The 72,089-nt window shown below is 40.1% G+C and overlaps 1 long non-coding RNA gene across 1 annotated transcript; it reads right to left on the reverse strand.

Moving 5' to 3' along the window:
- Nucleotides 1-27,519: 27,519 nt before the first annotated feature.
- On the reverse strand, nucleotides 27,520-58,626 carry LOC122562046. Its single transcript, XR_006315196.1, has 3 exons — nucleotides 58,358-58,626; nucleotides 29,838-29,888; nucleotides 27,520-27,581 (listed from the first exon to the last, which is right to left on the reverse strand). It is a non-coding gene; the product is annotated as an uncharacterized LOC122562046 (long non-coding RNA).
- Nucleotides 58,627-72,089: the final 13,463 nt, after the last annotated feature.

Genomic DNA, 72,089 nt, shown 5'->3' on the forward strand with positions numbered 1-72,089 from the left:
TTCACTTCTTTACCTATGTTGCAGGGGTGCTTACTGGCTATTTACAAGCTATGATTTCCACATGTACTAGACACATACTAGAATACAACAGATAATAATAACACAGACTATTGTTGAAAATCTCTTTAAAACCTTTTTTTTGTATTCCTAGGAACAAAAATGGAAAGGATGTCTGCAAGTGAAGGTGAAGGAAAAGGAAGGTGTTAATAATTCGACCTCTCATTATCTCAAGTTAAACTTTATCTGTTTGAAGTTTATTTGACACCTTTAGGTGTGACATTCCATTGGTCTCACATGAGTGTTTGCCAGCCAACCACTGAATTTATATCTCCAGCCATTTTGATTCTATCACCATTTTGTTTTTAATGAAACACATTTTGGAATTTATCATAATAATCATAATAACAGTGATTATCAAAACAATGTAAAGTGTTATGAAGGCAGTGCAATGTTGCTGTCATTTTAGGGAACTATTGTTTAGCACCATGAAGTAAATGCTCTTTGGCTTGATTTCTACAGTTTGTTTCAGAGCTGCCAGCATATTGTGGGCTATTCATCCAGCAGGGTATTTGTAACTGATGGGGCTATACTTACCTTAGCTCCTTTAACAAAAGAACTAGTCATAGACAATGTAATACTGGAAGATTCAACAGATGTTTATTGTTGCTCCTGGTATATACATATATTGTAGTCACAGACACATCAGTTTACGAGCTAATGTTAAGCTATTCAGGAACAAACAGCAGCACACTTTCCTTCGTGATTCATGCTTCAGACGACCCAGTTAAGATGGAGACTGCATCATTTATAATTTGGAGATGCCGGTATTGGACTGGGGTGTACAAAGTTAGTTGTACAGGTTATAGTCCAACAGGTTTAATTGGAAGCTAGTGTGCTTCTAATTAAACCTGTTGGACTATAACCTGGTGTTGTGTGATTTTTAACTTTGTGCACCCTTTATAGCCTTAGATCAGGTGCTATGATATGATGAAGATATCATGACCAACCCCTTAAAGGTACATTGCCTACTAGCTGTGAGACAGCTCAGAATAGTTTGCTCATGGAACTCCAGAGTGTTTTTTTTTGTTTTTTCACTCTAGTGCAAAGAGAAAAGATTAAAAGGAATCAGGATATTGCAAAACAATGGAACAAGCTGCTGAAATGCTACCTTATCAGCAGAAGAAACTAGGCTCATTGACTCAAACAGCAGGGTGTCAATTAGCCTAAAAACTCAGCCATTTTGCATACACAGCATTTTTTATTTTCCCCTATGCTTGTTGTTCTCCTTTGGTGTCACACATAAATAATCTTCAGTTAAGGTGGGCTTAAATATAGTGGCTATTTGGAACTAAGCATACAGGCATCATTCAATCACCACTTTAAAGTTAAGTATTCTATCCTGCATATTATGGAATTTTATAAATTTGATATCATTGTTTATAGGTTAACCATCCGTCATTTGCTGTGACTGAGCCACATCATGCACTATATGGATCCCTGCTCCCCTCTGTCAACATTGCTTACATCTCCTGGAAAGCAAAGGGAATCCTGTCTTTTTTCCCCTCCTCTGCCAGCCATCTATTAAATGACTTTTCCCTGTCCTCTCTGTTCTGGTTTCTCACACCAGGTATAAGAAGCTCACAGTTTTCAGATTGAGATCATTATGTTTTGCCCACCAAACTTTCCCTTGGTCAAAAATACCAATACTTCCCAGGGATGAACCCAGCCTAAATTCTGGGCTTGCACCTTTTTTCTATCTTTGGTCTCTTCCCATCTCTTTTCCCATTTTATCCATGGGAGACCCTTCCTATTCTCTTGATGCCAAATCTCCCTTAAGGTGATCGCACTTTCCTAGCCACAAGATGTGTTGTTATTGTGAATGAGTCTTTTCGAACAGGCCCTGCACTCTTTTCCTTCTTCATCATTGAAATCACTCCACAGAGACTGATATCCCATCTCCAAGTCACCCTTGAGTTATACATGAACAGTCCTTCACTATAGTACAGCCTCATACAGAGCCAGACACTAGAGGGTCAATATATCTGACAGTCACCCTTCTCTTATGTCAGCCAGGGCTCCCTGATTGGGACAGTTAATCTGATCCAATCAGGGAAGTCATATCCTATGATGTCCAGCAGGCTGACTTTGTTACAATTACTCCAATCACCATCCTCAAAAAAAAAACCTTGTCTTGACAAACAACCACTCCATTTCCAAACTTTGTTTTCTCTCACGTTCTTGAATGTATTGGCGCCAGACAAATCCATGGCTATTCTTGGTTTCTCCTCTGTCATTGATATAGGTTTTGCAACTTGTGGTAATTAAAAGCCCAACAAATGACAGATATAATTACATATGTTATGTACAAACCATTACAATCACAGGAACATCAATGTCTGAGAAAATATTATATAACAGATTACAACAGAGGAGCATGTTTTTATTGGTTGTTCTAAGTTGTTCACAGGATGTGTATGTCACTGGTTAGGCCAGCATATTTGGCCATCCCAGAAGTTAATCAAGAATCAACCACATGTGTAATCCAGACCAGGTAAGGAAGGCAGTTTCCTTCCCTTATTAGTAAATTAGATGGATTTTTATAGAATTCAAATTCCACCATTCATCATGGTGCGATTTAAACCTGGTCCCCAAAACATTACCTGGGTCTCTGGATTAACAGTCTTGTGATAATATCATTAGGTAATTGCTTCTCCAGTCTGTTTTAAAAGGGTGACCCCTAACTCTGTAATTATACCTTCTGGTCTCAAATGCTCCCACAACGATAAACAATTTCTTTGCATTTACCCTGTCAGGCCTCCTAAGAATCTTAAATCTTTCAACAAGATATTCTTGCTTTTCTAGATTCCAATAAATACAGCCTCAAATTACTCCCCCTGTTGACATAAAATATCCCTCCCTATCCAGAGTCAACCTTCTCTGGGCTGCCTCTAATGCCAGCATAGCTTTCCTTAGGAAAGAGGACTAACACTGTTCTAGGTAGGGTCTCTTAAGTGCCTGGTGTAGTTTTTGCAAGACTTCCCTACTTTTATACTCCATTCCTGTTGAAATAAAATCCAACACTCAATGTGTTTCCTTTGTTAATGCCTGAATTTGTATGCAAGCTTTTTGAATAAGGATCCTCAACTCCCCCTCTTTATTATTAGCTTTCTATAGATTTTCTTCATTTAAATAATATTCAATTCACCTGTTCTGTCTTCTAATCTTGAGGCATAACCTCACATTTTATCACATTATGGATGGAATCTTATCGAAGTCTAAACATCGTGGATTATGATGACAATTTTGCCATAAATCTGAGGATGTCTGACCGTGCCTATTTTAATGTCCAGAGCAACTCACTGTATCAGATTAGCATGTTCAGTGAATATTTAATAAATTTGAATTACTCTGTGATGACTGATGTGAAGTATTTAGTGAAATCCTTTGTTAATTCCCAATTCTGTGCTATTATTCCCCGAACCTTATTCTCCAAGGGGCCTGTGTTCACTTTGACTTCTCTCTTCCTATTTATATATTTAAAGAAGCTCTTGCTATCCATTTTGATATTATTTGTGTTTCACAGATTACAACTCCTTCCTTGAACCTATCACTTACCTTCCCCTTCCACAATACTAGTCTGATAAGACCCCCGAGTAAGATTTGCGAAACAAAACTTCTTATCTCAAAACCAGGCAGCTTTCAGTTTTCTCTGTATTCCTGTCTTCTTTTCTTCTTGGGGATTCTGCTTTACAGGGTTACTGATTAATAAAGGTACCTTTAAGAGAACTATTCTCTGGGCAGTTTGCAGATGTTGTTGGCTTAGCAGTTCTCCTCCTAACTGTTCAATTTTCCCCGTCTTATACCTTCAAAGCATCCGATTGTATCATTGGCTTTTAAGATTGTCAATATACTAAATTCAAACTGGATTGGAGTTTGGTTGTTTTTTGGGGGGTAAGTTTAAACTGATTGGCCTAATTCAAATCTGTTTGAATTAGTAGCTGGACCAAATGTTACATTGTATCTTATTGAGAACACTTGGTGCTATCACTGCTAGCTTTTAACTCTCTTAAAGGTATAGTACACTCACATCTTCATAACACCTCCCCCCTTAAGAAAGAAAAAGAATCATCATAATGAAAAGATGGCTTCTTTTTTTAATACTCATTATCCTAACACACACAACTTTAATATAAGTTCACTTGAACTTCTTCCCATATACCTGTGTGTGTATATATATATATACAACATAAATACAAATCTCATCTAAACTCGATCAGTTAAATCCGCGATACCGCATCTGCGATGACACTCTTACGATCCGCAACATGCATGATTTTTAAATTAAATGTCTGTAACATAAGACTCCAATGAAATAGTCTCATATTCTAAGAATGTAAGCGGATTGTGGTCAGTGTTCACAATTGTCTCCGATACATTATTCATGACATACACATGCAAGTACTGTGAGACCAGTACCAAACTCAATAGTTCTTTTTCGATGGTGGAGTATTTCCTCTCGTGGATGTTGATCTTCTTCGAAAAGTAACCAACCGACAGTTCAATTCTATCCTCATCTTCCTGTAGGAGGACAGCTCCAACTCCAATGTCACTAGCATCGATGAAGACTTTAAAAGGTTTTGAAAAGTTTGGTGTAGCTCAAACTGGTTTGGTGGTTAATATAGATTTGAAATGATTGAATGCCTCCTGGCGTAGTTCTATCCACCGAAACGTTATGTTCTTCTTCAGCAAATTGGTTAATTGTGCCACTGCACTGCTGAAGTTTTGAACAAACTTCTGATGGAATCTGCTGAGTCCTAAGAATTGAAACACCTCTTTCTTTGAGGTCGGACATGGAAATTCCTTGATGGCCTTCATCTTTGCATTCCGTGGGGTCAATCTTCCATGACCAATGTTATGTCCCAAGAACATCACCTCTGCTTTCACAAATTCAGTTTTATTTAAGTTGATCATGAGTTTTGCTCCTTGTAGCTGTTCAAAGAGCTCTGCCAACTATACCAACTGATCTTTCCATGACTTACTAAACATTACTACATCGTCTAAATAGACTGCACAGTTTGGTAAGCCAGCCACAACTCCGTTCGTGAGTCTTTGGAATGTGACAGTTGCAGTCTTCATTCCAAAGGGCATCACTTTAAACTGATATAGCCCATTTGGGGTTACAAACGCAGAAATTTATTTTGATGTCTCTGATAAAGGTACCTGCCAGTAACCACGGAGTAAGTCTAACTTGGTGATGTAACTGGCTTGTCTGACTTTCTCGCTACAGTCCTCCAATTTAGGAATTGGATATGCATCCGATTTTGTAATGGCATTGACCTTCTGATAATCCACGCAGAATCATTGAGTCTGATTTGGGAACTAAGACGATCAGCAAACTCCATTACTCTGGCTTGGTTCGATGATGTCCTCATCGAGCATGGCCTCCACCTCAATCTGGACCTGTCTGGCTTTGAACGGATGAAGCCGATAGGGATATTGCTTAATCGAAGCAGTATTCCCTATGTCTACCTCATGTACAATAGCATTAGTCCTCTCCATCTGATTCTTATATATGTCCTTATACTGTAGTAACAAATCTTTCAACTGCGTTCTATGCTCCTGAGACAGATAGCTTACTAACCTATCCTACTCCTCAAGGATTTCTTCATTTTTTAATCTATTTTGAGGCACGTCAAAATCCACATCATCTGGATTTGATTATTCACCCTGTGAGGCAGTAACTAACACCTGTTTCTTCAGTTCTTTCTCTCTACTGTAATACGGTTTCAACATGTTCACATGACATACTCAGTACCCTTTTTTTAATCTAGTATCTTTACAAGATATTCACCTGACTCAACTGTTTCTCAATTTGATAGGGACCCCTAAACCTGACTTTGAAGGAATCTCCTATCACTGGTTACAGTACTAACACATCATCCCCTCGGGAAAACATCCAAGTCTCAGAGCTTTTATTTGCCAAATGCTTCAATCTACACTGTGCCCTCTTTTAGGTGCTGTTTTTCTAACTCACCTACTCTATTTAATCTCTCCCTCACCTCCAATACATAATCCAAGTGTGAGATCTCTGACTTTGGTCCTGTCATTTTTTCTTTAATTAGTTTCAAAAGGCATCTCACTTTATGACGAAATATTAACTCAAAGGGAGTGAACTGAGTAGATAGGTTTGGGGCATCTCTAATGGCAAACAATACGAATGGGATACCTTTACCCTAATCGTTTGGGTAATCCTGACAGTGTGCTCTCAACATGGTCTTCAAGATCTGATGCCACCTTTCCAGAGCTCCCTGGGATTCAGGATAATATGCACTGGATTTAAAGTGCTGTATACCTAAGCTATCCATAACCTCCTTAAACAGCCTAGCAGTGAAATTTGACCCTTGGTCTGACTGAATCTCTCTGGGTAGCCCATACCATGTGAAGAAAGCTACTAACTCCTCGACCAACATTTTTGCCTTGATACTCCGTAAGGGAATTGCCTTTGGAAATCTGGTAAACACACCACCAGATGCCTGGAGGAAGAACGCCTCATCTTCCGTGGCTTTTAATGGTGATATTTGAAGTTTTAAAAATCTGGAATTTAAATAAAAGCTAGACCAATGGTGACCACGGATTATTCCAGATGAAGGGCTTTTGCCCGAAACGTCGATTTCGAAGCTCCTTGGATGCTACCTGAACTGCTGTGCTCTTCCAGCACCACTAATCCAGAATCTGGTTTCCAGCATCTGCAGTCATTGTTTTTACCACATCCATTACGGTTAACAAGTATTGGTTCCCACAGTTAGTTGTCGAGAGGGGACCTACACAATCAATTATAACCTACATGAAAGGTTCTTCAAATGTGGGAATTGGCAGCAAAGGTACTGGTGTTATTACCGCCAGTGGCTGACCTAGCATTTGGCATATATGACATGTACGGCAAAAGTTAACCACATCCTTGTGCATTTCAGGCCAATAAAAATGTTTTTATACCTTAGCCTGAGTCTTTTGTACCCCTATGTGACCTCCTACTGATAGTTTAGGTGCTACCTGTAACACCTCCTGTCTGTATGCTACCGGCAACACAATCTGGTGCACTTCAGCCCATTTCTCCTCTGCACTAACCTGCCATGGTCTCCATTTCCATCTTAAGATTCTATCTTTCAGATAATACCCCTCCAGAATATTCTCTGCCTCATTTTCAGAGTACACATCCTCATATATATCTTTTATTATCTTGTTTTGCTGTTGTGAATCCCTTAGTCTTTCAGGAGTAAACACTTTTGTCTGACCCTCTGCCTGTTCAGATTTGTCCTGCACCATTACATCAAAAAGGGTATCCGCTAACTGAGCCTCAACTCCTTCGCCTTTCTCTTTACTTTTCACTTTGTGCTGTGACTTATGATAGTGGGATCTGGTTATCACACAGTCTGGGAAAATACCACGGCATTTCTGTTTTAACTCCTCAGTTTCTTGGTCTTCCTTGGGCTTCTCCACAACATGGGGTGTCACTTCCATCTTGGATCCTGCCAAATCATTCCCAAGAACAAACTGAATTCCTGGAACTGATACTCTGTCAATTGCTCCCATTGTAACTTTTTTAGTCTTGAGTTGGCACTCCAACCTGATCTTACATAGGGGAACACTAAGTTTCTGTCCATCTATCCCACAGGTGACCACATTCTCAGGTAACAGATCAGAAAGAGTGCATATTTGCTCATCTCTTAGTATCAGTGACTGGTTAGATCCTGTATCTCTCAAAATTATAATTTCTTGTCCTTCTCCCCTTGTTCTTTCTGAGTAAACTTTACCCACAGAGGTGAATTCTTTGTAGTGATCAGGTACTAACTCCATTATCAGTCTCTGTCTAGGCTGTGCACTCTCCTGCAACTCCTTGGCTTTTCTTGGGGTCTCCTTTACACCCTTCACTAATGCCACTGGCTTAGCTCCTCAAGTTCAAATTTTCTCTTTCATTCTCTCTCCCTTTCTTCTCTCTCTTTTTCCTTGCTCTCTCTCCTTCTCTCCCCTGGTTGAACTTCTCAAGTTCACGTTCTCTCTCTCTTTCCCTTTCTCTGTCTCTCTCTCTCTCTCTCTTTCCTCTCTCTGTCTTTGTTTATCTTCTAACTCCATTCTCCTTAATTGTCATTTCAGTTTTTCTACTTCGACTGCACTTGTCTGTTTCTCTGACACACCCAAGTGTTTGAGTAACTCCTTTACAATTTAGCTTTATTTTTGCCCTTGGTTAAACTCAAATCTAACATATTTGCTAATTCTAAAAGTATGGCCTTTTTCTTTCCTTCTAAACTTTCTTGGAAAAATTTGGGAATCGTCTTCAAATCCCAGAACCTCTTTAACAATTTTAAGAGCCATTCTCTCACTTTTAATTTAATCAACCTCAAGTCACCGAAAGTAAACAAATTGTCTCACCTACATTTTATTTGAAGTTCTAGGACACTAACCTGTAAGTGTTTAAATCTGCTGGGATTTTTCGTACCCCCAAATCTATTCAAATCCTGGAACTGAGCCCCCAAACTGTTACGACACGGGATAAACACTCCTACTTAATTTAATATAGCAACACAGAAATGATTTATTCCATGTAATAATCTGTGAAAATTCAAGAGGCCAAGAACTATTTAAAGTAAAAATTACTAACTTTATTTCTTATATTATAACTAACAACTATTTACAACTCCTTCCTCTAACTTAACTTTTACCTTCCTCTTCTATAATATTAGTCTGATAAAACCCCCAATTAAGATTTATGAAGCAAAACTTCTTATCTGAAAACCAGGCAGCTTTCGGTTTTTCTCTGTATTCCTGTCTTCTTTTCTTGTTCTTGGGGATTCTGCTTCACAGGTTACTGATCGATAAAGATACCTTTAAGAGAGCTATTTTTCTGGGCGGTGTGCAGTGTCATTGGCTTGGCAATTCTCCTCTCAACTGTTCAATATTCCCCAGTCTTATACCCCCAAAGCATTAGATTGTGATATTGGCTTTTAAGATCGTCAATATACTAAATTCAAACTGGATTGGAGTTTTTTTTAAGGGGGTATATTTAAACTAATTGGCCTGATTCAAATCTGTTGTTTGTCTCCAGGCAATCATCTATCCTAGCTACCCCATTGTATCTTACATTGTATCTTATTGAGAACACTTGATTCTGTCACTGCTAGCTTTTAACTCTCTTAAAGGTATAGTATACACACATCTTCATAACATTTACAAGTTTACTCTCAAAGTTTATTTTCTTTCTTTTTCTTGATTATCTTTTATTGGTTTCTAAAACTTTCCTCATCCTCTGGCTTTCCACTAATTTTACCACATTATATGCTTTTCTTTCAATGCAGTATCTTAATCTTCCTCGATTGACCCAGATTAGTTTAATTCCTTCCTAGAACCCTTCTTTCTCACTGTGAGGATATATCTTTATTGGACTATTTTCTTAAATGTCTACCAGAGTTCATTAACCACCTCTGTGCTAAAACTTATCCCAGCTCCATAAACTCTGTCCTCATTGCTTTGTAATTACATTGATTTAAGTTTAGCACAGTTGTTTCTGACCCAAGTTTCTTACCCTCAAACTAAATACTAAATTCTGCCATGTTATGGCTACTGTTTCCTGGAGGATCTTTTACATTGAGATCATTTATTAAAACTGCCTCATTAAATATCATTAGATCCAAAGTAATTTGATCTCTAGTTGGATCCATAAAATATTGTTTGAGGGAGCTGTTCTGAATACACTCTATCAATTCAACTGTATGATGCTTTAGTGAAACTGGACTCATTGTTTTGCATATAATTTTGGTATTATTACACTGAGGAGGGATGCAGTTGCATTGTAGGCAGTTCCAAGGAGGTTCAGTGGATTAATTCCAGAGATAAGGGGTCTGTCTTATGAAGAGTGATTTTAGGCCTATATTATATGGGGTTTATGAAGAATTCAATATGACTCTGCTATTTATATTCAGTTCAACCTATCATATTGTCTACACATTTGATGAAACAGCCTGCATTTATGAATGTGAGGCCTTTACTCGTTGTTTCGTGAAAGCAACATATTTTCTTCTGTAAGCCTCTCTTTTACACCTGGAATGATTTTGTGAATGACATAATATGCACTGAAAGTAGAAGCCTTTGGAGGAAATGAGAGCGTGATTGAAGAAATATGATTGAACAGTAAGAGACCGTGTACTGCAGCAACCCAAACATGGAATTAACTCCGTGATCTGTGCATGCATGTGACTACTTTTTTTATTCACATTCAGACTTCTTCCTTAAGTTCCCCTTATGGGCCGATGGTAGGAATGAATTCCTGTTATGGTAGGCCATGTTCCAGTTGTGTGTACAGATTCAAGGGTGTGTCAGATGATGGTGGACAGGGGGAAGGCTCCATCTGTGCCCCTGGTGATCATGTGGTATGTGTTTTGCTGTAGATTTGTGTGACCATAGCTTCAGAATTTGCAGATCAGTACTTCAGGCTTTACGACATTACAATTCAAATATCACTTTCCCCTTATTTTAGGCTCCAAAAGGCTCTTGAACTAATTATTCCAGGCTGGTATTTGATTTAAATCTTATGTCATGATCTTGGAAAAGAAGTATTGGCTACTACCAATGATCCTTCTCAAACATTGTGAATACTACACGTGTGTTATACAGAGAGCTATAAACGCTAATGAATGATAGCTCCCCTTCCTAACCTCATGTTTGAAGTAATTTGCCCAAAGTCTCCAATGGTGAAGAGCTAGACTCCAAATCAGAGGGTCACAAGTTCAAATCCTAGCCCTGGTGGATGTTTGAACTCTCTTAACCTTGTTAAGTGAATCTCTGTGAGCTCCCACCTGGGTTGTTAGTGTGACATTGTATAGAAGAGGAGAATACTATCCACTGGGAAGGTGGAATACTGTCAGGACACGTCACCCTCCACTCTAACATATGTCTGATTATGGATCAGTGCTACTGAGCCATTATAGATAGGCTATCATGAAATAGTCTTAAAGCCCTTACATTCTGACATCGACAATTAAAGGAGAAAGCAACTATATGATGTCAGGAAGCAATTTATATAAAATATCAATAGCAAGATACAATTGGACTTCAATCTAAGGTGAAATTGTACATTTCATTTACATTTTAATCTTGTCGAGTGATTTTAAGGAGTGTGTTGACTGTCAGTATGTATTGTCAGTTTTTCTCCCCCACAATAAAGTTAAGAGCTGACAACATTGATGAATGGAGCCTTTCCATTTTGCATATTCAATGTCAGCAACAAACTTTACCAGGTTAGCCACAGTATGTTTCAACGTAGAATTCCATCTCTTCGGCAATTCCCCATCAACATGGTGTCACTATTGATACCGCTGTCCCTTAGCCATTTAAATGCTGTAGTATAGAACTTACATTTCTGCACTTCATTAAATTCATAGTAATGAAATGTCTTAATGCACTGATAACACTGAGCAATCCAAAAAGTTTAGTGTGGTATGGAAAGAACAATTTGACATAGCTCATTTATAATTCCATGAGAGTGTTGAAAAGATATTGAAGTTTCCTTACTGCCACCTCATCCCCAGCCAGCCCCTCTCATTTGTCTGTGATTAATCTGTTCTTATCTTTCCCACAACTTCCTATTTGAATCAGATTTTCATTCTTGCCAGAACCTTTCCTTGAGTTAGGAGACCATAACTGACTGGTCTGAATTCAACTGACTTATCCTATAAGAGTTGTTTAGTGAAATGTTGTTGTGGGTGTGGGATAATGTTCAAATAACGACTGAAATCGGTGAGCGGCAAAAATAATCTCTTTATTCAGCAATCATAGCACAGGTTCGAAGCGGCAATAGAATCCTGAAATATAGTTCTTACAAGACCCCCTTTATACCCCGTTCTTATATATATTAAAATTCTGTTACTATGGTGTTAAACTTTTTATCTCTATTACTCAGAGCTTTGAAGGGCTTCTGTCCTGGGAGACAGGAGATGGGCTAAAACATGTGCTAAGTGCTGACTGCTACTTCTGATGAGACGTCTGTCTGGTCTGTTTGCATAATTAGGAGGTAGTCCTTTTGTCTTTTAAGTTAGTAAATATTAGTAAAAATGCTAGGCCTATTTTCTCTAAATATGTTAAAAATTGTAGCAATACGTAATAAAAGAATTCAACATATCAAACTGATTACTACAGCTGGGTTGTGAAATTTATTTACTATTTGCTGGTATGAGTTTCATTCATTCATGCAATTTCATGGAAATGCTTAAAGGGATAATGGCCCAGTTAAAAGGTATTTAACATATATTTAATCTATTCAGGTCCAGGAGATGGTCGGTAAGGGCTGATTAATTTTACAATGTTTCATGGAGACTTGGGGATGGCATTGTTCTGTATGCTGCACTTATTTAGAGGTAAATACTGCTTGTAGCAAGGGTTGATAAGATGTGGAAATGCAATAATGGCTTTGAAAGGGTTGCTTTTAAATTTGGATACTACAGATCCACAGTTTTAAGAATGAATGAATGAAACCGTGTTATAGTAAATAACAGGCTAGTAAAGGGTTATGAATGAATGAATGGGAACCTGGTATTAATGAATAGTGCTGGGAGTGAGTTAATAAAGATAACACAATATCTCACAGTTGCAGGGTGTAGTTGGTGCATTTCACTTTAATAGTGATCCAGGAGTTGAAATAGGTTTTTAAAGCTCTAACTTTATGCTTAAGTAGATCTAACTTCTCCAAAATCCCCAGTTTTAAGGGACTTTATTAAAGTGTTCCAGCTGCAGGAGAATTGCCCATTAGAATTTTCAACTGCCTGGATAATTCCTTTGAAGTCAGGTGTATCGGGATATTAATACTGTCCGGATGCACAACTTTGGTCTATTTTGCTGCAACACTAATTTCCCCTTCAGCATACCTGGGCATTTCTGCTTTTGTGATGCTGGTTGAGGAATTGGTTGAGACCGGAAGAACTTCAAATGGTGCCATGGGATCGTTTAGGATTAAATACCTCTGGCAATCCTATATGTCCACTGGCCTTTCCACAATATAACCATCTGTTTTTTATGTGTTCATTGTCAACCGATTTTCTCACTACCCCATCAAGGACTATGAGATGCTGATCTCTATGTAATAGGTATTATAGAAGGAATGTTGCTTGGCAGTGACTTCAGCTGAATATGTAAAAGTTGGGTAAAATCAATACTGGGCCTAAGCCATGGTGCATACTATGGCCAAGTAGCTTTCAGAAATAATGTCTGGATTCATGGCTGATGAATTGAGTGAGATATTGGAGGATTGTTGTTGTCTGCTGAATCTTATTCCAATGGGAATCATAAATGGAAGAGAGCAAGACAAAGTTGGTGGAAAAAATAAACATGATTTGAAACAAAATAAATAGATTGAAAGCAAGGCAGTAATAATCGGAAAAAATAAGGAGATCATTTATCATATTTTTGTATTGATTGTTGCCATTCCTTTAAAGCACTAGGAAATAGCTAAATATATATTTTGCCTAATATGACTTTGCTATTTTTTTAACAAGCTGTAGAATAAAATGGTTGAAATTCAAACAACCGTCTGAGAATTTAGTTCTCAAGCAGGAATTAATGGCTGTTACACTGTCAAACTGCTGACCAATATCTGTTTGAGTATCTGATGCCCAATTAGTCAATAAAGAAATCTAAATTATTCAAGATTACTGCAGTACCATGAGAGGTCCAAGTACAAGCAGTTCATCCTAAAATCTGACAATGATCTTAAACTGTCGATATTTAGTGATAGATTTAACAACCCACCTGATATTTGCTGTCATTTGAACTGTGTATCCAACTGTGTTACTGTTTGTTCCCTGTTTTCTGTCATGGTCACATGACACTGTTACACAGTAGAAGTAGACAGGCAGAGATGATGTGTAAATAATGTCCTCCCATTCTAGTGCTTTACTGAAATGGGAATTGAGAAGTATTGAAGGCAAAACAAACATTACTAGATTATCAGCATGGGGTGGTGTGGTGGCTCAGTGGTTAGCATTGTTGCTGGAATCGAACCTGGAACCCAGGTTTGATTCCAGCCTTGGGCAACTGTCTGTGGGGAATTTGTACATTCTCCCAGTGTTTGTGTGGGTTTCCTCTGGGTGCCCCGGTTTCCTCCCACAGTCTAAAGATGTGCAAGTTAGGTGAATTGGCAAAGCTGAATTGCCCATAGTGTTCAGAGTGTGTAGGTTAGGTGCAATAGTCGGTAATAAATGTAGATCAAAAGAGTAAGGAGTGGGCGTGGGTGGGTTACTCTTCGGAGGGTTGATATGGACTTGTTGGGCCAAAAGGTCTGTTTCCAAGCTGTAGGGATTCTATGATCGCTGTTGTGGTGGAAATATTTTTCAAAAGCATCATCAATTGTCATAGTGGAAAAAACCCAGCAGCCAATTTGCATACAGTGAGATTCCACAAAATGAAATGTGATAAAGACCAGATACAGGTTGTTTTGCTATAACACACGTTTTATTAACAAGAATTCACTGTAATGTGATTGATGAATTGGGGATATTGTTTCTAAAGCGCAAACTTTTAAAACATGTGTTGGCTGTAATGCGATTACATCGCCAATGCTTTAAGTGCTGTTTCTGCAGCGTGATTTTTCTATAACGTGGGGTTGCACAAGAATGCAAGCATCGCATTAGAGAAGAACTACCTGTAATCTGATTTGTCATATTTTGTTCACTATGTGTTTTAATTTTCTTTCCACAGGTCACCAAATTTGTGATGCTTCACCTTTCATCTGGAAATTTATAAGGAAAATACTGTGTTAAAATACTTGCACATTTGTATTTCAGGTCTTAAAACCCATTGGCTACCATCCTATATACCTGAATGACTACAGCCATCACTCAATCTATGCATTCATTCTGATGCTTTGATATGAAGTGGAAAAGTGTGAGACTGCCAGACGATGCTAACTGCAGCATTCCCTGGTTTCAACACTGAGCTGACTGCTGACTGAAAGAACATTACTGTATTAATATATTGCCATCCCAATGGGCAGGTACAACGTACTCTTCAGGTACTGCTGTGACCAGGAACAAGGCAGGATAATCCATACTGTACAGAGGAATGTTTGGCATTTAAATAACTTCCACTTCATCTGTTCTCAAATCCTACATGCCTTTACAGAAAGTGAGAGAAAGTCAATCACCAGCTATTTTAGGATTTGCATATTTGGCCAATTGTGTGATATTCCCAATTAGTTTGTTTGAATACTTTGAATTGAAAAGAAAAGCATTCTGGTGAAATTGCTACTTTCAGCATAATGTGGAAGTTGAAATAAATGAGGTATAATATCACTGATATATTATTTATTTCTTTAAAAGTGAACAATAAAACAACTGTCCTTCTGCAACAGTCAGTGGACAAGACAGAGCAGGAGGCCTGCCTCCCAGCTAGTAAACCATATGGCATTACTTTTACTTGCATGTCATCACACATGGATATAGATTGATTTCAGTCTCCTCAGTGGATAAAATATAAAAATCAAATCATTTTTCACCTCCTGTCCTCCCAGTACTTTTCTTGGCTCTTGTAATCTATTTTATGTCCTCCTGTCAGGCTTGTGAAATGGCCCTTTTGTAGTCTAATATTTCCACAAACCCCACTCCAACTGTTTAAGTCTTCCAAACAGCAAGACAAGGAACTGGAAAAGGAAATATCTCGTGTTTATCATCTTGTGCACTTTATTACCCAACAGTTTTGTTCATTGCCTCATCTAACCCTTGGAGTGCTCTGCAATGATGTTTATAATGTTTCTTTTCAAATTAAACACCCCATGCAACATGTTTGACATAACTTAACATGCTAAACTTTGCACAGATGACAATGATAGTGCTGAGGAATGCAAAAGACAGGAGGGAAGAAGTGGGTACATTTTTAAAACTGGAAGAGGCAGTAGGAAATAATTAAGGAACATACATTTCTGCATTGTATCAGGAACTGCTCCAAATCTTCCATACAAATCTCATCTCTCACTCTTCATCTATCCCTATCAGCATAACCCTTTAAGGATCCATAAAAGGATCAAGAACAAGATATAAGATATAAGGTAATTTGTAAAAGAAATAAATGTGAAGTGAGAAAATCTTTTGTTGATAGTGAATGGTTAGGGTTTGGAATGCCCTGCCTGAAAGTGTGTGGAAGCAGGTTCAAATGTAGTAGTGAAGACAGTATTTAATGATTATTTATATAGAAACAATATGCAGGGTTATAGGGAAAGGCAGGAGAATGGGGTACTAAGTCAGAATGCTCCTTCAGAGTGCCAGTGTAGACAGGATGGGCCAAATGGCCTCCATCCACACAGTGGAGAAAGTGCGGACTGCAGATGTTGGAGCTCAGAGTCGAGAGTGTAGTGCTGGAAAAGCACAGCAGATCAAGCAACATCTGAGGAGCAGGAGAATTGACATTTCGGGCATCAGCCCTTCATCAGGAAAGGCTGATGAAGAGCTGATGCCCGAAACGTCGATTCTCCTGCTCCTCAGATGCTGCTTGACCTCCTGTGCTCTTCCAGCACTACACTCTCAACTCCTTCCAAACTGTAACAATTCAATGATAGCACCATTCTATTTTCCTTATGTTTTCATTGAGAGAATGAAAGGCAGTGAATATATTTTTCCAGATAATGGCCCAAAATTTTACAATAAATCACATTTTTAAAAAATTAGCATTAAAAAGTTTTATGAATACTTGCACCTGAGTAAAATGTGTTGCATTTAAAAATATATTCTAAAATGTACAGAAGGGTGATAGAGTGAAATTCTTTTGGGTATAAATGACTTGATAAGACAGTAATCTCAGGAACATAGGGCAGCAGCATTACAGAAAATGCAAATAGTAATGGCAGCAACTATCTGCTTCATCCGAATTATTCTATCCTGTAACCAATATGAGAAAACATTGTTCTCCTGTGGGACTGATCGTATGGAACAGAGGAATTGAGAAACTGTTTGCGATCTTGTCACTTTCCATTTGAGGAGCTATTTTCTAAGGGTGGGCTGGGTGTGGATGACAGTGTGCTTTATAGCTGTCATGAAAACTGCCAAGGTAGAAGTAACAGATAAGGAACTGATTTGGTCAGGTTGCTGAGGGACATGAGAATACGTTAATTTGGGAACTGGATGGGCTGCTGGGACCACGAGTATTGATAAGCACCAATACAGACAGTTTGGGATGAATGGTCTGTTTCTATCTATAATGCTTCACTTAGAGAGTGCTGAACCCAACAGCATTGATGCATTTGAAGAAAAGTAGATCATTTCATGAGGGAGGAAGAAATAGAAAGACTTATTGATAGGGTGATGCGAAGTAAGATCGGCGGAGGCAATGGAGAACAAACACCAACATAAATCTTTTGCTCTGAATAGATTTTTAATGTACTTTCACACCGTATGTCATTTCTATCAAATACTATGGAACAATACTTTCTTATAAAACAGGTCTTGTCTTTTCAATATTTCCTTTCTCCCTTTCCTGAGAGGAATGCTGTTGTAGAATATACCTCGTAACAACAAGAGTAACAAATTAGGTTTAGATTGTATCTTTAAAATAATGAAGTATCACAAAATGCTGCACAAGGATAATACATGCATAAAGCAAATCATGATACCAAGTCACACAATGAGAGATTAGGCCAGATGGTCACAAACCAGTGCAAATAGGTAGGTTTTAAGGAGGAGTATGAGGTAGAGGGGAGGAGAGGCAGAGGGAATGTCTTCCAGAGTTTGCAGGGCTGAGAAAATTAAAGGTGTTAACCTGGAAAGTGAAGTGAGTAAAATCAAGAAGCAAGAATCAGAGGGTTGTGGTATTGAAGGAGATTACAGAGATAGAGACAGTTAAGGCTCTGACGATTACTTACAACTGAGGTGGATTTTTAAAATCAACACTCGAAGTTAATGTTTGACCAGGAATGAATGTTGGTCAGTGAACACAGGGTGATCAGTAACCGGGGCTCTGTGTGTCCTGTGGAGCAGCATTTCGGATGTCCTCAAGTTTATGGAGGAGAAAATGTAGGAGACCAGCAAGAATACCATACTAAACTATGAAAAGGTAAAATTTGGCTCAGGAGGATTAAGAAAATTAAATATTAATCAGACTTCAATTTGTGCTGTTATTGCCTACTCTTTACTATTCACTGTTATGGTATATGATGTATGCTGAAGAATGTCCCCATAACACTTAGTCAAAAATCACACAACACCAGGTTATAGTCCAACAGGTTTATTTGGAAATACAAGCTTTTGGAGCACTGCTCTTTCATCACTAGCTATCTGACGAAGGAGCAGAGCTCCTAATGGACTATAACCTGATGTTGTGTGATTTTTGACTAAGTATTATGAGGACATTGTGTGATTTTTAACTTTGCGAAAGTGGGTACTGCAAATGCTGGAAATTAGAGTCAAGATGGAAAAACACAGCAGGTCAGGCAGCATCCGAAGAGCAGGAAAATCAACGTTTTGGGTGAAAGCCCTTCATCAGGAAGCATTTTTAACTTTTATTTTTAACTTTGGTTTTTAACTTTGTCCACCCCAGTCCAACACCAGAACCTCCACAGCATACTTACCCACAATACTTGGCTTTGTTGGACACTGCCATCATAAAAATGATGCACAACAGAGTTTAAAACAAACCAACTCTAAAGGTCCTTTTCAGATTAGTTAATTAGTTAACGCAATTAAATTCATTAAATAACCTTTGGAGTCAGTGAGGAGAGGGGCATGAAGCTAATCCTGAATGTCAGGGATCTGAATTACAATTGTAGACTGGGGATCCTTGAATAATTTAGCTTACAAGTAATATGTGGGAGAGCAGCAGATTCAATTTTTTTGAAGTTAGAAAGAAAGATATTACATTGGATTGAACTGCCGGACATCAGGTGACTTTTTACAAACTGGCAAGTTTTTAGAAATGATTGTTTTTTATGCAAATAGTAACCTGCAGACATAGTAAAAGAAAGATCCTTGGCATTATTTAAACAATAGTCAGATCCCATGTTGAAAGGTCACAAAAATTTCTCTGGATAGTTAAATAAAGATGGGCTAAACTGTTTTGTTCAGGAGCAATTATCTTGAAATTGCATAAATAAAGGTGATAAATTAAAAGTGTGTCCCTTAAAGGGGTAAACAAAGTGCAGATGATTTATTCACAGTTATTATGTTCATCAAAGCGCAAGATAGTCCAAGTTGTTCTAAAGAGCTGTTGAAAATTCATGACAAACATTATTGATTCAAAGCCTTCCATTTTCTCACCAAAACTTTAACCTTTTTTTAATAAATCAAATGAAAATGACAGAATTTTTTTAGGCAAGTAATTTATGAAGCTGTAATCCCCAAGTACATGTAATGAGAAAACTTAGCTCATATGTCTCCACGAATGACTTTCAGAGGCATCCTGGACTCCCCGATTCCTCATCAAAATGATGTTTGATTGATTTTATTGCTCCCACATGGCATGGGAGACTTAAGCAAGTTTATTCATTGAATAACCAAATCTGTAACCATTGTCTTATGCAGAGAAAGAAATTGCGTGCATTGAATACAGCAAACAGAAGAATTGAAGTAGGCTTTGCAATGCTTCCCAAGAATCTGTTTATGGTTTAAAAGTGCAGTGCAGCATTACTGGAGAAGATAATGGGAGAGATAACATGACAAATTAGAACTGCCCTGAGTTATAGCTGATATGTTTGGCAGCATTTACAATGGCAATGTATTGTGAGTTCTTTTTTAATGCCATTATTTTTGGAAAGTGCAAACAGTACAATCCTTATTATAAAGCTTTTGTGTATGAAATCACTTTGTTCAGAGTCTTCAGAAATAGCATCATTGGAAAGATTGTACCACAACTGATGCTGCCTAGGGGTGCTTCATTAAAATTGGGAAACACTTGAAAGCCAAAATTCCTGACAATGTTTTTTTTTTTAACTGCTTGATCTCAGGTTAGCTGAAGAATTTGTTTTACAGTTCCCTGGACTAACACCAGAGAGGCTCCTGTGTCAAACAAATTTTATATTTGAGGGTTTATAGCCAATCACCCACTAAAACATTGAACCATATAACCTTATTAATGGTATGTGACTGGTTAAAAAAGTGGAATTAAATCTAAGCCAAAAATGTGTCAAAAGTTACTGTGTAGAAACTACAGATGTTGGATTACAGGCCTACTGTGCTGCACTATCTATCCACCTCAGGTTATGTGCGGTAATTCGACGACAAGGTAGATAGGATGTGCCACGTCTTTAGTAAGATTATTATAGACAGTAAATAAAGTAACCAATGAAATAATGTGCTACAGGTCTATTTAGCAGTGTCTGAAACAAGACATTTTACTAAGACTAATGTAGAAACATAAATGTGACGATTATAAAGGCTCACTTCATACATGATTGCAGCCTGATGCTTGTAATGTTGTAAATGGATTGTGGAGCCTCTGGCTCTAACTTACTGCAGGGAGGTGCTTCTATTTACTTGGAAGACTCCACATGCAGCAAGGGCTCCACTGCCAGCCTCAAAGTCTGGCAGGGCTACATATTTCATCCATCATTTTGGTAGAGGCTGGTACGATTACAACATTGAAAAGACATCGGGATGAGTATATGAATAAGGAGCGAAATGCTGGCAAATTGGGCTAAATTAATTTAGCATATCTAGTTGGCATGGATGAGTTGGACCGAAAGATCTGTTACCATGTTGTACAATGCTACGACTCCATCTATTTTGGGTTCAATTACCTTACTGGGTATTTGTTTCCATGGCATGTGAAACTCATCTGATACCCATCCACCCCTGCAAAACATGCCCAGCCACAGGAATACACTCAGGTGTACATCCACAAGAAAACCCAACTCATGAGGAAGGAAAATCCAAGCCATATTATCAGGGACAGTGTAACTGAAGCTTTACTGTGCAGAGCACCTTGAATATTTAACTCTTACTCCGGGCATCCAAAGCAGAAGTAATTCATTCACAGAACTGACATTTGTAAAGATTGCCTCAATGTGAGGAAAACATTGGAAGGTACCTCAAACCAGGAGAAAAAGGACAGAGAATTCAGCAATTTACCAAATTCAAGATGGATTTTCAAAGACAGGGAGTGGAACCAGCAAGACCAAAAGACTTACAAATGGAGTTGGCATGTCTGAAAATGTCACTATTGAATACTGAGTGTCAGGATAAGGGGATACAGAGATTCAAATGAGAAGACATTAAGTCATAGTTAATGCTGTATGGATAAGATGAGATTGCAATGGCAGAATGATACAAAATCATGAAGGCAAATCAAGTAAACAAAGTCATTTAAGATGCCTAAAATTGTGGGACAGTGAATTTCTGTATTAATAATTTCTGTTAATTCTATGATTTTAAGTTACTGTTCATTAATGCAGGCATTCCCTATGCTACATAGGGAAACACATTTGGGTTTGAATTCTGCTTCAGTCTTTTCTGGATAAAAGACAATTATATAATAAACTATAGAGATTGGCCCTAGATTGTAAAGGAACTGGAGTTCAGGGGCTGTATGAAGCCACCAAGTATTCTGACCTCTCCCATTAAGGAAGAAGAGTGAATTGTACCATAACAAACAACAAAAGGCAATGACTGTAAGTGGTCCATGGGGTAGCCCATGAACCCAAACTCCCTGTTTCAGAGATCATGAACAGCATGGATGAAGAAGATGATGAGATTCCAAAGCACATAAAACGGAGGCATAGTAGACCCCATGAAAAAATACATTGTTGATGTTTGTGCAGAGTAACATTTCATTGCGTTGCTCGCATTGTCTCTTTAACTCAAACTGACAGTGCATCTGAACTTGATATGTTTTGAGTTGGGCCAGACTTCGATCTTTGAGAATAAACTTAATGTTGCTCTATTTGGGTTGCTTCATGCTTCATGTCTCTCTCTCTGCTCACTGCAAATGGTCAAGAAATTAAAATCAGTTAAAATAGGTTATTAACATTGATTTGATCAAAGTATCTTCAGTTTGCTGGCTGACTGGTGTCCACACGAGCTGCAGTTAGATTAAGCCACACTTCCTGCATAATAAACCTTCAACAGTAAAACAATGTGTAGGTCAATCCTATACGTAATCTATTTTTCCTCCGAGAACCCTTGTAGATATTTTATCATCAGAGCTAGAAAGCCTCATGCTTTAGTTCAAGCGATAGTCACAAAGTCTTTTCCCAACCTTACTTCTTTGCACAATGTAAGTTTGAAGCAAGTCGGACTCTATTGCACTGAAAGCAAGGAGACACACAATTTATACGTGTCATATCAGCAGTTCAAAATCAAATCGCTATGTTCATTGCTGGAAAGGGAGTCTTGCTTCTGTTCTTTCTTTTCATAAGGTTTCCATGAGTCCTTGGCTGATCAAAGTCTGGACAGCTGCATATTATCATGTTTATGATTGTTGATTGAGAGCCAGCTGGTGACATTAGTTGACTGTGTTATACAAAGCAAACATTCATTCGGTCAACTGGCACAACTATTAGCCACAGCAGGCCCTGATGTGAGAGGCTGATTGCGTTTGTATGAAGACATATCTGTAATCTGTGGGGAGTGTGTTTCATTAGCTTCACCAGTTTGACTTGAAGCAGAGCAGGTGACACAAATTAAGATTTCTTTGAGCTAAGTTTTTAAAGGAGTGAACATGTTTAGATTCACTTAATGTTGCAGCTTGAAGTTTTGAACCGAATGATCAACATGAGTTGTTGAGGACTTAATTATTTTTCCAATGCCCCATTTCACTCAAGTGTGCTGCCTTTTCTTTTAATATTCAAGGAAAGCAATTAGCATCTGAATTAATTGAGAGCTGAACCTTCATCTGAATTTCATGTATTCTGAGCTTGAACCCCGAAATTAATTGGGAAAATTCCCACCCTTTCCTGCTAATCACTGGAAGTAATTTTGTTAGTACTTAGAAGCAAATCCAAGGACAGAATTCCGCTCCATGATCTTTGTAATGTAAGCCCTTAATAAAATAAATAATTTTTCAAAGATATGAAATAATGGCTCTTGTTGCCCTGTATAATAAAATCATAAATATATTTAAGAGGAACGATAACATGATTTGTTACACACAAGATCCTGAGCAATTCTTCTCTCCATATCCTATGGATGCCAATAGTTAGGACTGCTTTAAATGTTCTGGCTCAGAGGGTTTTACAAACTAGTTGTGAGTTGATACATTGCCAGAAACTGATTGTTAGAGAACATTGCTAAATTACCTGCTCTAATTGATGTGAAATATTCAGCATTCCATGGCTGGTGGATGCCGGATGATATTGATTGCTTCCTTCAATCTGATCTGATGAGTATAATTTTGGTTATCATTTATTTACTGATAGAAATTAGTTTAGACAAACTGTCTGTTCTCATTAGAGGTCTCCTCCTCTTTGTTGTGGAGGCACTTTCGGTGGAGATTAAGTTTCATCCAATTCTACCAGTTGTTAATCTGCATAAATCATGAAATATCAGACACGTAGAGTCATAGAGATGTACAGCAAGGAAACAGACAGTTTGGTCCAACTCGTCCATGCCGACCAGACATCCCAACCAAATCTAGTCCCACCTGCCATATCCCTCCAAACCCTTCCTATTCATATACCCATCCAGATGCCTTTTAAATGTTGCAATTGTACCAGCCTCCACCACTTCCTCTGGCAAATCATTCTGTACAAGTTCCAATCTCTGCGTGAAAAAGTTGCCCCTTAGGTCTCTTTTATATCTTTCCCCTCTCACCCTAAACCTATGCCCTCTTGTTCTGGAATTCCCCCACCCCAGGGAAAAGACTTTGTGTATTTATCCTATCCAATGCCCTCAATTTTGTAAACCTGTATAAGGTCACCCCTCAGCCTCCGGCGCTCCAGGGAAAACAGCCCCAGCCTATTCAACCTCTCCATATAGCTCAAATCCTCCAACCCTGGCAACATATTTGTAAATCTTTTCTGAACCCTTTCAAGTTTCACAACATCTTTCCGATAGGAAGGGGACCAGAATTGCACACAATATTCTAAAAATGTTCTGTACAGCCGCAACATGACCTCCCAACTCCTGTGCTCAATATTCTGACCAATTAAGGAAAGCATATCAAATGCCTTCTTCACTACCCTATCTACCTGCGACTTCACTTTCAAGGAGCTATGAACCTGCACTCCAAGGTCTTTTGTTTAGCAACACTCCCTAGGACCTTACCATTAAGTGTATAAATCCTCCTAAGATTTTCTTTCCCAAAATTCAGCACCTCTCATTTATCTAAATTAAACCTATTCTGCCACATCTCAGTCCACTGACCCATCTGATCAAGATCCTGCTGTAATCTGAGGTAACCTTCTTCGCTGTCCACTATACCTCCAATTTTGGCGTCATCTGCAAACTTGCTAACTATACATCTTATGCTCGCATCCAAATCATTTATATAAATGATGAAAAGTAGTGGACCCAGCACCGATCCTTTTGGCACTCCACTGGTCACAGGCCTCCAGTCAGAAAAGCAATTCTTGACCACCACCCTCTGTCTTCTACCTTTGAGCCAGTTCTGTATCCAAATGGCTAGTTCTCCCTGTATTCCAAGAGATCTAACCTTGTTAATCAGTCTCCCATGAGGAACGTTGTCGAATGCCTTACTGAAGTCCGTATAGATCTCATCTACCGTTCTGCCCTCATCAATCCTCTTTGTTACTTCTTCAAAAAACTCAATCAAGTTTGTGAGACATGATTTCCCACACACAAAGCATGTTGACTATCCCTAATCAGCCCTTGCCTTTCCAAATACATGTACATCCAGTCCCTCAAGATTCCCTCCAATAACTTGCCCACAACCGACGTCAAACTCACCAGTCTATAGTTCCCTGGCATGTCCTTACCACCTTCTTAAACAGTAAAAACATGTTAGCCAACCTCCAGTCTTCCGGCACCTCACCTGTGACTAATGATAACGCATATATCTCAGTAAGAGGCCCAGCAATCACTTCCCTAGCTTCCCACAGAGTTCTCAGGTACATCCGATCAGGTCCTGGGGATTTCTCCACTTTTATGTGCGATATGGACATTTTTCAAGATGTCACCATCTATTGCCCTACATTCTATATCTTCCATGTCCTTTTCCACAGTAAATACTGATGCAAAATACTCGTTTAGTATCTCTCTCATCTTCTGCGGCTCCACACATAGGCCGCCTTGCTGATCTTTGAGGGGCCCTATTCTCTCCCTAGTTACCCTTTTATCCTTAATGTATTTGTAAAAACCCTTTGGATTCTCCTTAACCCTATTTCCCAAAGCTATCTTATGTCCCCTTTTTGCCCTCCTGATTTCTGTCTTAAGTATACTCCTACTGCCTTTATACTCTAAGGATTCACTTGATCTATCTTGTCTATACCTTACATATGCTTCCTTCTTTTTCTTAACCAAACCCTCAATTTCTTTAGTCCCTGTACCTACCAGCCTTTCCTTTCACCCTGACAGGAATATACTTTCTCTGGTCCCTCGTTATCTCATTTCTGAAAGCTTCCCATTTTCCAGCCGTCCCTTTACCTGCGAACATCTGCCCCAATCAGCTTTCGAAAGTTCTTGCCTAATACCGTCAAAATTGGCCTTTCTCCAATTTAGAACTTCAGCTTTTAGATCTGGTCTACCCTTTTACATCAGTATTTTAAAACTAATAGAATTATGGTCTCTGGCCCCAAAGTGCTCCCCCCACTGACAACTCAGTTACCTGCCCTGCCTTATTTCCCAAGAGTAGGTCAAGTTTTGCACCTTCTCTAGTAGGTACATCCACATACTGAATCAGAACATTTCCTTGAACTCACTTAACAAATTCCTCTCCATTTAAATCCTTAGCACTATGGCAGCTCCAGTCTACGTTCAGAAAGTTAAAATCCCCTACCATAACCACCCTATTATTCTTACAGATAGCTGTGCCAGTCCTGCCCATCCCTGAGCCATGTTACTGTAATTGCTATGATATCCCAGTCCCATGTTCATAACCATGCCCTGAGTTCATCTGCTTTCCCTGCTAGTCCCTTTGCATTGAAATAAATGCAGTTTAATTTACCAGTCCTATCTTATTCTCTGCTTTGTCCCTGCCTGCCCTGACTATTTGACTCACCTTTGTTCTCAACTGTACCAGTCTCAGATTGATCTCTTTCCTCACTATCTCCCTGGGTCCGACCCCCCCACCTTACTAGTTTAAATCCTCCCAAGCAGCTCTAGCAAATCTCCCTGCCAATATATTAGTCCCCTTCCAATTTAGGTGCAATCCATCCTTCTTGTACAGGTTACTTCTGCCCCAAAGAGCTTCCAATGATCCAAAAATGTAAATTCTTCTCCCATACACCAGCTCCTCAGCCATGCATTCATCTGCTGTATCCTCCTATTCCTGCCCTCACTAGCTCATAACACCTGGAGTAATCCAGATATTGCTACTCTTGAAGACCGCCTTTTTAATTCCTGCCTAACTCTCTGTAATCTCCCTTCAGAATCTCAACCTTTTCCCTTCCTATGTCATTTGTTCCAATGTGTACAATGACTACCTGCTGGCTCCTCTCCCAATTGTGGACATTCTGCACCCTCTCGGAGACATCCTTGATCCTGGCACACGGAAGCAACACACCATTCTGATTTTACACTGCTGGCCACAGAAACGTCTGTCTGTACCTCGGACTAGAGGGTCCCTGAACACAATCAATCTCTTGGAACACGATGTACCCCTCATTGCATTAGAGCCTATATTGTTCCACTCATTGGACAATTAAACAAATAAGGTTCACTGTTTAGAACTGGGTTGTGAGGGGGTGGCAGCGTAGTGGTAGTGTACCTATCTCTAAGCCAGGAAGATCAAGTTCACGTCCCACCTGCTCCAGTGGTGTGCATGAACCTCTGGGATCAAGTGGATCGAAAGATATAGAGCTGGACTGGTTTAGGTCTTTTGTGCCATGATGAACATGTTTCTACCTTTAGCCTAGAAGACCCGAGTTCAAGTCCTATCTGTTCCAGAGGTGTGTCGTAATATATCTGAACAGGTTGATTAAAATATCTTAGAACAAGACTGGATGAGGTCTCTTGTGGCGCAGTGATAGCGTCTCTATCCTGTCCAAAGAAATCCAAATCCGTGGCCTCAGATGTAGGTCTAAGTAGGTTAATGTAAGTTTTGTTTTAGAATAAGATGGATCAATAATTTGAGAACGGACTAGTGGATTATATGAAAATTATATAAAAATGCTTTCTGTTTCCAGGAGATGATTATTTTCACTCAGTTTTGTGTGGAAAAGCAACCCTGGCACAATGATGTGAGGAACCATTTCAGAATGGTTGTGTGCCAAGTGCTATGCCTGTTTAAAGTCAGTGAACCCACATCCTGAAAACAAATCAAGCAATAAATTTAGCCGTTTTCAAATGGTATTCAGCTTTTTTTTTCAATTCTTTATTTGTGTCATTATTAACCAAAAATGAGAAGACTAAAGAGACAAGATTACCCCTCCATCTTCTGATTGTGTTAATATCCATGTGCAAATTCCTTTTTACAGAAAAGTTACTGTAAACTCTATGAGCAACTGTCTGGTAAATTAAAGAAAGAAAAAGAACAACATTAGATGCAATATAAAAATATTATTTGCTTGGATTTACCTATTATGCGACAGAAAGATCTCATAAGAAGCTAGTGCGTTTACATCAATAACTACAATTTCTTGGTAAAATGCTTATCAATCAATAAGTTTCTTTTGAACTAGAATGCAATATCGAGTATTTTAAAATCACTACTTTTTTCAGCATTTGTCTGTGATCTGAAAGTCTGAAATTCCAGCAAGGTCCAAACAATAAGAACAAACACAGTCTGAATGATTAAAGTTCTAACAAATACACCACCTCAGAAGAGAATACAAATGTAAAATAGTTACTAACTTGCTTGAAAGCAGGCGAGATTAGAAAGTTTATTTAACGTCTTGAAATGTCAGTAGATAATCCTATCCCTACCTGTCTTACAGAGTTTCATTTTCTTAACATTTTATCTGTGTTTAATCACATCTGAGGTTAAATTATATGTAGTTAATGAAAGTCTTGTAGACCGATCAAACTTTTCATACTTTTGGATGTTATAATCTTGTCTCACTTGAGATGAAATTAGGAATTTAGTGATTTGTCCACCGAAAACAAACAGCCTTCGGGGAAAGTTTAAAATAAGAATCTAACAACATGTGTAAAGATAGATTTTGTATCTCTCCTTATAGCACAGAACGCGATGAAACATTGACAAAAAGATCTTCTTTATTCAAAACATACATAGTTTCACTTCTTGACTGAAGAGACAGAGCCTCAGCTTGGTCTATTTCAAATATTTCAGGATCGCCCAGTTAAAGCTCTCATTTATATTTCTCATCCAATCCTTCTACTGTATCTGGAGATTCCCTTATTTACTATCTTTAAATGTAAGTTTTACTTGGGTGCACCTTGATAAATTTTGCCATATTAATTCATAACAATGTCTGTAATGACTGTATCAATGGACGAAACAGAGCATTTGGAGCCTATTGGTCCCTGAACATATAAAGTGAAACTGTGTTATGTATTTGTAGGTGAAGTAAGTCAAAACTTTTGCTAAAATGCCAAAACAGGGGGTATTGGGAATATATGAATTTCCACACAGTACTGCCAATTATTTCCATTTAGTATCTGTGAAGTCAATTCTTCTCATCAGTAATATAATAGTTCACTGAAGGGAATGATTGTGTGATTTATCAATCCATCAGACACATTCCAATGCAAACTTGATGGATCCATGGAGAAGTGGAATCTGTATGGGAAAGCAGCATTCTGTCTGAAACATATTTCTAGGAGGAGGCTGAACTAATAACTCACTAGAGATGAAGGCTCATATTTGATACAGGCAATGCATTTGGTTTAAACAGTGCATACGCAACAGGGAACAGTCAAATACAAAGATTTTGAGCTGGCTGCTTAAAGATATCTGGCAGAGTCATGTGTTAACTCAGAACCAATTTTTCATTTCTTCATCTGGGAAAGAGCTAACTTTACACATCCTGCTGAGAGTGCAATACACCCTACGAGGAACTTTAAGAATAGTAACTTATTTAATATTCTTTGTCAGCACCATTTTCCACATAACACTGACTTGTGGAAAATGTTTTCTTTCAATGATCTTTTAATTATAATACACTTGCCTTTAGGATGAGCACAAAGTAAGCATACTTACTGTGCTCTATCATTTTGCTAAACATGAATTACCAATTGTCTAAAAGTCCTGGGCTCATCTGAGCATGAAGACTAAGTGCCTCAAATTATGTGTTGGGTAGAGACCTGTCTTACAGGTCAGTGTTAGTAGGCTGTCTACTTACCTCCCATGTGCAACACTGTTTTGACGCTGGTGTCTTCTAACTGATTATTAAGTGACATACCTGAAGTGGGTTCGGGTCTGACAATTTTACATCGACCAACACAGAATCCTCTCATTATCACATGAAAGAACAGCTTTAATTGTTATGTACTGTGTTACTTGTACAATACAGCCAGATAGAATGGAAAACCAAAAACACATTGCAATTTGTAAAAGATGTTAACACTCTTGATTCAGTTTAGCAACCAGCTTTTGATCAAACATTTCTCACTGGAATCTCTGGCTGTCTCAGGGTCATTCAGATCCATGCATCTCTTCTAATCTTGTCAAGTCTAACTGTTACATGAGAAAGCTCAAGGGAAAATGAAATGGCCATCGTACCTGACTGTTATATCCTGTCAGTTAGTACAAGGTAATAGTAATAGCAATTATGCAGAAGATATAAATGAATACTGCATTACCTTCCGGCTGAAGGATGGTTCCTCAGGGAAATGAAAGAAAAATCCAAGTGGCTAAATTAAAGAAAAAAATGCATTTACATCTTGAAAACTTCCAAGTGCACTTGGGCAGGACAAACAAGGCAAGGAAACACATGATATACGGTTGGACCCTTGAAAACACTAAGGATCAGAGGGCCCTTGGTGTGCAAGTACACAAGCCCTTTAAGGTATCATGACAGTTGGATGAAGGGGTTAAGAAAGAATAAGGTATATTTACCTGTATTAGTCATGGTATTGAGTTTAAGAGCTGGGAGGTTATACTGGAATTGCATAAAACATTGGTTAGGCCACAGCTACAGTATTGTGTGCAGTTCTGGAATCCACATTATAGGTGGGATGTGACTGTACTGGAGAGAGTGCAGAGGAGATTTACCAGGATGTTGCCTCGGCTGGAGAAGTTTAGTTCTGAAGAGAGATTGGACAGATTGAGGTTGTTTTACTTGGAGCAGAAGAGATTGAGACAAGATATGATTTGGAGATGCCGGTGTTGATTGGGGTGTACAAAGTTAAAAATCACACAACACCAGGTTATAGTCCAAAAGGTTTAATTGAAAGCACTAGCTTTCAGAGCGCCGCTCCTTCATCAGGTGGTTGTGGAGTACACAACTGTAAGACACAGAATTTATAGCAAACGTTTACAGTATGATGTAACTGAAACTATACATTGAAAAATACCTCGATTATTTATTAAGTCTGTCATCTGTTAGAATGACCGTGATAGTTTCACTTCTTTCATATGTAAATCACAAAACGTTTTTTAAAAGTTACATTGTCAGGTTAACTGTAACAATTGGTGTTAGCCGAGATAAGATGTTGAAGGTGTTAGCCCCCTGTGTTCTGTTGTCTGTGCCATAATGTTTAGACTGATTCTAATCTAAAAAATATGAGTTAACAGAGCCTTACATGGATTCATGCAGTTTTTAAGCAAAGTACAATGTAACTCTGAAGTACAAATTCACCCTACAAACATATATGTGTATGTGTGCATGTATATGTGTGTGTCTGGGGTGGGGGCTTGTGAGTGTCTGTGAGAGTTTATGTGTGTGTGTGTGTGTGTGTGTGTGTGTGAGTGTAAAGTGGTAATTGAATGTATAATTTCAGTTACATCACACTGTAAACTTTTGCTAAAAATTCTGTGTCTTACAGTTGTGTACTCCACAACCACTTGATGAAGGCGCAGTGCTCCGAAAGCTAGTGCTTCCAATTAAACCTTTTGGACTATAACCTGGTGTTGTGTGATTTTTAACTTTGAGACAAGACATGATTGAAATGTACAAAGTTATGAAGAGCATGGTTGGGGTAGATGGGAAGAAACGTTTTACCTTTGATGGACTGATCAACAACCAGCAGACATAGGTTTTAGGTCAGAGTTTAGAGGAAGTGTGAGGAAAAACCTTTTCACCCAGAAGTTGGTAGGAATCTGAAACTCACTGCCTGGGAGGGTGGTAGAAAGAGATACCCTCATAACATTTAAGCAGTATTTAGATCTGTACATGTAATGCCAAGGCATACAAGGCTACGGGCCAAGTGCTAGAAAATGGAATTAGAATAGTTAGGTGATTGTTTTTAACTAGTGCAGACTTGACAAGCCAAAGGGCCTTTTCTGTCCTCTGGATCTCTATGATTCTATGATTATTTTCTTGTGTGCGTTAATCATCTTTACAAACTGTCATTATAGCACAGCACGACCAACTCTCATTTATGCCTCTAACTCTATTTTAACATCTTTCTAATAATTTGTGTGATGACATTTTCTGCAACACCTATGTCTCAAATAAATTGCTTGGCTCCCATTATAATGAAACATAGAATAATGAGTATGATGTTAGGCAGATTGTATAATTACAGCAAGCTCAGTTGCCATTAATACAAATTGACTCAAAAGAAAGAACAAACAAGCCCTTATTTATATAATACTTTACACGTCCTCACACATCCAAAAGTGCCTCACAGCCACTGAAATACTTTTGAAATGTAATCACTATTGTAATGTAGGGAAAAATGTAGTTAACTAAATATAACGAAGGATCTGCAAACAGCAATATGGTAAGGATCCAGTAATCGGTTTCTATGCTGCTAATTGAGTGATAAATATTTTTCAGGGCACTGCAGCAGAATTCTGCTCAATATATGTTCTGTTACAGCTCATTGGGGTGGTGGGCTGGAACTCAAACCCCACAATTCTTGGACTTGTCACAAAAGTTAAATATTTTATTAAAGTGTGTAAAATTCCCCATTTACCTATCTTTTACACTCAGGTTAACAGAAAGCATGGATCAAGTTTCTGTACTTACGTTAAAAATTTAATTAAAATTTATTCATTTGACATCTGATTAAAAATTCTTTTTGGGGTAGCACGGTGGTTCAGTGGTTAGCACTGCTGCCTCACAGCATCAGGGACCCGGGTTTAATTCCTTTCTGTGTGGAGTTTGCACATTCTCCTCGTGTCTGTGTGGGTTTCGTCCAGGTCCTCCGGTTTCCCCCCCACAATCCAAAAGTGTGCGTGTTAGTTGGATTGGTCATGCTAAATTGCCCATAGTATTCAGACATGTGCAGGCCAGGTGGATTAGCCATGGGGAATGCAGGGTTACAGGGATAGGGTGAGGGGGTTGGGTCTGGATGGAATGTTCTTCGGCAGTTCAGTGTGGATTTGATGGGCCAAATCTACTTTCACACTGTAGGGTTTCTATGAATTAATATATATTACAAAGCAATAGATTCTAGCTAGACGTACAATACAGACAAAAAAGAAATTGTGCCATGGTTGGGGGTACTAACTGGGAAGGCAGTTCAATGGTCCCTGTCCACAGGTAATGATGATCCACAGCACCAAGGATCCAGGTTCAATTTCAACCTTGGACACCTGTCTGTGTGGAGTTTGCAATTTCTCCCCATCTCTGCTTGAGTTTCCTCCAGGTCCTCTGGTTTCCTCACACAATCTAAAGATGAAGTTAAAAATCACACAACGCCAGATGATAGTCCAACAGGTTTATTTGGAAGTACAAGCTTTCACAGCACTGCTCCTTCATCAGGTGGTTGTGGAGAATAAGTTGGCCTATAACCTGGTGTTGTGTGATTTTTAACTTTGTCCACCCCAATCCAACACCAGCACTTCCAAATCATGGTAGTCCAAAGATGTATAGCTTAGGTGAATTGTCCGTACAAAACTGCCCCATAGTGTCCCAGGGATGTGAAGGCTAGGTGAATTAGCCTTGGAAAATAATGGATTACAGGGATAGGCTACAGGGGTATGGGTCTGGATGGGATTCTCTTTGGAGGTTTAGTGTGAACTGAACGGGCCGAATGACTTGCTTCCACACTGTATGGATTTGATTATTCTAACTCCAAGAACTTTCAAAGCTGTCTATTCTTGATCTTCCTTTTATCCACCTTCCCCTTACATCTTTACAGCTTTGCATCTAGATGTTTGATGTAATGTTTTATTCTTTTTCTCAGGGTTAGTACAAAATTCAATTTCTTTCCTTTTCACTCAAAAAAGCCCCTTGTAATTGGCTTCTTAATGTTAACTTCTATTACATCTCAATTGAAATGTACTTTGATGTGGGATAAAAAGAAAATTAAATATTTGCTGTGGTTAATCAAGAAGGTTAAAAACAGGGCAGCTGATTCACCGCCTCCTCAACTGGAAAATTTAAAAAGAATAGCAAGATCGAATCTCACTAAATGGAAAGAAGAGAAAAGCATTAGGTTTCCTACTTTTTTCAAAAACTGTTGAGGAATTTCCTGACTTGTTCAGAGCAAACTGCATTGTATAAATAAGGGTCCTGAGTCTAATCAACTTTGGTACTTGACCAACTGGTAAGTAACAAAACAATCAATGGGACTGATTAAACCTGACATTAAAATTTCAAATCTGGAGACTGATACCAAATGGCTGGAATGAGTCCACCAATAACACTGAGGGAGAGCACTGAGCCTTTAATTCCTCGCATTTTTCTTCAGGTTAAAGGTACAGGTATGTACTTGGTCCACACTTCTGCCTGTCTCTTTGTGGCGTAGGTAGAACATTCCTTGTTCCAATCTTTCTCTCATCTCTCCCCACAACTCTTCCTCCATTTATAACAATGACATCATCGGTGCTGCTTCCCTCTCTTATTCTGAACTGGATCCCTGAACTAAGTCACTCTAACTCTGCCATAGCACAGACATCTCATTAAAGATCATGGACTACAATTCTGCTTGTATTGTGTCCACTTTATGGCTCTCACCCACCTCATCCTCTCAAATTGTTTACCTTTCCCACCCTTTGCATTTCCTACTCATTCAGTGAAGACATTTTATCGCCACTTCTCCTGCTTGTGCATCATCACTAACTGCACCTCGACCCACTTCTATCAATCTCAACCCCTCCCTTTGTCTCATTGCAGGAGAACCTGACCCCACCCCCAAACTGATGGATCCACAGCACGCCAAGTATTATATCCGTAACCATCTCTGGACTGGTTGCACCCTTACCTGCAAAACTGACCATTGCTCACTCCCTGGACAGGAATCAGATGAGGCTCTTGACTGACAGTGGCTCAATTCTCCCGGTCGGAACATAACTCCCCCTTGACTCCAGTAAGGATTGGTCCCATTTGGTTTTTGAACATAGCTGTTTGGTTGAAGCACATGCAATGTATTTGCTGCATAAGCTGCTGGTATATGCTTTCTGCACAATCTTAGTGGGCCAAAGCACCTGTTCCTATTCTGTATTGTTCTTTGTTCTGTTCTTTGTGTGATAGTAGCATTGCACAATGTGATACATAACATACCCACCCCCTTGACTGTTCAGGCTCTGGGCGCTGACAAACTGCCAGCTCTCCCTATGCACTAAAAAGCAATGCTTACCACAGATTCTGTTAATGCCTAAGTGAGTGCAAAGTTAATGAGCATGAAGAAATGAAGCTAAGGACCTAAGATGCACCCTGTGAAGATCCATCAAAATGTATGTGTGTTCCTTTGGGCACAGTAACCCAGCAGCAACATGAAGATCACAAGCATTGCCATGTTCCAAAGGGAACGTTGAAGTGGAAAGTGAGCTGATCCAAGAGCAGGTATGATAATGTGGTGAGGCTGCTTGTTTCAGGATGCCCGCTGGTGTGGATTAAAGGCAAAAGAAGGACAGTGTCTATGGAGCTTGCAGGACCATTGTGCTGAAAAAAAAGTTAGATGAATACCCAGAGAGTCAAGCAGTGAACTAGGCAATAGGTAACTGTTCTGTCTTACATTTCAAGAATTAACACAGTCTAGTTTCTTGGGAAAGAAGGGGAGAATTGGGAGTTGCTCAGAAATGAAGTAAATTTAGCAAAAGATGCTATATAGATGCTCTTGCAGGTTCTTAGCAAGTATTTACCAAGACAATTAATAATGCCAGTGTTCTTATGATGACTATGATAAGGAGACAGATTCTGAGTCTACTTTTAATCCTGCCAAAACGTCCAATATCTCCTCGCCCCCACTGTCAAATTGCTCAAGAACTTCACAGTTCCTCTGCCCACATTCTGCTGCTACATCCTCCTTTTCCAACATGAAGACAGATATGAAGTATTCATTTAAGACCCTGCCAATGTTCTCCAATTCCACGCATGGATTTCCTCCTTGATCCTTAATGGGGACACTCTTTCCCTGGTTATCCTGTTCCCCTTAATATACTGAAATAATATCTTGGGATACTCCCCAAGTTTATCTGGCAGTGTTTTCTAATGCCCTTTCTTTACTGTCTGAATTGCTTCCTTTTTTTTGTAAATATATTTATTAGCAATTTTTTAAAAATCTTTACAAACATATAAAATTATTGAAAAAAAACAATAACAAATATCAGTATAATAAAAAGAAAACAAACACAAAAACAATACAACTACTGTCTCCTAACTATTATCCTACCCTCTAATACAAAACAAACCCTAACAGTGTGTAAAGCAACACCAAAAAAAAAGCAAAAAAAAAATCACTAAATACAGAACAGCTACGCTCGGCGCAAAGATCCCAAACAGAGGAACGGGAGCATTGTATACATACCCGTATTAACTCAGGAGACCCTCTCAAGGGCCCAGCTTGACAAATTTAACCATCCTGGTTGAACAAACGTCCTAGTTAAGACAACTGACAAATCTGTTTCCAAATAACTCAAGTAGGGCTGCCATGTCTTATAAAAATGGTCTGTTGTGTGTGCACCATGTTTGTAAAAAGGTCCAAGGGAATGTGCTCCATAATTAATTTCTGCCATCCCAGCAAGCCCACGGGTTCTCAGACACCCAGTTCATCAGAATATTCTTCCATGCACAGTATGCAAGAATATTAAATAGTTTCTTCCCATGCCCATCTAAAAATGGTAAATTCGGACAACCTAAGAGGAGAGATATCAGGTCTACTTTGACTTCAGTCCTCAATACCCTCCCTATCTCTCCTGCCACAGCGCTCCAATAAACACGGAGCCTGTGGCATGCCCAGATGCAATGGGTAAGAGTACCTACACTTATTTTACATTTGGGGCATACTGAAGATGCCCCTTTTTTTAAACTTTGTCAGGCAGTCTGGTGCCAGATGAGCCCTGTGCAGAACTTTTAACTGCATCGCACATGTCCTGTTACAGATTGAGATCTTTCGAGTATTCTCCTATATGTTCTCCCATGTTTCAGAAGAGATCTCCACTCCTAGCTGTTGCTCCCAGACCTCACATAACCAGTTAATATCCTGCCAGGCCCTGCCACCCAGCAGGCGATAGAGGGCATGAAAGGGTGTTTGTGGAACATAGCAACAGCCTCTCTGTATTGGGCTTTTGGGGCTTAGTGAGAAGTATAGTCTTCTTCTGGATGAAATCCCTCACCTGAAAAAACGGAAAAGGTCTCCACTGGTAACCCGTATTTGCAGCTTAGTTGCTCAAAAGACATCATAACCTCCCCCTCAAACAAGTCTCCCAAACTAGAACTGCCTCTCGATGCCCATAGTTTGAACCCTGAGTCCATCATCCCTGGTCGGAACCCTGGCATGCCAACTATAGGTGTAAGTGGCGAAGTCTTGGATAAACAACCCTCATTCTCCCTCCAAGCCTTGACTGTACTAATGACAATGGGGTTCCGGCAGTGGTCCATAACTGTCCTCATCTTATCCATGAACAACAGGTGAATAAGAAGGCACTTTGCTTGGGAGACCTCAATATCCAGCCATATTGAGTTTGGATCGTTACCTACCCAATCGCAGACAAAGGACAGCAAGGAACTCAATTGATACCTCCTGATGTCTGGGAAATCAACTCCTCCCTCTCCTTGAGGCAACTGCAATTTAGTAAGTTTGATGTAGGGCCGCCCATGATGCCAGACAAAGGAACCAAACCACCCCATAAGCTTCCGCAGCATTGACCTGGAAAACATTATAGGGATCATATGCATGGGATAAAGCAAATGAGGAAGAGCATTCATCCTAATGAGAGATATTCGGCCCAACCATGAAATTGAAAGAGCCTCCCATCTCTGGAGATCTCGCCTAATATTGTCGAGCAAGTGAGCAAAGTTAGTCCGAAATAACAGGGCAAACTTGGGGGTAAAAAAAATGCCTAGGTACCGGAACCCCGCCCCCGTGAACACTTAAAAGGGCACTTAGAGCCACCTTCAACTTCTGGCATATCTTTAAGGTTCCCCAAAGGCATAGCCTCTGATTTTGCAAAGTTAATCCTATATCCTGAAATAGCCCCAAATGAATTGTTACATAGTATCAAATGGGGTATGGAGGTCATCGGGTTCGATAAAACAGAAGGACATCATCCGCATACAGTGTAATCTTGTGTGCCCTCGATCCCACTTCCGGAGCGGTTATGTGGATGTTCTGACGAATGGCCTCTGCCAGTGGCTTTATCACCAACATAAACAACAGCAGTGAGACGGGGCAGCCTTGCCGACTACCCCTACCAATCCTAAAATTCCAGACTTCACTCTGTTGGTGATGACCGCGGCCAGAGGGTAGTGATATAAAGCCTCCACCCACCTATCAAAGACTCCACCCAACCCAAACTGTTCTAAGACATAAAAAAGATACGGCCATTTCACCCTGTCAAATGCTTTCTCTGCATCTAAGGAAATCACCAACTGCTGAATCAATCGTTGCTGACAAACTTGGACCACATTCAACAACCTTCTAATATTATTAGAGGACCTACAGCCCCTTATAAAGCCTGTCTTGTCCTCTTTAATAATATGGGGCAATACCCTTTCCAATCTCAGCGCTAGGATCTTGGACAGAATTTTGAAATCTGAATTTAATAGAGAGATGGGCCTGTATGAGGCACAATCCTCAGGAACCTTCCCCTTCTTAAGAATTAAAGAAATAGTAGCTTCTCTCAAAGATGGTCGTAGGCATTCATGCATATAGGAGTGATTGTATATCTCCAACATCGGCCCTGACAGAATCCCTATAAACACCTTATAAAACTCACCTGGAAGACCATCAGGGCCAGGCGCTTTCCCACTCTGAAGTTGCCCAGCTGCCTCCTGTATTTCCTGAACTGTAAGGGGGCATTAAGGAGAGAGGCCTGTTCCAAGGTTACCCCTGGGAGGTCCAGGTTCTTAAAAAAGGTCTCAATTTTAGCCCTCCTTTCTTCACAACTTTCAGACCAACACAATTCAGAGTAAAAGCTCCAAAAAGCCTTATTAATCTTTTTAGCATCATATGCAAGGACCCCGGCGCTGTCTCTGATTGCAGTAATGGATTGGGGAGCACGCTTTTTCCTGGTCAGGTATGCTAAATACTTCCCTGGCCTATCCCCCTCCATATTTGAACAGCCTCTGTCTCGCAAAAGGAAGTTCTTTCTTTGCGTTTTGTGTCAGTATTGAATTCAAGGGAGCCCGAAGGGCCGTGATCCACTGTAGCTTAGTCACCAAAGGCTGTGCAAAATGTGCTGCCTCTGCGGCTTTCAACCGCGTCTCAAGTAGACGCTGCTGTTCCTCCTTCTGTCGTTCCAGCCTAGCCAAATAGGAAATAGCTAATCCCCTAGCAAAGGCTTTAGCAGTCTCCCATAGCATGGACGGACTACTAGCCGTGCCTGAGTTGATAGTCAAGAATTCCTGAAACTCCTTCAAAAAGTATTCCACAAATTTGGAATCCTGAAGGAGAAAAAGATCCAAACACCAGTGCTGCAAACCTAACCCTTCACTCTTGGCCTTAACCTCCAAATATACTGCTGCGTGATCAGAGATAGCTATAGTCCCAATTTTACAACTCATAATCTAATCCAGAAGGGCCGAGGGAGCCAGAAAGAGGTCAATCCTCATGTGACATTTATGTGGGTTTGAAAAAAAGGTGAAGTCCCTGCTGGTAGGGTGATGACATCTCCAAATATCCACCAGTCCCAACTCCTCGCATAGGTCAACCACCTGCTTGGCCTGCCAAGAAATAGTTGGGGGCCCACATGTCATCCTATCCACTGTTGGATCCAAAAGACAATTAAAATCCCCCCCTATAATAATGTGCCTTGTTCCAAAAGCACTCAACTTAGAGAAATCACAAATCAAAAATTTGAGGGGATGCGCCAGAGGACAGTAGACATTTAAAATGCCATATTCCTCCCTTTGTATCAGGGCTTTAAGTATCACAAACCGTCCCTGCTCAAATAATGTGAAGATTTTTCTGGATAAGTACTGCCACTCCTCTACTTTTAGTAGTAAAGGATGAAAAGAATACCTGGTCATAATCCCCCTGTTGTAATTTCAGGTGTTCCCCATCATCAAGATGGGTATCCTGCAACAAAGCGATATCAACCGTTTCCCTCTTAAGGCTAGAAAGCACTTTTTTCCTTTTAATAGGCGAATGACTCCCCTTAATGTTCCAGGTGCACCATTTAATAAGATACTTAGCCATATCCCCTATCAGACACCCTTGAACCCCTCGGAGGGAGAACCCTGCTTACAAAACGCCGAGCATAAGTAAATAAAGACTCAGAATCAAAAAACTAATCTATCATAACTATAAACAACTATTACTACCAAAAAACTACAAAAAAAAACAACTATAGAATCTTGAATGGAAGACTCTTCCCCCTGCCCATAGGGGGCACTCACCCTCCCCATCCCCTCCTTCACAGCTTCTTCAAACCCGGACTGTGCCCCAGCCTTAGGCCAGAAAAAAAACAAAGAAATGATCCTTAAATCAACAGAAAAAAAGACAAAGTCAGGATGAGCACTCCACCCCTCCCTGGCTTCATATCACCCTTACTTGTGACTAAAAGAGAAGCAGAACAAACAAAAAAAAAAGGGGAGAGACAACAAAGAACATCCACAAAATTTCCCATCAGAAAATCCAGTTATTAAAAAAAAGGAACAACTTATTCCAAAATCTTATCCCCCCTTTCCAAAAAGGAAATTATTAGGGACAAAGAAAGAAATAAAAAAAGGAAGGGAAAACATGGAGAAAGATAGAAAAGAGAACAAACATTAACCATGTTCTTCAGGCCAATCCATCTGTTTTAAAGTGTCCACAAAGTTTTTAGCCTTATCCGCTGAGTCAAATGTATAAACTGAGTCCTTGTGGCTGAAACAGAACTCTTCAAAGTTTGTGAAAAGACTTGTAGCTCGGGTGCTCGTTGTTGTGGTTCTGTTCGCCGAGCTGGGAATTTGTGTTGCAGACGTTTCGTCCCCTGTCTAGGTGACATCCTCAGTGCTTGGGAGCCTCCTGTGCAGGAAAGATCACAGAAGCGCTTCACAGGAGGCTCCCAAGCACTGAGGATGTCACCTAGACAGGGGATGAAACGCCTGCAACACAAATTCCCAGCTCGGCGAACAGAACCACAAGAAACGGAGCACTGCGGGGTATCTCGGAGTACTGGATGCCCAGGTTCCTCAGCCTCTTTTTAACTTCATCAAAGGATTTCTCTTTCGAATTACAGCTGCTGAAAAATCCTGGAAAAACATGATTTTTTACCCCTTGTGCAACAGTGCCTGTGGATCTTTTCCCAGGGATCTGGAAGCTTCTATGACTTTTTGCTTGTCCTTATATGAATGGAAGTGCACTAGGACCAAGTGGGGGTGTTGCACCGGCCCTGACCTGTGCACTGTAACCCAATTAGCTCTTTCAATCTGAAGCCTTCTAGACTCGATGTGAAGGCCCAAAAGCTTCGGCAGCCAGTTTTCAAAGAAGCTGACTGGCTGCTCACCTTCCGAGAGCCCAACAATTCGGAGATCTATCCTCTGACCTCGATTTTCGAGGGCGTCGATATGGTTTGGCAAGGCCCGTGCCTCTCACTCCAGCACCTGGATCCGACTGGATGAGGACTCAATTGTAGCTTCCGAGGCCTTAGTTTGACCCTCCACCTCCTCCAGCCTCTCCCCGAGGCCCTGGATCTCCTGCTCATGCTTCTGCAGCATGTTTGTAATAAGTTGAACCTGGGCACGAGCCTCCCCACGAATCTCCTCAATCGCAGCCTCCACTTTCAAAGTAAGTCTCTCCATTGCTGCAGCCAATTCCTCATAGTCTGTCAGGTCCCCGGGGGGTTCAGGAGAGGCTGCTGCTGCTGCAGTCTCTGGTGTTGTAGGTGCTGCAGGGGAGTGTCCTCCCTCTTTCAATCTGAAGCCTTCTAGACTCGATGTGAAGGCCCAAAAGCTTCGGCAGCCAGTTTTCAAAGAAGCTGACTGGCTGCTCACCTTCCTCACCTTCAGAGAGCCCAACAATTCGGAGATCTATCCTCTGACCTCGATTTTCGAGGGCGTCGATATGGTTTGGCAAGGCCCGTGCCTCTCGCTCCAGCACCTGGATCCGACTGGATGAGGACTCTATTGCAGCTTCCGAGGCCTTAGTTTGACCCTCCACCTCCTCCAGCCTCTCCCCGAGGCTCATGCTTCTGCAGCATGTTTGTAATAAGTTGAACCTGGGCACGAGCCTCCCCACGGATCTCCTCAATCGCAGCCTCCACTTTCAAAGTAAGTCTCTCCATTGCTGCAGCCAATTCCTCAGAGTCTGTCAGGTCCCCGGGGGGTTCAGGAGAGGCTGCTGCTGCTGCAGTCTCTGGTGTTGTAGGTGCTGCAGGGGAGTGTCCTCCCTGCTGCTGTTTGCTTGCTCCTTTTCCCTTTGGCATCCTTCCCACTCCCAAATATTAACAAATATGTGTTCTGTAAGGTTTTAAACTAATAATTCCACCACATAAGTTGGCCAGGGATGGCGAAAAACACCAGTATGCCTTGGCTGTTAGGCAGAGATGTCCAGAGTAGTTCTACAGAATCGACGCCATCTTGCTGAGTCCCCTGAATTGTTTTCTTAAGATCCCCCTGCACTTTCAGTTCTCCTGTAAGGCTTCTGATGGTTTGTTCCCTTTGCACCTGCATAAAGCCTCTCTTTTCCTTCTGAGCCAGTCCTAAATATGCCGAGAAAACCCAAGGTCCCTGGGACTTTGCTCCTGCATGTCATCCTAAAAGGAAAATGGTGGGCCTGTACTCACCCAATTTGCCTCTGGAACACATCCCCAATGCTCTGCTGTTGAATTTCCCACAAGCAGCTGCATCACTTTGGTCATATCCTGCTTTAGTTTAATGAAATCTGCCTTCCCCAATCCAAAACCACTTTTTCTAGATCATCTTCTTTGTTTATCACAACAAGTCAGTAAATTTCTATTAACGTGACTGTAACATTTTGAAATCACTGACAATCCTCTTTACAGCTCTATGTCATCTTCAAGCTTTCATATAATTCTCCTTAAACTCAAGCTCAGAGCATTTACGTAGAAATAGAATAGTACAACACAGGAACAGGGCCTTTGGCCCATCATGTATGTGCTGACCATGAAGCCATTCTAAAGTAATCCCATCTGCTTGTACATGATCCTTATCCCTTTATTCCCTGCTGTTCATTTTTCTGTCCAAACATGCTAATGAGCAATGGCTCAAACAAAACTAAAAAAATGTAAAAGCTATTTTACAGAAACCACCACAATTTCCTCAAGTTTATTCCAATCGAACAAAAAGTGATTCTTCAAAGTAATCAAAATCAACGAATGTTTTCTAAATCCTGATTAGACCAATCATTTAATTAATGAGAATGGACTATAATCTATGAAAATGCCCTGTAAATGTACAAGCCTAAAGCTACACATTTGGCTTCCTGAGTAATGATCAACAACAATTTCCCTCATTGTCTCTGGAAAGCTGAAACTAATTTTATTGTTGACACCCCCTGCTGTGATTAGCTAAATTGGAACAGAGCATTTTTTTGAGATTACAGCTCATTCAGAAGCTTGGAATGTCAACGTGTTAAACTGTACCAACTATGACTAGAATTTAAATGGCACCTTTGATAAAGCAAAGTGATTGCATTGATATAGTCCTGCTCACTGCCACCTCCCATAGTCTATCATGTCTTCCAGTGCTGTTCTGCCTACGCCTCTTATTTTTTGAGTTTATCCTTCTTGCTGTCCTTGTCCTCACATCACCACATGCCTCTGCTTTTCTGCAGCACCCCACCCCTCCCAGTCATGGTTGTCCAACCCCTTTTTTTGGCAGTGCATTCCCCTTTGCCCTTACAACCAGCCTTGTCAATGATCCATGCACGGACACCCAGTACTGCAATTGCTATAGACCTCTTACTGACTAATAAGCAGACCCTAGACATAATGGACCTGACTCCTGACCCCTCTCTTTATAGCTCCCCAAATTATATTACATAATTCCCCTGATTGTTTAAGATGGCCCAAGAGGACTGACTGGTGCTCACTCCATAGACTACAGTCAGACACATTTCCTAACTATGACTATGGTGACCTGGACTGTGAGCAGATTGTGCTTGTGACTGATGGTACTGGGACCCATTGGCCATCAATAGAGTCATAGAGATGTACAGCATGGAAACAGATCCTTCGGTCCAACCCGTCCATGCCAACCAGCTATCCCAACACAATCTAGTCCCACCTACCAGCACCCTGGCCCATACCCCTCCAAATCCTTCCTATTCATATATCCATCCAAATGCCTCTTAAATGTTGCAATTGTACCAGCCTCCACCACTTCCTCTGGCAGCTCATTCCATACATGTACCACCCTCTGTGTGAAAAAGTTGCCCCTTAGGTCTCTTTTATATCTTTCCCCTCTGACCCTAAACCTATGCCCTCTAGTTCTGGACTCCCCAGCCCCAGGGAAAAGACTTTGCCTATTTACCCTATCCACGCCCCTCATAATTTTGGAAACCCCTATAAGGTCACCCCTCAATAGTCTCCATATTCTTGACTGAATCAAGAACTAGCCCCCACCTAATTTCTGCCAGGGCCTATTTGTTTGAATAGACACTCAATATGTTTGCCACACAGGGAACTGGCACTTACTGCAAGTGCTAGATAGAGATTTTGGTCTATCATGCAACAATATGCCACTCACCCAGACAGGTCCCTACTGACATGCATGACATGAAGTCTATCCATGTGTCTGCACAAGGTAGCAATCATAGCTACAAAATTCTGCAGTTCCATTTGCAAAGGAGTACAGTTGAATGATTTTTTTTCTGAAATGGGTATTAAATGGAACAATATTTACAATAGGGTCGGGAGGGCAGTGAGAGGAATTCCATGTAGACACCAATCTTTTGAAGGTTTAGATGAATGAACCAAGCTTCCTCTGCCCTGCCCTGCATGTCATCTTAACCCAAGGGCATAACAACCACACAAGCAGCTTAAAGAAAATGTATTTTTCATTTCCATGCACTTAAACCAAGGTAAATGACAGATTTGTGGCTCTAAAAATTTAGAAAGTCCAAGCCTGTCTTTCTTTTGCATTCCACTTTGATTGCTAATAACTGTGTTTTAAATGGTATGTAACTCAAACATTTGCAAAAATGATGTTCTCCTAAAATATTTATCTTTTCAACGAACTAATTCTTTAACAGAAAAATACTTACTTGAGAAGACCTCAATTGTGGACAAGATGATGCTCAAGTGAATAAATCAAATGTGTATGCCAAGAAAATTCACTTCAAACAGTTAACCTTTTATCACTGGTTAACAAAGATACATTGGGATTCTGCGAAAAGCATCTAGAATGTTTACTGAACTGTCCTTGATCATGTCTCCATTGACCCATTAACACTACACTAATAAATAAAATAAATTTGTTTATTTGTTTCAGGTTTTTGGATGCCACTGGCTGGGCCAACCTTTATTGCCCATCCCTAATTGCCCAGAGGCAGTAAAGAACCAACCATTTGCTGTGAATGTGGAGTTATATTCAGAGAAAGATGGCCGATTTCCCTCCCTAAAGGACTTTAGTGAACCAGATGGGTTTTTGCAACAATCAACAGTGGTTACATAGTCACTGTGAGCCTGATTTTATTTTCCTTTATTTTATGCATGGAATTAAATGTCATCATCAGTGCTGGTGGGATTTAAACCCATGTACCCAGATCATTAGCCTGGATGTTCTGGATTGCTAGTCCAACTGACATTACCACAATGCTATTATCATCTGCTCAGTTGTTTACGGAATTTGTCATTTAAAATTAGACAGTGATTGAGAGAGACTTGTACTGCATATTTGTGGTGGATCTCTTCTATTTATACCATTTCCATGGTATGTCATCTTCTTATATCCAAGTCTTCTCCACTCCTACAATCACAAGTGCAAGGAGCTCATGAATTTCCAGTCACTACCATAAAGCCACACAATTATCTGTCTCTTGTTACATCCCTCCCTTTACCTAACCCGCTAGACCAATCTTCCTCTTAGTTACCTTATATTTTACTCTGGTTTCTTTCCTGTCTCTTCTCATGCTGTCATTGAAATTATCTGAAACATTCACTCCCAAAGTCACCAATTTATTGTAACCGTGCGTACCATCTACAAGATATACAACAGAAACTCTCAAAGTCTCCTTGGACAGTACCTTTCCAACACAACCTAGAAGGACAAGGGCAGGAGACATCACTACATGCGAGTTTCCTTTCAAGCTACACACCATCCTGACCGGAAACTATATCAATGTTCCTTCACTGTCACTGTATCAACACCCCGGAGCTCGCTGCCTAACAGTGCTGTGAACGTACTTATACCACATGGACTGCAATAATACAAGAAGTTGACCCAGTGTCACTTTCTCAAGGCAACTAAGCCTGGGTAATAAATGCTGACTTAGCCGGTGATGCCCACAACCCTTGAAAAGTTTTGAAAAGTCTGCTCATCTTTTCTTTGAATTTTTCCAATCAGGTTTTTGCATCTGATAAAGTACCAAAATGGCTCTTGATAAGACGTTGCTAAGGCATGCTGCAGCTGTGATAAAAGTAAACTATCTCTGCTGAGCTTGTCCTTCCTGTAGTCTTTGACCTTGTTGATTACACTATCTTCCTCTCATGGCTATTCACTATTATCTGGGTAAATGGGATTACACCTGCCTGTGGTTATTTTTAATAGATCTAACTGAAGCCAGAGAATCGTGAGTAAGAGCTTCTTTGCCTTTTGCTCCCGATTACCTCGAGACCCCAAGAATGTATCTCTGGACTCCATTATTTATCATCTTCGGGTAGTTTCTTGGTGATGTCAGCTGAAAACACATCATCTTCTACATGGACATTGCCAACACTGAGATCCAGCTCACCAACACCTTTCTCAACCCTTTGAGCAGCTCCAAGAGATATGAATGTTCATAAGACATTCACTGCTGGACAATTTGTAATATCCTCCACTTATATTTAGGAAACACCAGAGTTTTTAAGACCTCCGCATATATTTAGTTCTGTGTGGGCATCATTTCAAACCCTACCTCTTGTTCGAAAACCTGGTGGAGCATTGGAGCCGGATATAAATTTTCAATCGCACCATCACCGAAACCCTGTCTATTTTCATCTCTATAAGATTGCCTGACTCCGCCCCTGCCCCAGTACATCTGTTACTGAAATCCTCATCCAGGCCTATATTACCTCTAGGTAAGGTTATTACCTAATCTAACACACCTTCTGAGTGCCAATGTTTGCCCTGAGGTCATCCAAATCTTGCCTGTCCTCATGCTCCACATCAGGTTCACCCTATTCTTGCTGACTTACTTCTTGGTTGAACCATGATTTGCTTTTAAAGTTCTCACCCTTGTTTTAAATTTCCACAATGGCCTGCACCCTTTCCAGTTCTGTAATTCCCTGCATCTCCACAACCTTCTGAGATCTCCACACTTCTCAAGTTCTGGGAGATTGAGCATCCCTCATTTTAGTCTCTCCGCCTCATTCCTACTGGCAATCGCTCTGCCTCCTTATCTGTCTTCCCTCCTGTAAGACATTCCTTAAAATCTTTCTCTTTGACCACAATGTTGGTCACCTGTCCTACTTCCTTATGTCATTCAATGTGATTTTTGCTTTTGTAATACTCATAATGCGTGCTTTTGGACGAAGCTTTTGGACCTTTGATTTTAAGATGCTGTATAAATATAAGCTGTGGTTATTAATAATGGATCCCAATAGAACTGGCAAGAATTTCTGGCTTTTCACTATTGACTCATATTCTGTAACAAATGAATAGACCTTCATTCACTAGGACTTACATACTCACTCTCCCCATATTTGTAGCCTTTTTTTGATCTTAGTTAGACATCCAGTTGAATTTATTGAATAAAACTCATAATTTTCACTCCATTATTATCACATAGAGATTGCTGTTTATACCAACGGGTTCATGACTTATTTCTGAAAATGTGAATGCAGACTATATATAATTCTATAAAATGAATTTATAGCTATACTGACTTGAAGAGTCCATACCGGTGACTGATGTTAGGAGGTTAAACTGTGATCGCACTGGTTCATGAGCTCTTCGGAGGTTGGAAGTTACAACTCATTATTGACGTTTCCATCCCACGATTTATCTGAGCTGAGAGTACTTGATGTTAGTGCTGGGGTGGGAGTCAAAAGTGCAAGTATTTTCTCATTGCATAGTAGCATCTATCACCTTGATGAAATCAGTGAGTTGAAATGTTAAAACATGTTCTTTGATAATGAACACTTAAAGTTACAAAGGACACGGTTATAATTTGACACATTGAACTAACTTCCCGCAGGAGGCGACATTAGTGTGCTACAGTGGTGTTTTGCAGTTGTATGATTGCCAAAAAAATTATCAGTGCACAGGGAAATGCCTCTTTAAAGTATAATTTAGAGAACATTTCTTATTCAAAAATAAGAGAAAATTAGTCTGAGGGAGCTAAAAATCTGAGAGTATTTTACTGATTGAAAACAAGCTTTGGGTTTTTTCCATACTTACTTAAAACAGTGTGAATGGTCTTTTATTCACAGAATGGAACATTTATTCTTTCCACTTTCATGCCACAGAGTTATGGAAATTACAACTAAAACAGTTTCCATTCTTAAAATAGAATGAACCGCAATCCAAAAAGTAAGGTAAAAATCATCTTGAGTATTAGTAGTTTGATATCTGTCCAGTTGTATGCATGATGTGTGCTAAGTTCGCTAACCCGAACCAGTCACAATGGAATTGCTCGTGACTGCTATTGAATAACGTCAAGCAGGGATGCTTTCTTGATTGGTGGTGCTTCATGTTGTGCAATATTGGGTAGGCTGAATGCTCCACTATTCCCTGATAGCTTAGTGAAACTGCCAATCTGTAGACTGTCGGTCAATGTGACATTTTATAAATTCCTACTTTATAAATGGAACCGGTCTGGCTCAAGGTTGGGACTCTCATATCTTTAATGCATTGTCTAAGCTGAGTTGCCACTTTTCTTTTACAATACCTTCAGTTATCTCAGGACTGTGACTTGAAAGAAGTTCTGGGATTTATATATTAATGAATCGAAACCTGCAACCCCATTCTACAGTGATTAAACACTTTACAGCAATCTCGGTTTGTTCAATACTTCACATCAGTTGTATGGCACTTCAATCTTTTACTATAAATTCTGTGTCCTATCATCCTGCCCCCCCCAACCACCTGATGAAGGAGCACTGCTCCAAAAGCTAGTGCTTTCCAAATAAACCTGTTGGACTATAACCGGGCGTTGTGTGATTTTTAACTTTGTACACCCCAATCCAACACCGGCACCTCCACATCATAATTTAAACAAATCATCTGCATACTTCTGAAAGGAAATTGGAGGGTTTAAACAATTTAAAGGGCAAATTGAATGATGGAATGTGAAGGAGTTGGAAAAAGATGGTGAAGTTCAAACATGGTAACAGAACGTTTCAAGACTTTTGAAAGCAATTCTCTTCATGTACAACTAGGGGCCATAGGGAGCAGGAAGGAATTGATTGTCTCTAGCAATGGGAAGAAGAAACCTTTTGTGTGTCTGAACTGTGGTTAGAGGTAGCTGCGAAAGTTCAGCAGCAATAACCACCTGGATAATGCAGAAAGTTGGTTAATGATCTATCCAGGTCAGGGGAGGTGAGTGGTGAGTACAGATGCACACATGCCTACTCCCAGCACTGTACATTCCTCTCCATTCACACTGAAGTAAAAACAAAATTCTGTGGATGCTGAAGGTCAGAAATACAACAGAAAGAAACACAACATGTCTGGCAGCATCAAAAAGTAAACTCTGTTCCCTCTCCACAGATGCAGCCAGGCTTGCAGAGTTTCGCTCGCAATTTTTATTTATTTATATGTTCGTTTAAACACGTGCCCAGCTATGAAATGGAGTAGGTCATACTTCTAGGTCCTTCACTCGCTGTCATAGCCCTCTCTCACACGAAGTCTATCTGGATACTCACAGCATTTCAACCTCACTTTGTCTTTATGCCCCTCCAGTTAGAGATGCCAACCTGATATTACACAAAGCCAGTCAGCTTGCCATACTTATTAGCAGATCTCATCCACTTAAGAGGGATAGCTTTCACCCAGGGGGTCCTGGCACTATAAGTCAGGTAAATCCATAGCTGATCCAGACCCTGCTTCAGATGGTGAGAATCTGTTGCTAAAGACCAAGAAGCTGAACAACAAGCAACACAGTATCGTCCTGACACTTCCTGCTCTACTGTGGATCACTTTGGTCCAAAGATGAGAGAAAAACAGGTATTATAGAAGATGGAATTAACTGGTACACATAGATAGGCGTCCTAGGCAAGTAGGCAGCACAGAGGGAATGCAGAGTTAATGGTGTAGCAGTTTGAAGTGGGTGAGGGTGATTGGAGAAAATGATGCAGGCAATAGTTAGAGTGGTGGAGCATGCACCTTGGTGGGAAGTGGGTATGGGAACAGAGATAGAGTGAGGTAGCAGAGAGAAGATGGTGGCAGTTACCTTGGTGGAATGGAGAAGGACATTGGCTATATAGCCTACTCCTGCTCCTATTTACTATGTCTTTGGCTTCAGAAGATTCTGACAGTGTGGAAGCAGGCTCTTTGGCCCATTGAGTCTTCACCAACCCTCTGAAGAGCATCCCAATCAGATCCACCCCATCCTTGTCACCCCCTCAACATTTCCCATGGTTAATCCACCTAACCTGCACATCCTGGATATTATGGGCAATTTAGCATGACCATTCCACCTGACCTGCACATCTTTGGACTGTGGGAGGAAATCCGAGCATCCAGAGGAAACCCCATGCAGACAGGGGGAGAATGTGCAAACTCCACACAGACAGCCACCTGAGGGTGGGATCAAACCTGAATCTCTGGCACTGTGAGGCAGCTGTACTAACCACTGAGCCACCTGTTTTTTTTTTCTATGAGTTTCTTCCAATGGTTTTGGGCATTCCTCTAGGTGGCTGAGACTGCTTTAGCCTGGGTGTCAACCTTGGACCAGGTTGGCATGGGTCTGGTGCCATGGCCTCCACAGCTGGTTTGAGGACAAAGAGTCCAGCCTCTACACTGCACCATCCAGCAGGATCTCCAGGGCTATGCCTGCAAAGCTGGGTGAGGTCCCCCTTCACCACCCTATGCCAGGTGTGGTGCAAATTCCAGGAACTGTGTCTCCAGACTGACAGTCCTTTTCTGGGTGCACCTTTCAAAGGTGGCACTAGTGCCAAGGAGACCAGTCAATTCCAGGATTTCCAGTGAGTGGCAAGATACTCTGGAAATGGTGTCTGGTAGGATGGGATGGAAATAAGGCATGATTCTCACTGTGAGTGTTCAAACAACATTAACCCAACAGGTTTGAGAAGACAATGCAAGAAAACTTACTCAGCCTTTGGGAGACAATTTGCCAAATGAGACATGGCTTGCCCTCAGTCAAAACCTGGGAAGAGTCTGGCCTGTATTTTATTAAGCCAGAGACACCTAACTTTTAACCAGCCTATCAAAGTGCTCTCAAATTCACCTTGAATTCCATTACAATGAAATGGCAACAGAAATGTCATTAAATCAATCTAAATTAAATATTGATTTCATTGATCTGCCTTTCCAGAGAGTTTATGGGCACACACCAAAACCTTAACAGGAAGTAGGTGTGTTTGCAGTAGATGATCTTTGGGTTTCAGGTTTTGGCCAATTTAAACCCACCCCTCTAGCTTAGACCCACCTCTGCCCAACACAGGGGGATTTAAAATCCTCTCTTAATATCTAACCTTATACAAAGAACAGCCATTTGGCTGATTTGCCATAAGGACAATTGTTGTTATGGATCTCAGCAACAGTGAGAATCAGAAATTCACTGGATAGACTGGAGAGCAAGGAATAGTTTATCTGTTAGCCATCTCCTTCTATCTTGTGAAGCAATTTGTGCCAAAATGGAGAACATTGTTTATGAACTGGAGAATCGTTGATGAAAATACTGCATTGTAGATCTTGCAAATTTCCCATAACTTCCCTCTAAACCACCAACGCTTTTGCCAGTGTAGAAATAAACTCAGGAAGTATCCACACCATTGGTGGCTGGATTTTGTTATCACAACTCATGTGATGTTTCTGCTGAAAAAAAGCCACAGAGGGACGTGAATTAAATTCTTAAATGATAGAAAACAGCTTTGGACTTGCAACTACATTTTTTTGATAATTTTAATGTCATCATAAGAATCTGTGGACATTCTTCGTGTAAAACCCTTTGTACCTTCATCTCCACATAATTATATGGCTGATCCAGGGATATAATTTCATCAACTTTGAGTGCTTCCTGTTCACTCCCACTGCATAGAAATTTTGATGCCAATGTTCTGTATTTTAATGCTGAACATGCTAAATACTGTGTTTCCCCCAGAGACAGAACCACATGTTTGAAATCTAATCACTTGTGTGTAAAGTGCAAGTTTTGTTAAATGTTTTCAGGCGGATTTATTTCAAATGAATTGCTGATTGAATGATGACATGGGTTGTGGGACAAAGGGCTGCAAATAGGCAACTTGAATCCGAAGTTAACAGGAATCCTGATCCAAGCAGATCATTTCTTGGCAAAACGTTGTTTTTTTTTTTTAAATATTGGAATTCATTTACTTCTGAAAATGATAGCATCTCATTATGGAAAATATTGCTTTATCTGCTCTATAGTTGTATTGTAACCATGGCAATAACAAAATACTGAGTTTTTTTTTAATTTTCTGGTCTCCAACTTCAAGAACTTGTTGATCCTCGTTTTCTAAATTTATCTTTCAACTCTTATCCCTGTATAATCTGTGCCACTGCTGCTTTGGCAATTTGATGACAGGGGAAATGTTTCAAGGATGGTGAAATGTCTGCTTTTGACGAGGGTTCATGTAGTTGGCATTGTGATACTGCCCCTATCTTTCATAGAATCCCAACAGAGTGTCCAACAAGTCCACATCGACCCTTCAAAGAGCATCCCAGCCAGCCCCACACCCTATCCCCATAACCCTACAAATTGCCATGACTAATCTTCATCTTGGACATTCCAGACAATTTATCATGGCCAATTCACCTCACCTGCATATCCTTTAACTTTGGTAAGAAATCAGAGCATCTGGAGGAAACCCGTGCAGATGCGTAGAGAATGTGCAAACTCTGTACAGTCACCCAAGACTGGAATTGAACCTGAGTCTCTGGTGCTGAGAGGCAGCAGTACTAACCACTGAGACAGGAGGCCTCGGTTCAAGACCCACCTGCTTCCTGACCTTTCTGAAATGGTCAATTCAAACTATCTGCTTGCTGATAACACAATGTCTTTTCTTGAAGTCAAAGTTAGACATTTATTCGTGGGATATGGGTATCATTAACTCAGCCAATATTTATTGGGAGTAGAGTAATACACTTTGTGAGGTGTGAGGCGATGCACACTGAAATAAGTAATGAGACAAGGGAATGGAAGGACATGGGATGTTCAGAGGAACAGTGAGATCTTGGGGTGCTTGTTCACAGATCCCTGAAGGCAGCAGGACATGTTAATAGTGTGTTAAGAAGGCATATGGGATACTTGATTATTGAAATTTGCAACGAGTTAAATGAAATAAAGGCGGTTGTGAGCATGGTATACTTGTTCCAAAAGGCAGGAAACACCACAGTGTGAGGTAACCTTTTTTAAAGCTTCTTAGGAAAAGAGACAAGAATTTCGGTGCTGGTGAATATAATGGAAGTCACTGGCAACTTTGTTCTGCTCCTGGTTCAGACTGGCCTTGCCATTATAAATTGCAGTTACCTTCCTACAAGATCAGGAGAGAGGTTGAGTTGAATTTGCAACAATGTAGTTTTCATACAAGACAACTGCTGAAACCAACAGTATAAACTAAAACAAAAATTGCTAGAGAAACTCAGCATCTGTGGTGAGAAAGCAAAGTTAATGTTTTGAGTCCAGTGAATCGTTACCAAAACATCATCAGATTATTATCTTTGTAGTTCTGCTCTTTAATTTAGCCCTGAGCTGCTCCTATTGCCTCAGCAGAACCTCTTTCCTCTTTCTATCTTTATCATTGACACCTATGTGAACCATGACAACTGAATCTTTCCCCTCCCACTCCAAGTTCTTCTGTAGCCCAGAGGAGATCTCCTGAACCCAGGCACCACATAGGCAACACAGCCTTCAGGACTGTCGATCCACACCACAGAGATTTCCGCTGACTATACTGATCTGTTTACAACTGTATTTCTTTCCTCCACCCCTTGAATGGCTATTATGGTGCTATGGTCAGTTGTCTCATCCTCCCTATAGCCCCCACTCTTGTCCACACAGGGAGCAAAAATCTCAAACCAAAACAGAAATTGCTGGAAACGATCAGCAGGTCTGGCAGCATCTGTCGAGAGAAATCAGCGTTAATGTATCAGGTGCATTCTTCAGAACTAGACCGCCAATGTTAACTCAGATGTTTTCTCCACAGATGCTGCTAGACTTGGGTGAGCTTTTTCAACAATTTCTATTTTTGTTTCTGATTTCCAGCATCTGCAGTTCTTGTGGTTTTTAATTTAGCAACAATCTCAAACCTGTTTGACAAGATCAAGGACTCTGGCATCTTTAGCATGACCACCTGGATCCTCTACCTGCCTTGCTTGTCGTCCCACTGTCCTGTCTCTGACCACTGAGTGAATTTGAGGTCGTTAATCTAAAGGGTGTAACTGCCTCCTGAAACACAGCATCAGGTAACTCTCCACCTCCCTGATGTGTTGCAGTGTTCAAAGCTCAGACTCGAGCTCATCAATTCTTAGGCTGAGTTCCTCAGCAAACAACATTTTATAGGATCACAGAATCTCTACAGTGTGGAAGTAGGCCATTCAACCCTTCGGTCTACACTGACTCTTTGGGGAGGATCCCGCCCAGACCCAACTCCCTACCGTACCCCATATCCCTACATTTCCCAAGATTAATCCACCTAGCCTGCACATCCCTGGACACTATGGGCAATTTAACATGGCTAGTCCACCTAACCTGGACATTGTTGTACAGTAGCTGGAAGCTAGAGGAAATCCATAGGGAGAATTTGCAAACTCCACACAGATAATTGCCCAAGGGTAGAATCAAACCTGGGTCCCTGGCGTGGTGAGGCAACTGTGCTAACCACTGAGCCACCGTGCTGTCCCACTTTCTAGTTTTAATTTTATTAAACAATACACAGTTTACAAAACAGTTAACATTAACAGCTGTATACAGAGAAACAGCAATTTTACAAGGGAGAGGAGCGACAAACTTCCCCACTTTCTAAAGATGCAGTCACGATGAACCACAATGTGTCGACTGACTCCCACATCATGCAGGTACAACACTTTGCCTAGCACTGCATCTCTATTTATTTATTTAGTTCTTAAATTGATTTTTAGAAGTCTTCAACAGGTCTTTTAGTTTGTAACTTATAAATATTTCCCCAACTTACCTTCAGTCTGAAAGTAACCGCTAATAGATCATCAAGTTAGCAGCTATTATCAACCAGTGAACAATTGGTTCATTGTAATGTCACTCTTTTGTGAAGAGCCTCTGATCCTGGGCTTTGGTTTAAAAGAACCTTACAAACTGAGGTAAAAAGCCAGCAGAAAGCACCTCTTCCCCTCTTCACCGAATTCCTATGCTGCTTCCAAAATCCCCGAAGTATATATTCATTCAGGCTGTGTCTCACTCCGGATGTTATCTCTCCTTCCTGACTGTGCGTAACTTTTCCTTGAAACGGATGTGGCTAAATGAATGATTTATTTGAGGCTTTTAAAATTAAAATTTAAAAATGAGAGGCCTGGATAGAGTAACTCCTTTCCCTTCGCAGAGGGATCAAAGATTTAAGTTTAAAATAATTGGGAAAGGATATTAGGGGTGATGAAGAAATATTTGTTTCACTCAGAGGGTAGTAGGAACCTGAAACATTCTGCCACATTTAAAAAATAGTTGATTCTCCACTTGAAAAGCTGTGACCTGAGAGGCTTGGAATTAAATGCAAGAATGTAGATAGGTTAGGCAGGTCTTCATCGACTGGCACAAACCTGTTAGGCAGATTGGCCACTTTTGCATTATACATTTTCTATGATTTGATGGAATTCAGAACACGGTAAGGGAGAATATCATGGAAAGGCTCCCAATGAGTACTTTACTCTTGCAAAGCAGCTCTTCCTTTGGTGAAATGACTCTGAAGATGCTGTGCCACCTTCCTTGCTGTCCTTGCACATTTTCTTCTATCTCCTGTTAATGATAGGCTTTCTGCTAGAACCTCTGATGGTTGTATGGTCAAGGTGCATCCTAATGCAAAAAAATAGAAGAGACTAAAAATCTGACCTCACCAGCATGAAGGAAGAACCATGTCCAAATCATCTGGTATTGCGGTGATTGGGGATGTGGCATAGTTTTGGAGATTCACAGCAGGATCTGACAGAAGTTGAAACACAGATACAGTGGACCCAGCACCAATCCTTGTGCACACCACTGGTCATAGGCCACCAGTCTGAAAAGCAACCACCGTTTGTCTCCAACCTATGAGCCAGTTCTGTATCCAAATGGCTAGTCCTCCTTGTAATCATGTGATCTAACCTTGGAAATTGCCTGGGAAGTTAAACCTTTTGATTGGCAGATTTCTGCTGTCAGAACCCACAATAAATGTATCAAATAATCAAGTGACAGAAATTGGTTTGGATATGCAGAATTTACCTGAATACTTAACTACTGTGGCTAATACCTGATCTAACTCAGAGATTAACTAGGGTAACTCAACTGTGCTCTGAGAAATAAGGAGACTCTCTTTGAATGACTACTTTGTTGTTTTTGAAACAGGCACAGTTTGTGTACAGGCTCTTTCTATCTTTAATGTCCTGACCAGAGTCAACTTGCATGGGTTAAAATTTCTACAAAGCTTGGCAGATACCTGTCAGTTATCATTAACTGTTGCATTTTCCCTGGCAATATTCTACCAATAAGATTCCACTTGCCAATTATTCAGCCATCTTCTCCTGTTGTTTTCTGTTTGGTAGTTTGAGCAAATTGTCCTGATTTTCGAGTCATAGAGCTATACAGCATAGAAACAGATCCTTTGGTCCAACTTGTCCATGCTGACCAGATATCCTAAATTAATCCAGTCCCATTTGCCAGCATTTGGCCCATATCCCTCTGAACCCTTCCTATTCATATGCACATGGTTTAATTGTACCAGCCCTCCATCACACCCTCTGGGAGCTCATTACATATATGTCTCATCCTCTGCGTGATAAAGTTGCCTCTTCAGTCCCTTTTAAATCTTTCTCCTCTCACCATCAACCTATGCCGTCTTGTTTTGGACTCCCATACCCTGGGGAAAAGAGCTTGACTATTCACCCTATCCATGCCCCTCATGACTTTAAAAATTTCTAAAAGGTCACTCCTCACCTCCAATGCTCTAGGGAAAATAGCCGCAGTGTATTCAGCCTCTCTCTATAGCTCAAACCCTCCAACTCTGGCAACATACTTGCGAATCTTTTCTGCATCATTTTAAGTTTCACAACATTTTTCTGGTCCTCCTGCTATAAGAAAGGAGTGTAGCATTACAAAATTGGCCTAAGCAATGTCCTGTAGAGCCGCAACATGACCTTTCAACTCCTATACCCAATGCACTGACCCATAAAGGCAAGCATGCCAAACACCTTCTTTACTACCCAGTCTATTTGCAAAACATAATTTCAAGGAACTGTATCTGCCCTCCAAGGACTCTTTTTTCAGCAACGTTTCCCAGGACCTTACCAATAAGTGTATAAGTCCTGCCCTGATTTACCTTTCCAAAATGTAGCACCTCATATTTATATAAATTAAAATCCATCTGCCACTCCTCAGCCCATCATCCCATCTGATCAAGATCCTGTTGTAATCTGAGGTAACCTTGTTCACTGTCCACTACACCTCCAATTTTGGTGTCACCTGTAAGCTTACTAATGATACCGCCTATGTTCACATCCGAATCATTTATACAAGTGCTGAAAAGCAGTGGAGCCAGCACCGATCTTGTGGCACACCATTGGTCATAGGCCTCCAGTCTGAAAAGCAACCCTTCACCACCACTATTCATGAGGTCTAACCTTGCTAATCAGTCTACCATGTCAGAACCTTGTCGAATGCCTGACTGAAGTCCACATCGATCACATCCCCCGCTTTGCCTTCATCAATCTTCTTTGTTACTTCAAAAAACTCAAATGCAAGATGAAAGTCTTCAACAAAATGGTCTCTTTTTTTCCAAATTCTCAAGTCTGCACAATCAAACTACTATTAAAAATATAAAGATTGGAACCTCTTTGAAAATAAAGGCACAAAGTAATCACATTTCAAAGATATTATTAGATATGCTTATTATTGTTCTCATCTACTGCTTTAATACAGACTATTTGTATAAAGACATTGGGTGTGACAGATAAATAATGAAACTTTGTCCATGTTGTGCTACTGCCTTGCTATCTTTATGTAGGGATAGTGAATGCAGCTTCCCACTTGCACTGTTGATATAAGTTTCCCTGGCCACTTTAATACATCACCAGTATACTGAAGTGCATGTTTCTTTAAGTCACAGGTGGTGAACAGTTAGTAGTAGAATTAAGCTAAAAGAAGAGAAGAAAAATAAATTCCAAAATAAAGGGTGGTGGATAGAGAAATTAACATCCAAAGACATGAAAGCCAATGGAATTAAATATTCTTCTGATGATAGCAGCATACATGTGTGACCTGTACTCTCTTAGCACATTTGAATTTAATTGAATACAAATTCAAAGAACTTTACTCACATTTCATTCGTGGCAAAAGACTAATTGGTTGCATATCGTCCTCTAATATTCGAGGAAGGAATTTTTGGATCCCCCTGATTAATTGCAGTTTCATCGAAAGGCAATTTTGTTCCTAACATTTCCCATGAGGCTCCGAGGTCATACAGTGCTCGAGTTCTTCGCCATGTGTTCTGGCTGCCACAATGGCAGGAATCTCAACTTCACAGTCTGTTCCATAAACCTGAGACGTAGCAACAAGTTTCCAGTTATTCCGAAACGGGGACAAATGCACTGGCTCTGGCCTGGAGCCAAGCCCAGCACTGAAACCCCGAGCATCGCTTTAATAATTACTCATCCATTTTTGCTGGAAACAGGCCAACCAATTGCAGTGCTCCAATCCACCTGCTACACCATTCAGCACGGACTGTAGGCAGCTGTAACAGTGATTATCATCTGAAGTGTGTTATATGAGAACCGTGTCCTATGTCTACAATAAAAGAGTACACTGTATAATCTTCAACAAATATTTATGGAAGAGAACTGCTCTATCCTATGCTCTGTGCATAAATTACTAATCCAGAAACAGCCATGATACAGAGGCCCAAGAACCGTTATATTATAGAGACTAAGTTTTTCCCTAATAGAAAGCTTGTTTCTGAACCAAACAAGCCTTCCACAATGAACCTTAACATCAGCTTCCTGGGCCTTGTTTTCTGAAGAATGGGCCTTACAGATCATTTTTAAAATGTCCTCTCATCTCCAAAGGATTGGTGAGATATATCTGAGAGTTTGTGTCTGATGTTTTCTCAAGTTCAGACATTGCTGCAAGCAAACCATGGAGCCTTTGTGATTTGAAGCACATTTTTTTCAGGCCTAAAATCAAGTTAAACAACAACATAAATCAGAGATTTATTGGGGTATCTTTACTCTATGCCACCGAAATATTTCATCTGTTAATTACTCTTCTTTTGCTCTTTATGATAGACTGAATAGTCCAGGCACTTCCAGGGCTGGAAGTAACAGATGACTTTATTTATTTTAGTCCACAGATTAAATCTGAGCACTCTTTAATATGTAAAGAAAATTATGAACATAATGTATATTCTGTCTAAATATGGACCTTGAAATTCAAGGGACCAGAGTATAAAAAGTCCTTGTTGTTCCTGAATTTATTTTCTCCTAGGATTTTGTTCATTTGATTTGATTTATTATTGTCACATGCACTGAGATACAGTGAAACCTAATTTTTTTTTTGTGTGAGTGCTATCCTGAAGATTCCAGAGCAGAAGAAACTAGCAACTTACCTGCTTAGGGAAATGTCCAACTGATTTTCCACACGTAAGATGGGGAATACCCATTGAGTCAATAGAAATCTCACCAGTTGTTAATTAAACTCTTTGCTTAATGATGGCCCTTGCTGTTAACAAGACAAAGTTAAATTAATCAGAGGAAAGATTAATTGCTTATTAAAATAAAACCTGGAAAGATTAAAAATCAATAAGCTACAATTATCTTTGACCCAGGAAAGGTTTGGAAATTGTTAATACTGAGGCCTTAGGTTGGGGCTGTCATTATGCTTTGCTCTGGATTCTGCCAGCTTTTGACTGGACTGCCTTTTCCCTTAAATCAGGAGCTATCCATCAACAATTATAGGGATACTAATAGGGATACTAATTGAGGGTACAGCCTATAGAGATTCCTTGGACTGACCAGAATTCTGCCTCGCTATTCTGCCTGAGTTTCAACCATAGACCATTTCCTGATGAAAGGCTTATGCCTGAAACGTCGATCCTCCTGTTCCTCGGATGCTGTGCTTTTCCAGCATCACACTCTTGACTCTTGAGATCGCTTGTCAGATGCTGATTAATAGCAGACACGTGGAACGAATATCTCGCCCTATCACAGGCCTCAACACAAGTGTCAGAGATTGCCTGAACTATTAGTCATTCAGAGGCTGGAACCTCCTGGGTCCTAAAGTTTGCCAGTGGTGACCTAATGTTTGGGGAATCCTGCAGTAACCAAAAACAAAGACATACACATACTGAAAATCAGAAATAAAATCAGAAATTACTGGTAAAGCTCGGCAGGTCTGGCAGCATTTGTGGAGAAAAAGCACAGTTAACATTTCAGTTGTGAAGAAGGGTCACTGGACTCAGAAAGTTAACTGATTTCTTTCCATATTTGCTGCCAGAACAGCTGAGATTTTCATTTTTAACTTCTTGTTGCAGGGTGGGGATTGTGGAGAGATAGAGTGTTGTCAGAGCCAATGGCAGGGTCATGACTTTTAAAGACCATTTTGAATGATTAGTAGTACAGAATTTAAACATTGTTTAAAGAAGACAGGTTGAAGCTTCTCATTTTTCATTCAGCAGAACTAGAAAACAAAACAACAGACTTTAAAAAAGGGCAATATTTTATACAGTATGAGAAGTAGGAGCTGATTGATTAGATTATCATTGTATGGAGATGCAGCAGCAGAAGTTAACCATCAATTCTCATACCAGATAGATACACTCTCATTGTTCTTTGTGTTGTGATAGGGATGCAACAGTGATTGGCTGTCTCCATGGTCCCTTTGTTATGGAAAAGATGCAATGTCTACAGAAAGCTGTTGGTACCAGTGTGTTAGCTATAGGCAAGAGGGAGCTGGATGTGGCCCTTATTGCTAAAGAGGTCAAGGGGTATGGAGAGAAAGTGGGAGTGGGATACTGAGGTTGCATGATCAACTATTGTCATATTGAATGGCGCTGCAGGCTCAAAGGGCTGAATGGCCACTTCTACACTATTTTCTATGTTTCTGTGTTTCTATGTATTTGAAAATGTCTTTTGCTGATATGAAACAGAGTCCTAAATATTTATGTATGTTGCTTCTAAAAAGTGCAAATGTATCATACAATGAGCCAAACTGATGATCTTAAATTGGTTTCCCTTTTAGCCAGTTCTTGCCTGTCTCCTGCTTGGTGGTTAACATAAAACCTATCTTTCACTTGGCTTTTCATCACAGTATCGGTTTCTGTCACTTTCTTTGAGTTTTCGACTCTGCATCCAGGAAGCCAGCTCTTTCAAGGTGTGAAAATGGACAACTGAATTTTCTACAGGATTTAGTAACAAGATCAGGTAGAATTAGCATGGTCACATCATCCCCTGCTATCTATACCACTCTGTTTTTCCTTATGTTTGAAAAGGTGCCTAAAATGCCTAGCTGTTTTGTGAATTTTATATTTGTGACAATATCATGAATTGTATAGTTTACATGTAACAATAGAGTTTTAGAACCATGGTAAGTGGGACAGTTGGAAGGATCTTTCTCCAAAGTACCTGCTGCTACTTATATATAAAATATCTGAGCAAGAGGAACTTGTTCAGTCTCTCGAGGCTGCTCTGTCATTGCTGATGTCAATACGGTTTGAACCCCACTGTCCTGCTTCTCATCAAATAGACAATATTGCAATACTGTGCCTTCAGATTACCAGAAAGGTCTCCATTGTACAGATAATATGACAAAACCAATATGAATGCATGGATGTAGGCAAGCTATTTTTTATGTTGGCCTAAAATCTCTGAACAGATCTTTCATTTCTGACGGTAAAGCCGAATAATCCTCACTTCTAAATTTATTATTGACAATGTATTTTTAAAAGGATCAAGTGTTTTATTTCCCTCTTGATTGCTCGCCACCATGTCAAACAATCTCAATTGCTCAGGTTATTTCTACTGGGATTCCTTCAGCTGAGATTGTCTGTGTGACACAGAAATCCAATGGTATTTTCTTTCCTCAGCAGTCTGTTGTATTTTAATTCAGCTCCTGAAATCATTCAGTGTTTCATTTCCTGACTTCTGAACAATTAGCTTTAGAGATAAATGCATAAAGAAATCAAAAGGGACAGATACAGAGCAATAAAGTGGAAAAGTTGGCAGATTTGATTTTTTTTAAGACAGAGAGTGAAGTAGATTTTAAAATACTCTTTGTCTTCACTATAATTTGTAACTATTACAACATTTAAAAAGCAGCCAAGACAAGCCAGTATACACAAAACATAAATTCAGTTTTTCCACATCATTTGATGATGACATAATTAAACCAGAAAGTTCTGCAGTGTGTAGCAGCCAGCATTGCTTCTGTTTCATCACTCTGCATAAAAGGGATTTAAAGGTACTCCAGATAATGATGAGGTTTATTTTCCAAATTTGTTCTTCTCTGGTGAATGGAGAATACTTGCAATTAGAACAATTTGAATTTACTATCCAAGTATTACAAGTAGTTTAAGTTTCTTCTGCCCGAAAGCATGAAATAGTTTTTTGGCATACCCAGAAGCTGAAGGCAGTATTTGCATAAAATTGGGTATCATGACAGAGAATCATGGAGCCCCTTTAGTGTAGAAGCAGGCTATTTAGCCCACCGAGTCGATACTGACCCTCTGAAGAAATCCCACCCAGACCCACATCATCCCTGTAACCCTGTATTTCTCATGGCTAATCTAGCTAGCCTGTGCACCCCCGCATATATGGGAAATTTAGAATGGCCAATCCACCTAACCTGTACATCTTTGCACTGTGGGAGGAAACCAGAGCACAGAAAGGAAACCCATGCAGGCATATAGGAGAATGTGCCATCTCCACACAGACGGTCCCCCAAGGGTGGAATTGAACTCAGATCTCTGGTGCTGTGAGGCAGCAGTCTTAAGCACTGAACCACTGTGCCACCTATTGGGGTCAGTTTACAGTAATCCAGAGGCAAGCAGTACATTGTCACCTGGTTTCTAATAAAGACAAAGTGACAAATATTTGTGGAAATCTAATTGATAATTGTCCTTGATTTTTCACTGCCCATGTAAACTTATGCTAGTTATGCAGGTTGCATGGTGGGAAGAAACTGGGGTAGACTCAGATCAGCAGTGTTAAGAACTAACAAGAAGGTAACCAAGGCTGTAGTAAGGTTGGCATGAGGGAGTTGTTTTTGTTGGATAAGGGCATGGTTTAGACAGGGTTAAAGTTGGAGATTGCATTAGGTTCCACCCAATCTGATGATATCACATATTCTTAGGTGGGAATTGGAGAAGTCTAATATTAGATTATATCTGTGTCCAATGTGTCAACTCTGGCTCCTGTAGGTCTTAATAATTGTATTATGAATCAATGTAGCTTTTACCTATTGCTATCCTGCTATTACATTTTGCTGTGAGGACAAGACCCAATAGTGATTCAACCTCTGCCATTATTTGCTGAATAGGCCTTTAGACTCAGTTATGGAAAGGATAGGTGGAGACGGAATGTTTGCAGCCCCGGGTTGTGATCGAATTCGGTTCCTGTGTCCGTTAGTGAGTCGGTTTGTACGCAAGTTGGAACAAAATGCAGGACAATGTAAATGAGCTTTCTGTAAATACAGGAAATATTCATAAGTCAGATCTTTAAAATTACACCCTTGCATGAGGTCATGTTTGTAAGTACGAGCTTTCATAAGTCGGATATTCATAATTCGAAGACCCCTGTACCTTATGGCAACCATGAGCTACTAGCGTCTGTTCCAACATTCATAAAACTTCTCAGGTCACTTTCACACACTAATGTCAAGGATTCAATGAAAGTTTCACATGGAAGAGTTAATTGACAGAAGGGCTGCATTCATAACGGACCCTTACGAGGCAGATTGAATGGGAACAGTCAGGAAATTGGGGCCAAGTGCAGTCCAACTGAGGCTCCTCAAGATGGGAGGGGAAAAGTAAAGGAGGGAGACTGTCCTTTGCATTGTACCAGTGTTAACACAAAACGTTGTCAGATATTGTTAAGGCTTCCATCATATTTGTAACCTTAGCTTCTATTAAACAGCATTAAAAAAATTCAAAACTGGTAAGCAGCATTTGTAGTTGGATTTATTCAAGAATGCTTACCAGGATCAAAACATATGCCATCAGCATAAGATGAGTTTATGCATATCAGTTCCATGAAGGGAATTGACAAAGAGGTCCTGCCTGAATTCCTTTAGCTGATGTTGCTGTACTGCAAGCTGCTGAGGTTGCAGTTCCCTCTGATGAACGTCTTTATTTTTCCAGGAGTGCAATGCTGTGACTCTCATGGATCATCTATCAGTGAGGGCTATCTAGATTCTCCAGATCCCTGGAGCAAAGTATCGAAGGTTTACTGGTATCATCTGTCTGTATTGTACAGCAGTAAGCCCCTAGACATGGAAACCTGATGTTGAATCTTATTTGCCATCTTATGGCCCTCGTTAGCCTCAGCCTCAGATATGCTGGACATTATGATACAATGTTCTGAGTGCTATATGTAAAAGGAGACAAATACTACTGCCTCTTCCTCATCTGCATGGTCTTCCATTGAAGAAAAGCGGCTGTGGGTCTCTCACACATTTACCGCATCATGATGACACTTATGTCTGGACACTCCACATTAGGAGGCTGCTCCACATCTACTGGAGATTGACCTGGTCCTGGGCTTCCACACCCATTTGTTTCTCATCTATTCCTGTGGTCGTTTTTAGTGCAGTAGACACACAGACAACATTAGTTTCTGCAAGGATGGTACGTGTCTGGAATGAGCTGCCAGAGGAAGTGGTGGAGGCTAGTGCAATTGCAACATTTAAAAGGCATCTGGATGGGTATATGAATATGAAGGGTTTGGAGGGATATGGCCAGGTGCTGGCAGGTGGGACTAGATTGGGCTGGGTTATCTGGTCGACATGGACGAGTTGGACCGGAGGGTCTCTTTCTGTGCTATACATCTCTATGACTCTATGACTCTAAAAGAAAGAACAGTGGATGCTGGAGATCTGAAACGCAAACAGAAATTGCTGGTGAACCTCAGCAGGTCTGGCAGCATCTGTGGTGAGAAAGCAGAGTTAATGTTTCAAGTCCAGTTTCTGACTTGGGAATGGATCAGATAAACTTAGGTTAGCAATACCTGAGACATAACAACTCCTCAGTCATGCGATCATTCAGTGGTCACAGCACACACAAATGTATTTAAAACAGCATCCTCAAAACCTTTGGGGAATGGAGACATCTGACAGAGAATGCAATGGAATGCCTCTACATGGACCTGTCATTTTGTTGGCTTAGTTCAGATATATGCTGCACAAACCATTTGGAACATACGGTGGGGATTGTAAATGTAGCCCCAATAATGAAAGCTTCTCCCTCAACCACAACCTCCTTCTCTGAAAGGCTGCCTTTTTAGTTTATATATTGATGGGGTGTGGCCATCCTGAATTGCTCATTGAATGGCTTGTTAGACCATTTCAGAGGACAGGCAAGAGTTAACCACATTGCTGAGAGTCTAAAGTTACATGTAGGTCAGACCAGGTAGACATCAGATTTCCTTCCCCAAAGGGCATTAGCAAACTACATGAGTTTTTACAATGGTTATAACATGGTTGCCTTTCATCTAGTTTGTTTTTTAATTCCAGATTATTTTACTAAAATCAAATTTCACCATCAGCCATGTAGAAATTCAAACCAATGTCTCCAGAACATTAACTTGTTACTCGTCTAATAACACCATCACTGAGCCACCACCTCCCCATAGGTAGTGAGCTATATAAAGAATGATCTGGAGATGGAGCATGATGAAATAAATGGTGAGGCTGATGTGTGCCTAATGCCAACCTCTGTGGATGGAGTCCACAGGCTGTTGTTACCCATAAAATGTACACTGAGTTATTGGGGAATTCAGGCCAAGATGGTGGCCCAGAAGATCAGTCAGTGAGCTGGAGCTGTCAGGTACTCATTTAGACTTCTATTTCAGGAATTATTGCTATCTAGTTTCCTGGTAAAATAGCAAACTGTGTACAAATAAAGTGTGAAGGCTTAATTATATGATGTAAACACATACAAACAATCCTTTAGCCTCTTACTAGCCAGCTTCCTACCTTGTCATTAAAACATTGGGTAGAAAATTGGATCTTTTTTCTCAACCACAAGAATCTCATTCTTCTGATTTCTCCACTTTTTCCCAACAGGCTTGCCATTGCCCACATTATTCAACCTATAAGAGTCTAAGATTGGATTCCAACCTTAGACTCTTAAACTTGTAAATTTTCCAATGTGTGAAAATAATCTTGAAACTACCTATTATGTACATCTTTTCGCCTCTAATCCATGTCATTTTATCTTGGGAAGAAAGTGAATGTTATGTTATTGCTTAAGAGCTGAGTACGCTAACCAAGTATCAGGGCGGCATGGTGGCTCAGTGGTTAGCACTGCTGCCTCACAGTGCCGGTGACCTGGGTTTGATTCCAGCCCTGGGAAACTGTCTGTGTGGAGTTTGCACATTCTCCCCACGTCTGCTTGAATTTCCTCTCATGGTCCAAGGATATGCAGGTTAGGTGAATTGGCCATGCTAAATTGCCCATTGTTTTCAGAGATGTGTAGGCTGGATGCATTAGTCAAGGGAAATGTAGAGCAATAGGGTAGGGGTAATGGACCTGGGTGGGATATTCTTCAGAGGGTCAGTGTGGACTTATTGCACCAAATGGCCTGTTTCCACACTGTAAGGATTCCATAATTCTTAAAAAAAGGTCCAGGATGATAGCATATAACCAGCAGCTAAGCAGGATCACACTAGACTAAGGATGTGTATTTCAGTTTCTCTGTAATGATGGGCTATCAGTTTATCTGTTAAGTAAGTACAAATGTTCAAGTATATTGGATTTATATTAGTCCAGTATGAGAGTGGTAAATCTGTGTTAGGTTACAATACAAAAATACAACAGTGACTAGGGCAAGTTAGTGCCCCTGACTCCATTCTTTCACCTGGAGACAATGGAGATCACCACCTCTGGGAGATGTGCCATCTGGTAATCTGATTGAGAAATAGTGAGACTTGTGGGAAAAAGAGGAACAGCATGAATTGACTTTCTATTTCAGGTTTTGTTGAGACAACCAAAAACTCTCACTGCTAGTAGTGGTGACTGAATAGATCCTCTGAATGTTTCCAGTTCCAGACATAGCTGCTTTTGCCTTTCTAAAACAATTTGAGGCAGAAGATCTTCATGAAACACAAAAGCTAAAATAATGAGTGAAGGACTTCATTTTGCATAACTGTTCAACAAAATGCTTTTTTGAAAGTAAACTCATTTTGTTTCATTGTGCTAAGAATTTGGAAAAATAAAGCATCTTCCCTTCACTGCAGCAGCCTGTAGGCCACAGCAATTCTCAATGAGCTGGGAATATCCTTTGCAACTTCCAGAATTCCTATTCGAGAGTGTGGTGCTGGAAAAGCATAGCAGGTCAAGCAGCATCCGAGGAGCAGGAGAAAAAATGTTTCAGGCATAAGCCCTTCATCCTAATTGTCCTGCGACTTGGATGCTGCCTGACCTGCTGTGCTTTTCCAGCACCACACTCTCGACTCTGATCTCCAGCATCTGCAGTCCTCACCTTCTCCTAACTTTCAAAAATCCCCCAACCTCCCTCCCTTTCCTCACTTTCTGCAGCTTTTACATGAACATCGCAATGTTAATCTAAGAAAATGTGGCTGGAGTCACAAAATGGTTTGAAGTGCAGATTGCTATTGAAATGGTATTTTAATTCTGACGTTCTTTGTTCAGCAACAGGAAGGTTTATGGTTGTTCAGTTTTACATTGTGGTTGACTGCAGAATTGCACAATGCTGTGATAAGTTCCTCAGAACTGCTATTGTCTCTTGTGATTAAACGTATTTTAATTACATGCATGTTTCTGAAAAGATTGAGATATTTGAAGGTGAAAAGAGCTATCGTATCTTTTTTAAACAGCACATTCTTTTTTGGACCAACAAAAGGGATCGTGTCTCCTTTAATTGGTTTAGGTCAAAGCAATTAAATTGCAAGTGTGAAACTATAATAGGGAGGAATGTAGCCATGAGTTCCAATGGGACTGAATGAAATGACTCAGTAACAGTTTGCAGAGATATACTGAATTCACGATTATTCCGCCACTAAGCTTGATAGAACAATTTAAACATTTAACGCATCACTGAGAAATTATCCTCTGACTGTGGAAAGATTTTTTCTTTCTTTACAGGATTATTTTCTAAATTTAGCATCAGTCCTCAGAAGTCTTTCACGAAACATGTAACATTAATAAGCTAGAAATTCCTAGTGAAAGGCTCCATGTTCCTGTTTCAGAAAAGGCTTTTGGAAAATTAGGAATGTCTTCACTGTGTAAGTAATTTAAAAAAAAATAAATCTCCCCTCCTTGTCATAGCTCATGTACCACGAAAAGGTCACTAAAAGATTATCTGAGGGCATACTGATCAATTTGTTGCTGTGATACTGCTGTTTATAAAGCTGATTTTTTTAGGAGTTAGCATTGCTAGCATTTGTTCACAATTGTGGTTAACAGTTGCTGAAAGACATGCATTCTAAAATGGCAGGAATTGCTTTATTTTTATTTATCATTAATAACCTCTCTCCATTGTTATGGTGGATACTGATGCAAAAAAAGTCACAATATATATTAATCTTTTAAATATTTACCAGTAACTATATGATTATTAGTAAAATAGAATAGCAATATTAGGTCTGGCAGCATCTGTGGACAGAAAAACAGTATTAATGTTTCAAATCTGGTATGAATCTTCTTCAGAATTGCGGTGTTACTTCTTAGTTCTGAAGAATTGAAGCGTTAACTCTATTTCTCTTGATATAGATGTTGAGTCAAAAAATGTGGCACTGGAAAAGCACAGCAGGTCAGGCAGCATCTGAGGAGTAGGAAAGTCGATGTTTTGGGCATAAACCCTTTGTCAGGAATGTGGGACGAAGGGTGGCCCAAGGGGGCCGAGAGATAAATTCATTTATCTCTTAACCCCCTTGGGCTGCCCCCCTCCCCATATTCCTGATGAAGGGCTTATGCCCAAAACATTGACTTTCCTCCTCCTCGGATGCTGCCTGACCTGCTGTGCTTTTCTCGCACCACACTTTTTGACTCTGATCTTGACCATCTGCAGTCCTCACTTTCTCCTTGTTACAGATGCTGCCAGCCCTGCTGAGGTTCTCCAGTATTCTGTGTTTGGTTCAGAAAGTGAAATTATCAAGGAGGAGTTAGACTAAAGCCAGTAAGGCTAACCGGAAGAACAGACAAGGGGAAGGTTACTAAACATGGTTGGACTGGCAGTCTGAAGTGTATTTGATTTAATGTGAAGAGTATGACAGGCAAGGGGGATGAAGTTACCATGACTTGATTAAGAGAGGGACAAGACTGGCAGCTTAATGTTCTAAAATTAGATGTTTCAAGGGAGAAAGAGCAGGATATAAAAGAGATGGGGAAGTTGCATTACTGATTAGGGAGAATATTACAGCTGCACTGAGGGAGCAAATCTTTGAGGCTCATACAGCAAGGTCTTATGGATCAAGCTCAGAAATAGGAGGGGTGCAATCACATCGATGGGATTGTTTTGCATGCCTCCCATTAGCCAGCAGGAGACAGAGGGTCAGATATGTGGACAGATTATGGAAAAATATAAAAACACCAGGGTTGTTGTGGTGGGTGATTTCACTTCTCCTATATTGACTGAGTCTCCCTTTGTGCCAGGGGGTTAGATTGGGAAAAATTTGTTTGGTGCATTCAGGAGGGATTCTTGAAGCAATATGTAAATAGCCCAAATTGTGGTGAGGGGTGAGTGTGGAAAGGACAGATGTGGAAGGCAGCAGAAGTTAAACAGTAAAAAAAAAGTCATGATGTAACAGCCAAAGAGAGTGGAAAAGAATATAATAAAGAAACATAAGTGTCTGAAGAGTAAATAAATAGTAGTCATCTGAATAGAGAAAGAAACAGGATCAACCAAGGAGTAAAAAACACAAATAAGGAAACACATAGAACAAGATGAAGGCAGAAGGTATGACCAAATATTATTGCATTTTCATTTCTCATCTACCAGAACTCATTATATTACACCAATGGAAGTATACGGGCTCAAAATCAAAGATGAATAATTGTTTTTTATTTATTTTATTGTTTCTGGATGGAGCACTGAATGTTTTTGTACCCATCAGTCAGCATTAAATATTTACCTCAAGACCTGTTTCTTTAAAGTAACTATAAGCATAAGCTCACGATGATTATTTTGAAGATTCTGAGATGGAATAACCACTGGAGTACATCACCCATTGAAACAGATTTATACAATTGGTCAGTTAAAGGGCAAGGCCACTGATTTAAGTTCACTACAAAAAAATAAAATTGAACAGATTTGAGGAATTAGATCCTTAAATCCTCAATAAAAAATCCTGGAATCCAATGAAATAGAAACAGAATTTGACTCGGTCAGTCACCATAAATCAGTGGGCCTGAACAGACAGAAGAATTCAATCATATAAATTGAAATACCTTATCAAATTGACTACAGGAATACCACTAAAAGTTCATACTTGGGTACAAAAAGTAATCAAAACGACTAATGGAATGTTGGCCTTTATCTCAAGGGAGTTCAAATACACAAGTGAAGAAATTATGCTTCAACTCTACAGAACTTCAATCAGACCCCAATTGAAGTATTACAGTTAGCTTTCTGTACTAAATCTCAGGAACAAGCTTTTGATAGTGGATGTGGATACAAAACAGATTCACCAGATTCATCTCTTAAAGAATAAAGTTATAAGGAAGTAGCCTTTAATGCAGTTTGCATTTTATTTCTTTGGAGGATGATCAAGCCTTAGGTCTTTAACATGATAAAGAGGCAAAATGATAAAGCACGGAAGATAATTGTTCAAATTAGAACCAGAACATTGATATGAATTGAGGGACCACCTTTTCACATGCTGTTTTGAAATTTTCAACCTGAAACCTTGTAGGTGGTTGATAAAGCAGAGCAATGGCCTAGTGGTACTATTGCTAAGTTATTAATCCAGAGACCTTAGTAATCTTCTAGGGCCCTGGGTTCAAATCCTCCCATTTCTGAAATCATTGGTGTAATGATGACATGAAACCAATGTTGATTGTTGGGGAAAAACCCATCTGGTTCACTAATGTCCTTTTGTGGAGGAAACTGTTGTCCTTACCTGGTCTGGCCTACATGTGAGAAAAGCGCAGCATCCAAGGAGCAGGAAAATTGATGTTTTGGGCAAAAGCCCTTCATCAGGAATGCCTAGCCTATATGTGACTCTAGACCCACAGAAATGTGATTGAGACTTAACTGTCTTCCAGATGATTAGGGATGGGCATTAAATATTGGCCTAGCCAGTGACACCCACATCCCATGAATGAATAAAAAGGAAATTGAATTTCAGAGTGATATTTATAGATCTGGGCAGGATAAAGTTATCAAGAAGATAAGGTGCAAAGATAGGAAAATGAACTGGAGGGACAGATCGTATTTGAGTTAATAGACTGGCTCAAAGGCAAAACAGTCTAATTTTATTTCAGTTTATTCCTCCCTGTTTTGAAATCTCCAAATGTTGTCCAGTCTGTTAGCAACACAAAGTATGGACTCTTCTGCTCTTGTTGGTGTCACACTTGGAGGAAGGAAAATCATTTCATTGTGTCATATGATGATATACATGAACCCTTCTGCTTTCCCGTCTCTACCAAGACAAAGTTATTGTTAGGAAGAGACATAGTCAACCTTCCCATTATACCATGAGCTGAAACCCTTCTGTGGGCAAGTGATGAGCTTGTTAGCTTCCAGAGTGCAGTAGGTTGGAAAGAGCTTGAGTGAAGACACTCAGGGAATTTTTGAGGGACTTGACAGCAGGGGGCAGAGGGGATGGTCAATGAGAGCCTGTCCCTGCACTCAGCCTGTCTTTCCAGCAACAGCCACTGCCTCCA

Source organism: Chiloscyllium plagiosum, chromosome 24 (genome assembly GCF_004010195.1).
Source record: "Chiloscyllium plagiosum isolate BGI_BamShark_2017 chromosome 24, ASM401019v2, whole genome shotgun sequence".
Taxonomy (NCBI): Eukaryota; Metazoa; Chordata; class Chondrichthyes; order Orectolobiformes; family Hemiscylliidae; genus Chiloscyllium; species Chiloscyllium plagiosum.